General features: G+C 32.2%; 2 protein-coding genes across 4 annotated transcripts; both read left to right on the top strand.

Annotated features, from left to right (window-relative positions):
• The first annotated feature begins 5,701 nt into the window (after positions 1-5,701).
• LOC134259726 (uncharacterized) lies at positions 5,702-15,511 on the top strand. Its single transcript, XM_062742320.1, has 6 exons — positions 5,702-5,867; positions 6,452-6,524; positions 12,934-13,168; positions 14,422-14,526; positions 14,640-14,673; positions 15,386-15,511. The coding sequence occupies exons 2-6, from the start codon at positions 6,489-6,491 to the stop codon at positions 15,507-15,509; spliced, it is 534 nt and encodes a 177-aa protein (XP_062598304.1). The 5' UTR covers positions 5,702-5,867; positions 6,452-6,488; the 3' UTR covers positions 15,510-15,511.
• An 11,087-nt stretch (positions 15,512-26,598) lies between these two features.
• On the top strand, positions 26,599-64,576 carry LOC134259718 (uncharacterized). Of its 3 annotated transcripts, none has more exons than XM_062742309.1 (5): positions 26,599-26,706; positions 28,838-29,060; positions 62,353-62,457; positions 63,516-63,549; positions 64,257-64,576. In XM_062742309.1, exons 1-5 carry the CDS (start codon positions 26,611-26,613, stop codon positions 64,384-64,386), a joined length of 588 nt encoding a protein of 195 aa, XP_062598293.1. In that variant the 5' UTR covers positions 26,599-26,610; the 3' UTR covers positions 64,387-64,576. The 3 variants fall into 3 exon arrangements, 2 of the variants coding, with proteins under 2 accessions (XP_062598293.1, XP_062598295.1); XM_062742311.1 differs by lacking the exons at positions 62,353-62,457; positions 63,516-63,549; positions 64,257-64,576 and adding exons at positions 33,808-33,912; positions 35,370-35,403; positions 35,848-36,355; XR_009990410.1 differs by lacking the exons at positions 26,599-26,706; positions 28,838-29,060 and adding an exon at positions 58,345-58,563.
• Positions 64,577-72,089: the final 7,513 nt, after the last annotated feature.

Below are 72,089 nucleotides of genomic sequence, written 5' to 3'. Positions count from 1 at the left end.
ATTTAATCTGCCTCCACTACGTCAGCAGCGGCCATGATAAGGTTTTCCCTACGCTGCTCAAATTAAGCTTTCAAAATCAAATTTAATTGCTGTTTTCAGCAGTGCAATGTTTTTAAGATGCAGGTTTTCATTTTTAATGAGAGGTACAGTTTTATACATAGAAATTAAGACGCTGACCAAACGTTCTCTTTCAATCTCATTCGTCTGTGCGTCTGTCACGTCACAATTAAAACTTTAACCTTGGTCATAAATTTTGAATGAGGAGAGATGGGACTTTAATATTTCACATGTGCATTGTCCGTGAGAAGAATTTTTCAAATATAATATGTTTTTTTTCATCCCTTGAAAATGACCTTGAAGTTTGACTTACTTTTCAAAAATTTTAAAATAATATAAAATTAGTCATAATTTTTGAAAGGAAAAGGGTAACGCTTTCATATTAAACGTTGTGTATTACCTGCAACAAGAACATTTTTAAAAATACAAGATGAGTTTTGACCCTGTGACCTTAATTTTGAAGCTTGACCTACTTTTCAAAAATGTTTCATTTATATCTTTCCTGATAACTTTAGATGGAGAAAAGATTCATTTTAGAATGTATATTGCTTGTAACAAGGGGCTTTCTAGCATGCTGTAACTTTTAACTCATTGACCTAGACCATCATTTCTTACCTTATTTTCAAGAATACTTTGTTGATTACCTTTGGATGACATATATTAAAGGGTGTTCATATTTGACACAATATACCATAAATGAGGGCATTACATCTACTAAGTGCGGGACCACAGATCTGAATTTGCTTGCTTCTTTTCTATTTTACTAAATGAATCAAATAAAAAGCCCGACCGCAAGCGAAAATTAAGATATGAAGAAAATACTATTTATTCAGTGTCGCATTATTGTTAACAGTAACAGTTTTCGTCACGAATAATTTAATTTTGTTTGTATTCTAATCTCTCATTGGTTGATTACCAAAAAAGGAACGCAAATTATTTCTTAATAACCTGGTTTGGTATGGGGACATCCCACTGACAACCAGCTGAATCATCTGTATCCATAGAATCCCCTCATTTCCAGTCCTTGGAATTCATGGGAAATTCCAGATTTAATAAATGTACCTTTAACTTCAAACAGTAGCTCGATCTTACCTCGTATACACAAACATCATGGCTGCTAGATCTGTAGATCAGTTATTACCTCCCCTTGATTCATAACACTTCCGTTACTAGGGATGTATTATTGAGCGGCAAATTCGCTTCGCGATTATAAAGCTTAAACTGACCCAAACCAGGTTATCATCGAATAATTTGGCCAAGAATAAGAGCCATTCCTTAAATAACCCGTTAGTTGATATTTAAAGTCGGCTTTTTTTTTAACCGATAGATTTCATTTGAGGCATAATCCAAGTAAGAAATAGTATGCATTGTTTTTCAGAAGTACTTAATTAAACTACTAAACTAAATATATTTTTTTCATTTCTTTTCTATTTCAGGCAAGTGTTTGAGACAAGTATCAATTGAAGAAATAAAAGAAATATTGTAGAATTTATCAATTATCATTATCAATTAAAGACCAGGTTTAATAAAAGTTCTTTGTTTGTTGTCATTTTACCTCTCTTTTCTCTACACATTTTCTCATTCATTCTCTTCATTTTTTGCTTCTTTCATCTTGTCTTTTTTCCGGTTTTATATGTTTTACTTTCCTTTTATCCGCCCTGCTTTTTATTGCAACCCAAATCTCAAGATACAGAAAATGATCTGTCATCTGTTTTCATATACATATTTCTATAGGCCATCATTGTTGGTTTTGATTAAACGAATTAATTCGTTATAACAAACTTCAAAATTTGTAGTTTTCCTTTCTTCTAGCATGTAATGCTAAAAATATGTCTCAGACGAATAAAAGTAATGAAGAGTCTATTTGCTTTTGGAGGTTACACGATTTCCTATATTAAAAATACACTTATTAGTTATTACATTATTCAACACAAAATAATGACCGAGTGAACTACAGAAGACGAAATTACATACTGCATGCTACTGGATGCTTTTGATCCTTTTACAATTATAAAATACGTATGTGTTTAACGACGACAATACATGTATCTACTAAAATCAATTTCATGCATACTATTTTAAATTTTAATTTAGATTTATTTTTATCAGCAGTTACTTTCAACTAAAAGGTCAGTATTTTGCGACGTTTCTCTAACCGATACTTGCATTTGTTGCGGTTGTATTTAACTTCTGAAGTTACTCTTAGTATTCACCTTGTATGGAGTGTGATTTTCGTTTGGTTTGTCTATGAAGTCAAGCAGAAAGAATATCAAATAGCAATAACAATTGCAAGCATGATGTATTTTTTCATCTAACAAAACCCATTTAACCATATGTATAGAAAAGTCCTGTAAGATGCTGCATTATTTATTAGTTTAACCCCCCCCCCCTCCAAAAAAGAAGAAATAGTATTAATTTATCAAGATTCATTATCAATCTTTCGTATTAATTTATCAAGATTCATTATCAATCTTTCAATGCTGAAAGCATGGTATGAAAGGGATCTATTAAATATCTGGTGAGACATTACTACACAGACTGAACTTCATATTCAATATCTTTATGTCATATACATGTAATTGTATATACAAAGTTGATCCCTAAATTTGCTCTGCAACAATTGAATAATATGACAAAAATATTGTATTTTTTTTTTGTTTCGACAAGAATAAAATATTCCATTCAATGGTTTCCCATTATCTTGACCTTAAAATATTAAAATGTAATTTTCGAAAACTTTTGGTTTTCAGCAACATTTGTAATATGCTATGCTAAGTAGTACGTGTCTTATTCATATGTTTCTTTCTTCGTAAGTTAGGGTTGAAATATATGCACATGAAGAGAAAGTATTTGGAAACCTAAAACTTTTAATCCCGACGAGTTTTATCCAAAAACAGATAAAAACATACAATTTGGAAAAATACAAAAAAGAAACAGAACAAAAATACTTTGATAAGGAAAAAGAAAACAGTTTGCTAAATTTATTATTTTAACGCAGGGATCTAAATTTTTACTTGGGTAAAAATATAGATCTTGTTAATATGATAAAGAAGCAATCCATAGCATTTCTCCTAGTGATGTTCTTTAACAAGTTTCACTATCGTTTTAATTAAATAACCTTAAGATTATTTTGTTAAATTAACATTCTAATTGTAAAGACAATTACATGTAAATGTACTCTGAAGTAAATAAAAAAATGATGCTTTGGTTTTTGATTGACAATATCTTAGAAGGTTTTAGAGATCAGTTTTTCCTATAATCTGTTGTCATTTTCAACTTTGTTACAATGTTTTAAAAGACGTAATACATATTAAAACGGTGCTAAGGTCACATTTTCCATATCGGTCCTTAACATAACCAACATAACCGAGCTTTTCCACAAAAATACCACACTTAGTTTGGCAATATCTTTTGAACAGCAGATACCGGGACATCAATCCTTTACAAACATGTAACTAATATGTATTTTTCATGAAAAGACCTTTCATTGGATACAATGTACCAACAACCTTGAATATTAGACCTTGACCTCGGAGATTTCCGTACTTATGAGAAAACTTTTACCTTGGCAATAACTTTTGAACGGTAAGGGATATGGCTTTCATACTTTATGTAAGTTAATATCCTTGTGAGAAGTCCTTTATTGGATACCAAGAATTTTAACCTTTTGACCTTGACCTTGGAGTTTGACCTTCTTTTAGAAAGCAAACCTTGACAATAACTTTCAAAGGGTTAGAAGTAGTGCTTTCATTTTTTTTACTTTCATTGGATACCATTTACCTTGACCTTTTGATCTTGACCTGGGAGATTTCAGTCAATGACAAAAAATTATCCTTGGCTATAACTTTTGAACGCTAAGGGTAAGTGATCTTATACTTCACATATATAATTCTTGTGAAAAAACCCTTCATGCATACTAAGAACTTTGACCCTTTGACCTGGGAGTTTGACCTACTTTTTAAAAGTAAACCTGACCATAACTTTAAAAGGGTAAGGGCTAATTTTACATATCTAATCCTTGTGACAAGACACAAGACCTTTCATTTTTTTTTTATGTTTTCGTCTTGAATGTGTATTTAATCAGTATGTACCCCTGAGGCACGTTACAATAATGGGTTCGAAGGAACCTGTGCTTAGGTAAGATTAGACAGAACAAGTGTGATCAATTACAATCAATTTATTAAATCATTCAATGAAAAGTACATGTACAATATACAAGTTTTATATAACGTCAAAATCCACAGTGTAATGTACAATAATAAAAATTATATTTAAAAGGTCACAGATTCGCGTTAGACTCGGTAAATGGTGCTAACGGCTTAAGGTGCTAGGTGCTACGTATACTGATGACACTGGAGCAAACTGGTTGTAGGTGTCCAGGTGCAAGGTGCCACTGATATAAGCTAATTGGTTCTAAGTTCCATCTTTACTGGACTGGTGCTATATAACCTTACTCAGTGTTAGGTGCTAGGTTTCTGCTAAATTATACTAAATCTAAACTCGGAACATAAATTCACAAAGTACCTCGGTGTAAGGTGCAAGCGCGCCCGACTATCTCCATAATTCCGCACATGATAGACTAAAATCTACCACCCTAAATCTATAGCTCCTGGTTATAAAATAAAGTAATTTATGTCATTAAAGTAAAAAATTTGCCATGCAAATCTGCCATCACCTCATATACATTCATGCAAAAGATAATTAATTCAAATACGGTGCACTGTCGTAATTCAATCAAACGGTGCAACTTCACACCGAACTATAAAAATTGACTAAGTTTAACTTGTCAATAAAATATAATAAGATACAAATTCAAACTGCGAAGAAATTACAAAAATGAATGTTTTGATTGTAACAGATAGAAAAGACGTAAGCTGTACATGTATATTTCCAATTTTGCCAGTTAATGTTCCGCGGTCTTATCGCTAAATTTAAATATTCAATAAATCATAGTTTCTAAATATTCAATATTACTTTATACTTGATAAAGGTTCTTATTGCGCTAAAACGTATACTGAAACTATTTTAGAATAATTTAATTTCAGCTGTAGCTCGTGATTTGATTGGTTAAACGGTTTTATCCATTTCGTATAACATAACTTGCCTACGTCATAATGTGTTACGTCAAAAACGTATCCCTCCGCTTGACGTTACATTTAAAATAATGCTCACTTTGAAGCCTTTTTCTGAAGGAAATATTGTCTCATTGTCTACATTGAAATTAAATTATAAGAAATGAAGCTTATTTCAACTTATGTTATCCGATATAACAAAACTTGGGGCAGTTTACGCTTATTTATAAACCGCTTCGTCTACGTCATATGTCATTCATAAAACTTCAAAATCTATTCTTTATCCAATGTATTTCAATACTTTATTTACTAATAAAACCTCTAGAAAACTCATTAATCAATCTATAATTTTTATTCTAGCCAGGACCTCTTATTTATAACAGTGGGACGGAAACTTCGGAATGGACATTTTTCCGAACTTGCGTATCCTTTTCCTTTAAAGCTATTCTCTTTGAATTTCTTTTTTAATGTTGGGGTTTTTCTATCTAAATGAATTTCTGAAATTAAATATGCAACATATTCTGCTAGTTTTTTGAGATATTTAGTGTCAAAAATAAAAACCCATGGGGAAACATGTACTTAAATTTACCCCATGAAAAAGTTTATAAAGTTTTGTATAGAAAGTTTCAGGTATGTCGGCGTATATTGCAACCTATCCGGAGATCCGTATTTTCCACCATACCGGTTCTACAGTTCGTGTGTAAAAGCCATTTCCAGTAAGCATCCAATAAAATAACGGTAATAATTTGCAAGAGAATTTCTTTTTTCTTTACTATATCGTAAGACTTATAAAACAATTTGATAATTCTAAGGGCACTCTTAAAGTTCAGTAAATCGCGTTTAATCAGCGTAACCACTGTCAATCGCCACACAAAATGCAAACTATCATTCAAGTTGAGAAATTGACTATAAAATATTCCTGCAGGCACAACATTTTGATAACAAGACCTTTAACCCTTTGAACCTGGAATTTGAAATACTTCTTTAAAATTTTAACCTTGGCCATAACTTTTGAAGAGTTTGGGCTATGGCTTCCATACTTACATACGTATTTTTTTGTCAAGACCTTTTATTGGAAAGCAATTACCTTTATCTTTTGACCTTGACCTTGGAGATTTCCGTACTTATGAAAAAACTTAAACCTTCTTTCTTATTTCAGAATTGTATTTCCAGTGAGTTTGCTTTTTAGAAAAGTTTAATCGTTGCTGTGTTGCCATACGAGAGCATCAGTGTTTCACAAACATATCTTGTTGTATTTGTTTTCAAGGTTAGTTGCAAGTCAATACTATATTTATTAATTCAGTATACTTTCTATTTCTTAGATAAATACATTGGATCGAGATCAAGGAGGTTCAGAAGATGCCCAGCTTTGTCTCTGTATTAATATTTCTCCAAGTTAGTAGTATTGCATTATTCACCCATTTGTACCCCGGTTCCTGTCCTGTAAATGCAAATATCGAAATTTACCTATAAACACCGGGTTATTGTATTGGGTATAGTTTTACTGCCATTAAGTGATACACCTATTCGAATAAATGATTTCACTTATTCATCAGCCTCTGAATAGATGATAATTAACATAAATTCGAATAAGTGATATCACCTATTTGAATACGTGATATTATCTATTCAAATAGGTCATATCACCTTAAGATTTTCAATTTGAGTGAGTGACATTGCTTAGTTGATAGAGGAAATTAACTACTCAATTAAAAAAAACATGACACAGGCACATAGCATCGTTTTTTGAAAGTGGGGGGCGGGGGGAGCCACAATTTTTTTTTACTTACCTGAAAAGGTTGACAAGCAAAAAAAAAAAGGGAAAAAGGAAAAAAAGTTGCCCAAAGTCGAAAATCCTATTTCGTAGGGGGGAGGGGGGCAACTCTTTCTTCATGTCAACTACTTTCAGTACCAATACCTATACTATATTTTCCGAACATCACTAATAGTTGGGGGGGGAGGCAACCAGACTTTCAATTCATATTTTCTTTATCATATTAAAAGGAAGGTTGGGGAAAAAAGTGGTGGGGGCAGCCCCCCCCCCCCCTTTGCTACGTCCCTGTGATATCATCTATTCATTTTGAATAGGTGATATCACTAAGAAATTAAAGAGGTGATTTCACCTTTTCAAATTACTTATGAAAAAAATTCTCCCATGACTATACGGACTTTTGCTTTAACTTTCACTTCCTTTTTATAATTGAGCACTCTACACTATGAATATATGCCAGTCTGTTACACCCTAGCTTGTTATAATTTAAAAAAATTATATTTTTTTAATTTAATCGAAAAAGTGAGGAATTTTTAAATGCCTCAGATTAAAACACAAGATTAATCTGGGCAGCCCAATTTGCATGGTTCAATAAAAAAAATTATGGGAATGAGCATTCATTATTTATTGTTGCAAGAAATGCAAATAAGATATATCATCTATTCGAAATGTTGGTATCACTTATTCAAATGAAATGGGTGACATCATCTATTCGAATAAATAAATGTTTTCAATAATTTTCGGCTCGAATAATAGCTGCAGAACTGTAGCTCTCCGAAAAAAAAATATATATTGATAGACCGGAGAGCTACAGTGTCACCCATTGAAAAAACTGTATATTTAATGCGCACAAAAAGTGCACTGTTTCTCGATTTATTTCTCCGTGTTTTCAAAACTGTCATCTCAAATTATTACTAGCCGTTTGTTCATAACATATTCTTTCACTGTTTCCACAACAAACATACTTATAATTGTTTTTCATAGCTCTCCTGGACCTGAAATTGAGGTCATCGACAATTTTTCTTATTTAAATTGCCATTTGCTTTGCAAGATAATTCGATCCAACGCGCTTCGTAGTTCGTACAGATGTAAAGTATGGAAGTATTTGATAGAGGAGTAAGGACTTTATTGAAATCTAGCTTTTTTTGCAACTGAAGTAATAATTTGGAAGAATTAATCCGAGCGCACTTTTTTGTGGGCAATAAATATATACAGTTTTTCGGAGAGCTACAGTTCTGCAGCTACTCGAATAAGTGATTCGAATAGGAGATAGCACCTGTTCATTTAGGTGATATCGACCATTTTTTTCAATAGGTGATATAATTAATTCGAAAAGGTGTTATCAACAATTCGTAATATCATCAGATCAAATAGGTTATATCACCTATTAAGTTTGAATGAGTGAAATTACTTATTCAAATAGGAGATATCGCCTATTTGAATAGGTGATACATGTATTACTAAAGTTCAATAAATACTGAAATGGCGCCTCATAGTGTCTAATACACCAACATGTACTATTATGTAATATTGGTCATTAAGGCCTCTATATTGTAATGTGTTTATTTATTACACTGTACCTTGATAATGTTTAAAATGAACTGCAATATTCTGGACCAATGTTCACACTGGCTTGCGCTTCAATGTTAACTTTTCACGTGTTTTTAAACACGGACAAACTTAGTTCCCTAAAATTAATGAAATGTTCGGGTATGAAATGACACTATTTTTGCCTTTCTTGGTTGGATCTTAAAGTAAAACGAACAACTGGAAATGCAGGAGTATGGAAAGATTAATTACAATGCATCTAGGCCTACATATCAATTTTTTTTTATTCTTTAGACTGAGTAATATTTTATCGATCTACTGTTTTCATGATTATTTTCAAGCAAACATGAATCGATCAAACAGAATTGTCTCTAAAGAGAGATACATGTACATGTATCTCTGGGTTTTTTTCCCCATATTTTGTCAAGGGTGATATTCGATTTCATGATGTGCACGTGATCAATAGAGTGACGTGCGTGATAATTGATAGTATCAATAAATAAGCAATAAGTAATGAATTTATCACACAAGCCAATCGATTGATCGTCGAAACGAAATCGAAAAAAAATGACAGTTATTTCTTATATGCACGTGCTCTTGATTCCTCCAATCCACATTCTACATGTACAAGCCCCTCTTCTTGTCTCTATTTGTTACGCCCTGCACGTGATTTTTTTTCACCACGCCTATTGATGAACCAGTACATTCATGTAGAAATGAAGCACATTAACAATTTGTAATTTTATCTCGGACAAAGAGTCAAAGACATAGGAAATGTAAATATTTAAACAATAAAATGCTTTCTTTGTTTGTTGTTACTGGAATGAACGGAAGCAGCTGTTGCAGAAAAAATACATAACCCGCGTAAGCGTGTTATGTTATTTTTTTCTGCAATAGCTGCGACCGTTCATTCCAGTAGCAACAAACAAAGAAAGACATTTTATTGTTTATATTTATATCTGTTTAAATTATCATTTTAAGTAGGATTAAAAATATTAATTATTGTGTTAATGATGTGAACGTCTTTGTACGTTTCATTGATGGAACGGCCACTGATCAATAAATCTGTACAGGTGATATGCCTAATGTAGTTTATGCAGGGATGAACGCAATGGGTTTTCTTAAGAAATAAAGAAGAAAATATTCAGTGGATGTAAATATATATAAATAATATATAATATAATGCAAGTCGGATTGAAATGAAACAAATCAAAGATCTCCTCTAAAGTCGTGGGTTACATACAGTTATATAGTGAGTTAATTTTTTATTAAACAATTTAAAACTCAAAAGTCCATTCAACAAATCTAGGAATAAATTCTAAGAATCCTTTTTTAAGATTGTATCAAAATCCTCGGTCATCCGACTGTGACCTTGATACATGTGTCTAAAGAAATAGCAGCATGGGAACATAATAAACTTTTCTTCGCATGCATACCTTTAGTACAAAAAAAGTTAAGAAATATTTCTATGTCGGTGCAAGCTAAAATAATTTTTACTTATATTTTTCTTCTCCAATTTAGATTTTTTTGTTCGGAAATCTGCAATTTCTTATAATTAGCCGCGTGGCGCAGGCGATAGAGCGTCTGCTCTATGGTCACGGAATAAGGAGTTGATCCTTACGTCGAGGGATAGTATCTCACTGTGGGACAGGGAAATCGTTCTTTCTGACAATTCCATATGAAACTGAGATATTATATTGCAGTAGGTGCTGGCAAGAAAAAAAAAGTTTTTTTAATGCTTTATGGACGTACTTATAAGTCTTGAGTACAGAGAAAAATTGCAGCTCATTATCCCCAAGTCGTGACGTCTCCCTACGGGTGAAACATTATCTTTTTCTCTAATTTTTAGCTCACCTGAGCCGAAGGCTCAAGTGAGCTTTTCTGATCACATTTTGTCCGGCGTCCGTCTGTCTAGCTGTCCGTCCGTCCGTCTGTCTGTCCGTCTGTCCGTCTGTCTGTCTGCCTGTCTGTAAACTTTTCACATTTTCGACTTCTTCTCAAGAACCACTGGGCCAATTTCAACCAAACTTGGCACAAAGTATCCTTGGCTGAAAGGGATTCAAGTTTGTTCAAATGAAGGGCCACGCCCTTTTCCAAGGGGAGATAATCATGAATTTGTTAAAAATTAATGGCATTTTTAAAAAATCTTCTTCTCCAGAACCGCTGGGCCAGTAAAGATGAAACTCATGTGGAAGCATCCTTATGTAGTGTAGATTCAAGTTTGTTCAAATTATGACCCCCGGGGCAAGGGTGGGGCCAAAATGGCCGACCCAAGATTTACATAGGAATATATAGGAAAAATCTTTAAAAATCTTCTCAAGAACCACTGGGCCAGGAAAGATGAACTCATGTGGAATCATCCTCAGGTAGTGTAGATTCAAGTTTGTTCAAATCATGACCCCTGGGGCAAGGGTGGGGCCAAAATGGCCGACCCAAGTTTTACATAGGAATATATAGGAATAATCTTTAAAAATCTTCTTCTCCAGAACCACTGGGCCAGGAAAGATGAAACTCATGTGGAAGCATCCTCAGGTGGTGTAGATTCAAGTTTGTTCAAATCATGACCCCCGGGGCAAGGGTGGGGCCAAAATGGCCAACCAAAGTTTTACATAGGAATATATAGGAAAAATCTTTAAAAATCTTCCTCTCCAGAACCACTGGGCCAGGAAAGATGAAACTCATGTGGAATCATCCTCAGGTAGTGTAGATTCAAATTTGTTCAAATCATGACCCCTGGGGCAAGGGTGGGGCCAAAATGGCCGACCAAAGTTTCACATAGGAATATATAGGAAAAATCTTTAAAAATCTTGTTCTCCAGAACCACTGGGCCAGGAAAGATAAAACTCATGTGGAAGCATCCTCAGGTGGTGTAGATTCAAGTTTGTTCAAATCATGACCCCCAGGGCAAGGGTGGGGCCAAAATGGCCGACCCTAGTTTTACATAGGAATATATAGGAAAAATTTTTAAAAATCTTCTTCTCCAGAACCACTGGGCCAGGAAAGATGAAACTTATGTGGAATCATCCTCGGGTTGTGTAGATTCAAATTTGTTCAAATCATGACCCCCGGGGCAAGGATAGGGCCAAAATGGCTGACCAAAGTTTTACATAGGAATATATAGGAAAAATCTTTAAAAATCTTCTTCTCCAGAACCACTGGGCCAGGAAAGATGAAACTTATGTGGAAGCATCCTCAGGTAGTGTAGATTCAAGTTTGTTCAAATCATGACCCCTGGGGCAAGGGTGGGGCCAAAATGGCCGACCAAAGTTTCACATAGGAATATATAGGAAAAATCTTTAAAAATCTTCTTCTCGAGAACCACTGGGCCAGGAAAGATAAAACTCATGTGGAAGCATCCTCAGGTGGTGTAGATTCAAGTTTGTTCAAATCATGACCCCGTGGGCAAGGGTGGGGCCAAAATGGCCGACCCTAGTTTTACATAGGAATGTATAAGAAAAATCTTTAAAAAATCTTCTTCACCAGAACCACTGGGCCAGGAAAGATGAAACTTATGTGAAATCATCCTCAGGTTGTGTAGATTCAAGTTTGTTCAAATCATGACCCCCGGGGCAAGGATGGGGCCAAAATGGCTGACCAAAGTTTTACATAGGAATATATAGGAAAAATCTTTAAAAATCTTCTTCTCCAGAACCACTGGGCCAGGAAAGATGAAACTCATGTGGAAGCATCCTCAAGTAGTGTACATTCAAGTTTGTTCAAATCATGACCCCCGGGGCAAGGGTGGGGCCAAAATTGCCGACCCTAGTTTTACATAGGAATATATAAGAAAACTATTTAAAAATCTTCTCCTCAAGAACCACCAGGACAGGAAAGATGAAACTCAAGTTGAATCTTCCTCAGGTAGTGTAGATTCAAGTTTGTACAAATCATGACCCCCGGGTAGAGGGTGGGGCCAAAATGGCCGACCAAAGTTTTACATAGGAATATATAGGAAATATCTTTAAAAGTCTTTCTCAAGAACCACTGGGCCAGGAAAGATGAAACTCATGTGGAATCATCCTCAGGTAGTGTAGATTCAAGTTTGTTCAAATCTTGACCTCCGGGGCTAGGGTGGGGCCAAAATGGCCGACCAAAGATTTATAGAGGAATATATAGGAAAAATCTTTAAAAAATCTTCTCCAGAACCACTGGGCCAGGAAAGATGAAACTCATGTGGAATCATCCTCAGGTAGTGTAGATTCAAGTTTGTTCAAATCATGACCCCCGGGGCAAGAATGGAGCAAAAATGGCCGACCCAAGTTTTACATAGGGATATATAGGGACATCTTTTAAAATCTTCTTTTCAAGTACTTCAAAGCTATGATTAGTGATATTTTTATGGAATCTTCCTCAGGTAGTGTAGATTCTAGTTTGTTCAAATGATGAACGCCTGGAGGGGGAGGGGTAAATTCAAGCCCGATGTGCTCAGGTGAGCGCTGTGGCCCCTGGGCCTCTTGTTTTTTTTTTTTATATTTTTCCTTGCAGATTTTAGGAAATTGTAAATGTTCAGACCCGGAGTATTGTGAACAATCACAATTAACAGTGAAGGAAGTTTTCTCTTGCCCTGATAGCTTAGAAAAATGGACACAGAGAGCAGAGATCAAAAAGTGTGAGGAAATTAAAAGTAACTGTTATAGGAAACTGGAATACCACTGTGTTACCAACGAATGGCAAAATAGGACTCTGGAGGTATGCGCACCAAAGGCGAAAATTCCTGCAGGTAAAAAAAACCCTTTATTTTAATTCTATGAATATCACTTTTATTTTTTATGAGAGTTTACATCTTTGATTAAAAATTGAGGAAAGTAAAATGATGTGTTTGTATTATAGTAAATCTTAAAGCCGCTTAACCCGAAACAGGCACATATTATCTTACACAATAAAAGTTCGTCATTACATAGATTATATATAAAAATAAATTATAAGATTGATTTAATAGTTTATTACAATTCTTACATGAAAAACGCAGATCAAAAACCTTATTGACAAACAGTAGTTCCTGACGGAAGTTAAGATCTGTTGTGAAGTCAATTCTGAAAAATAAGTTTATCGGATATATCTAATAATGAAGATAATTCAAACCCGAGTATTTTTTTTCTCTATTATTAGAAGCCTTAGTCATAATACATCTTTTCAAAATTAAGAAATTAATTGAATATAATCCATAGTAATTTTTATATTAATATGCATATTTAAAGAATAAAGGAAAATCAGATATTTTAAATGATTTTTTCAAAGGAGCTAAATATTGTCCGTGTACAGGTAATATATGTACTTTGTTGTGAAAAAAAAATGCTCGGGTGTGTTCTTCATGAGATAAACATGTAAGCGATAAATTAAATTTTTCGAAGGTGATTTCACGCGATATCAACAATGATCAACATAGGATTATTTTTTGTGTGACCTAACAAAAATTATATTTTTAACTTTCGAATTTTGATATCTTTTAAAAGAAAAGGACTTTGGGGATATAATTTGACAAAAGTTGAAACAATATATGGACAATTATTTTTCAAGAAGAAAATCGAATATATATTTTTAGCGATTAGAATCGGACCAAGCGGCTTTAAACTGATACTAGGAATATGTCCAGAGTGGATACTAAATTGTATGCTGAAAAACCGATGCATAAAACACTCGCATCCACGATTGTCCACGGTAGTTTTAAGACTGACCTTATTCCACAATAATCGGCATTTACTCATACCTCAATTATCGTATAAAGCACAATAACAGAAAGAAACGAGTACAGCGGTCTTTGAGACCAAAAAGTATAGTTCCAGTTATCATTTATCTATCATATTTTGATACATCTTAACAGTTTTGATAGACATATGCATAAATAATGATTTTATGAGGCTCTACGAAGGTAGTGGACAACGACTTTTGTTCAATTTCCTGATTTCAAGTGGTGCTTTTCAAACTTATTACTTTGTTACAAATGATTTTGTTTGTTTTTTCAATTTCTTTTAGGATATTGTCCAGAATATAACACGTTAGGTGGAAAAGTGCAAGAGTTTTATACATCAACATGCAAGGCATGCAAAACTGATTACTTTTCGACTGTTGCCTATAATTGTACGTATGAAAATACATTTTTAATTCCTCATATTCTTTGTTTTCCATGACAATTTATTTATTTATACTTTACGTATACAGTCTACCCGTTTAATCATAATCTACTTTGACAGTTTCAGAATGCTTTAAGAATACACGATCCTACAGGTATGATATTCTAAATACAAGTTTCATTTATTTGGAATTTATACAGTTGGTCCACTTACAAGTATGTTGCATTATTTTCTTGTCTCCCGCTGAAAGTAGGGGATATAAATGTCGGTCTTTGTGTCTGTCCATTTGTTGTTCTGTCTGTCTGTAACGCTTTTGTTTCCACATGATGTCTCTAGGAGCCTTAGAGCTTTTGAAATGAAATATTACACAATGAATTGTGATTGTCAATGAAAGATCCCTATTGATTTTGAGGTCTGAAGGTCAAAGGTCACTTTAGGTCAGAAGTTCAAAAATTCTGCCTCTTTAACACTTACTTTTCCTTGCCATATTTGGAGAAGCCCTTGATCATTTACAATCAAATTTTATACCACAACTTCCCATGGCCTTAGAAAGACTCCTTTTTACTGTATTTTGAATTCAAAAGATCTAAGATCAAGGACTTAAATTTATACTTTCACTCATTGTGTGTTAGGGTGTGTGTGTGTGTGAAGCTTCCATTTCATGTGATGTAATTGAATGGAAATTTCAATTGTCTCGATAACATGCCCAATCGATCTAATATCAGCGCTGGGGAATGTAAAATGATCTGCTATGAACACACGGTTATTTTTTTTAGTAATGTTTTAAAATTAGTTTGTTAAGAATTCGTCTATGCCTTAGTGGCTTTTATAATTTCTCTTATTAGGACTTTCTTCTCATTTAATAGTTCTCAAAGTGAGATTACGAACACTGGAAGTATACAGGAGCGTGCAAAGATAATGGAGGCCTTACCCATACAGATTATTCTTACCTTATTATATTCAAATATCTTTGAATTCTTTATTTTCTGATGAATGTCTGTGTGGGTTTATACAATAAATGTTTGAAAAAAAATTATTTTTAGAATAATTTTGTATTTTTCATTTGTATTTTTCTCCAAACTCTGTAACAATGGTCTATGATTTTTTTTTATGTTCATAAGTAAATAGTTAAAATTAAAAAAAAAATATTTGGGAGTTACTTTGTTCTGGTGTTAAGGTTATGTTTTCATAATTTATTTTGAAAACTAGGGGTGCTGCGAGCAATTTATTCATAAACTCATTATGTTTCAATTAATATAAATCCATGTTCATTTTTGATAACCGCCTTGATTTTAATTTTAATACCCTTGACTCGACGTCACTTGACGTTTTAAAAATAATAAACATAAAGATATAAACAGAAAGGATTCAGACATCTTTTTTTAATCAGTAATAATAGTTTAGTTGTTTAATTTCACTTTGATAATGTTTATGTTGATTGGGTTTTTAAATACTTATATTCCATCAAATAATAATCTTGCTTATTGTCCGTTGTAATATAAATTGCCAATTAATTTAATCAGCCAACAAGAATCACTTATGTACTCTCAATTTTTGCTATTGAGAAACTGTGTACCTAAATGAGTGATTGATTATTGTTGTTTTACGTACGCCGACTCGACAAAATTTCAGCCATATTCTGTGGTTTACGCCTAAATGAAAAGAGACATTCTATTTAATTCAAAACTTATTTTGTTAGTAAAATCTGAATATAGTTAACGGACATCACCTTAGACTTTGTGCTTTCCTACAAAAATAGATAAAATGAATTGTTCAGTCTATTCGAAGTTTATTTGCGAAATTTAATAATTTAAAAGTATTGATAAGGACTTTCTTATAAAAGATTATACCCGTTTTCCTCGGATTTCGTTAGATCATACGTTGATTAATTTTTACCAATTCAACTAGAAGCAATCATGCGTTCGTCAAATCATAACCATTCTTAACTCTGGAAATGGACACAATTCGAAATCATCATAATACATAATGATGAAACGTATCTAAATTATACTTTAATATTTATATTTCCAATGTCTTTGTCCGAAATAAAATTACAAAATGTAAATGTGCTTTTTCCCCATCAATGCATTGGCGTGGTTCCAAAAAAAAAAAAAAAAACACGTGCAGGGCGGAACAAACAGCTAGACAGAAGCAGGGCTTGGAGTACGTGGATTGGCGGAATCAAAGAATGAAATATAAGTGTCACAGATGAATATATACCATCGGACATTTAGACAATTACTTTGGACATTTTCGATTCAAAATTCTATATCTGTTATTTAATCTAATGAATTTGTCATAATTGCTTAATTCTCTCAGATGTATCTACTTTAACATGTCTAATTTCTTAATGAGCCATAAGTGAATGGCCAGATGGACTGTGCTTTGTGTGACTTAATTATTGTTTATTTAAAATCATAATCTTCAACTCTATTTGTAATTCAAATTAACTCATGTCATATATTACGCAAACTTGTCAATTATTAACCAAGTCTATAAATACAATTTTTTGTTAATATTCGGAGAGTTGGAATCGGGACGCGCTTGTCCCTGATACTGTCCGACACGACGGGAAATAAAGGTCTGCAAATCGTGAAGCAGCTTTATCTTCGGCGTTTTATGCAAATTATCACGCAAGCCAATCGATTGATCACATCATGAAATCGAAAAATAAGACAGTTATTCTTTAAATATAGGTGCAAAATTCCTGAAATCATAAAACAAGATATTTCATAAACATGTATTCACTTAACGGTTTGTTTTATTCTCCAGAGGTACTTTATAAATAATTCTTACAATAACTTGTTAAAATTAAAAATCGCGATAAGACTTTAATATTATATACTCCATGATACTTGTGTCTCTTATATTATGTTATTGTTCGATAATATTTCCTTAATTATATAGATAACCAAATGCATGATTGTAACTGTAGTTTTGAAATATCTTTCATGCACTGATTTATATCCTTTTTCATGTAATTGATACATTTTTGTCAACATAAATATGTATATCCCGAGAAACAGGAAATATAAAATAACTGTATTTTGTTTTAATATTTTAATGAATCACTAGTAAATGTTTTATTTTATCTGTTTGATTCCTGCACAAATAGCATTGATTTTCGAAAACAAATGTGTAAGAATGCTGTCAGCTTTTAGTAAGAATAGGAACAGTTATGTGCATTAATAATCAATATTGAAAAATGAACAGTGAATTTCTCAAACAAGAAAAACGTATTTGTATTTAGCTTTTAGAAACTTCATCATCATTTTCAGTTTACATACAGGTAATTATGAAAAAAAAAAAAGTTTTATGAATTTCACTGCGAAATGAATTGGGTTTGTCATGTTATTAAAACCTCTGAAGACCAAAGCTCTCTTTCAGAAGATTTGATCACGTACATATACCGACCTAATTTGTTTCCCGGTGAAGTTTATAAACTTATTTTTTTTCTTAATATGATCTTGGAGTTTCCTTTGATCTAGTATATATATGTAATGATATTTTTTTTGAAGTCAAAAGACTTGCCAGGTGTTAAGTCACTAATTGGATTGATTGTTTTAGTGAAGGTAGGGAGTCATAAAAATGATGTTTGTTCTGTTGCCCTGTGAAAGCAAGGTTTGGAAGACATGTGTCCTTTGCTAAACAATTTTGATGTGAAAGATTGCCCAAAATAGTGGCACATCGTAATAACAATATAATATTTTAATTACTTAAATATCGTTTACTTAAGACTTTAAACACAGGATTATAAGGAGGCAACCAGTCTTTACCTCCCAAGACAGAGTGAGAGGACTTGGGAAACACTATTGCCAATAATAAGAATCTGTTACAGAACGTACGCTACGTACGGAGCATGTCAGGTGACTTCCTAGATCAGGTGCAAATGCGTTTTAGAAAATTTCAACTCTGAAACCCTATGTTATTTCTTTTATGGAAGCTATTCAATTAGTTCACGAATTTTTTGATCACCCGTTGTACATTTATTTGAGACGGACAAACATAAATTTGGGTTTTAAACATAAAGATTTACTACACTCACTCCAATTCGTAATTTGTGTCGAACAGTCATGTGATATTTGTAACTCGGCTTGGAATGCGGATTACGATTTGAATTTGGATTGACAAAGGGTTCTGTTTTGAAACGATTGATATATGAACGGCCGATTATTTCAATCAATAGTTATCTGGAATTTGTTGTTAGTCATTCGTTTCACTTTCGTTTTTATAATCATTTTTTATGAAACTGGATATGCTAGATATAGTTCCGTGAGTAGGTCAAGATATGACCTATGACCATGGCCTTTGAAATAATTCATACAGGAATGAAGATGATCTGGCTCTCTGCGTGATTACATAATAGAAAGATACCACAAATTTATATATTTTGAATTGAACTTTTCAGAAATCTTTTGTTATCTTTAGTTATCAATTGCTATATACAGTATTTATTTTAAGATGTTTTTCGTGACTTCACGATGACTATGAGCCATTTTTATATTTTGTATCCATTGAGGTTCATGTATATATACAGTTTGTACATGTATGTAACATTATAACTTTAGCAATAAATTATTTTTATGCTTTTCTGTGAAATCGATTTATCTCTGGTTTCAACTTTAAAAACAGATAATAATAATATATATATATATATATATATGTATGATGTCATTAACATTTCCTGAAAAGAAAAACCTGACCAGTCTTTACAAAAAAAAAAAATGCAAAAGCCTAAAATTTCAGTATGTCAATTTAGAAATTTAAAATCAAATGTATCATACAATCATGTAAAACTTTTATGAAAATAACACAGGAACTCTGCACTGTTAAACACCTGTAATACAACATATGGATGTTTCATTTAAAAAAAAAATCATATTTCTGCACATAGTGATCGCTTGTCATGGTACCAATTTCCCTAATTTCTATTAAAATATTTCAGGTCAAATATAAAATTTGAAACACGTAGATACAATAATGTGGTTGTTAAAACATGATATCGACCTAATTGAATGAAGCAAATTGTATTATGTCTTAAAATAATATAATTATATAACTTAAATTAGCTTCTTTTTGCTTCAAAAGGTCTTTTTTGTATTTTAACTTTATTCTCAATCGATCAAATTTTTTTTGTCAAATTCTTATTTTGGACTTTTCAGTCTATTTCTTTATTTAAATAAATTTCTCTGTGGAACGTTTTGTAGAAATCCGAGAGCATGTAAACCTATTTTTAAACTACCTCAGTACAATCAGATCGGTGTTTCTTCCGTTGTTTATCATTTTTTGATCTACTAAAATCTCCAAACTGATTGAAATTTTAAGGATACACAAATTTTCAAAAAAACTTTAAAACCCAATTAATACCAACCCTTCTTTGACAAGAGGGTTGCAATATGTTGTGATAGCTTTGTTTCCATTTATAACATATTCTCTCTTCGATCTTATAAACTTTAATAATTGATAAGTATCTAAATCAATAGCTCGAACAATTAATGCTGTACACGAAATATAGTACTACGTTAAACAATAATGATTCTCTAAAAATGTACAAGTATATCTTTATTTGTCTATATTAAAATGTTTATTTATTCATCCAGTTTGCCATAACATGCACTTGTAACACTCAGACACACTTAATGGTTTTCATTAAGCTGCTATTTGTGTCATTGCATGCATATCCACTTCCTCATAATGGAGTCTATCCTCGTTTTCGTTTGAAGACCTGGATTGACTGGGTCCTTTAATTTTCTCACGGATACGTAGTGTTATATATACAGCAAGAAAAACTAAAGCTACAATCGAAAGCGATATGAAAATAAGGAAAACAGATTTGTTAGAAACGAATGTAATATTGGGGATCCTGAAAGTTTCTGTAACAAATGTAGTACTCCCACTTTTTGTAGTTTCTTTAAAATTTAGCTGTTTTGTTGCATCTACAGATGATATATATGAAATGTTTTCCCTAGTTTCCATACTATCCTCTTCTGGTACGCTGCTTGGTCCTAATTGATGATAAAATACTCATTACTATAAATGCTATGATAATGAAATGTCAATTGAAAAAAAAAAAAAAAAACGTTTTTCATACAACTTTGATTCATTTAATGCGTGCAATTGTTTTCTTCTACTTCAATGTTTCCATTCCATTCAAAAAGCAATGATACATGCAAGTAATGATGCTTATTTAAATAAAACAACACTTACATTGATAACGTATAAATGTGCGAAATTATTTAGTAGAATTCAGAGTAAATATTTTATATTTCCTTTCTGCACAACATGTACAATACCAAAAAATCGCTGAAATATATACATGTACTTAAAAAGTATTTTGAACTTTTTTGTTTAATAATGTATTGATGTACTTTACATATATGTTAGAAGTTTAATCTTTATTTATTGTGAATTCTTATACTTTGTTTAAGTTGACAAAATTTTAATTATTAATAATAATAAAAGTTATTTGTAATAATTACTAATAAACGAATAAATGTATTTGAAGCCGAATTTTGAAAGGGACAAAATACACATGTGAGAAATTCCTGTCTTCTTTATTTGAGTCTAGAATATAACTGCTTGAACACGCTAAACAGTAGACCATTATACGAGTAAATTAAGGTAGCGCAAAAAGTTCAAATTTTTCCTCCAATTCGATTTTTTTGAAATTCAGAAAATTTGTTCTAAAACACAGAATTTCCCTTTCAATGCATTTTCAAAGAAATACAACGCGCATTTTCATTCTCTTAATTTCATATACGTGTATGTCCTATTAAACTCCTGTAAGATTATTGTGAAATACATATTTATTTGATAATACTTATCCCTCAGTGTGATGCTTTTCTTAATATAATAACCATGTTTCTGTTTTAGTAAATTATATTTATAAAGAGATAGTGTATGTTTTTTTTCCATAAAATCAACAGAATGATTGAAAAGGAACCCATATTAGAATATGTCCAAATGAAAAACATTGAACTGACAGTTTAAGTTATTTTGTCGATTAAAAAACTATACAATCCAAAAAAATCAAAAGATTCAGTTGATGACGCCTCAAAATTTGACTTTTGACCAATCAATATGACAATAGGGAGGCCATGAGCTCCATTTTCGGCCGCGACTGACCTTAGTACAAAAAAGGGTTAGCAGCAGTTCTTTTACTACTTAAAGCAAAATTTGCGGGTTCTTTGAATGTGACGTCCAAAAGCCACGGTCACGGAAGATAATGGCATAATTAAGATCCCTCACTGCTGAATTACCCTTAGTGCCGATTAAAGATCAAATTATGAATCCCTTCATAGGTCAAGTCTCTATATGAGTGAAAATTCTTGAAATGAAGGTTAAACAACAATAACAAATCCAATTGTATAGCAATTTCCTTCATCAATAGGAATTTCATAATCTAATTTACACTTGTTTTACATAAAAAATATGACACCACATTGACATAGACGGCGCATTCGTAAATTAAGAAAAGTTGCAGTTCAGAATTTGAATTCACCGAAAGAGAGACGCATTCGAAGACACAAATGTACAGATGTATGGAACTCAAAAACAGATATACTAGTAGGTACGTACATGTAGTTCGTAGTGTTTGAATGACACAACTTGATTTTCAAGATGATTTTTTTTTTAAAGAAAGCAAGGAGGGAAAGCAGCCGAAACTAAAAGACAGATTCATCAATGTCAAAGTACGTACTAGTATATCTCTATTCGTGAGCTCGACAAAAATCCCAGAAATACGGAATATTTTTATGAACAATTAACGGATGCAGGTAATTAAACATAAGTAGTATAATGTAATGTTGATAATTAACATAGTACAGCAATTATGAAATTTCATATTTGTACTTTATTAATTTATCTAATTTAAACATTATGATAATGTAGACAATTTAATTTTAACCCCCCCCCCCCCCCCAAAAAAAAAAAAAAACTCTCTGTATATATCGATGTTTTTTTTATATAAAGGTGCGTTAAATTTTGTAATAGATATTTCAGTCTACGTACATTTGGGAAATCCCTTGTATATATAACCTGTGTGCCTGTGAGGTATATTAACATATTTTAGTTTTTAATTTTGTTCAATGAAATCAATCTTTATGCGTTTAATTCAAAATATTACTATAGCTTACCAATAGAAGATGTATATGACACATTTCCTTCAAACTGGTTCCATACAGATTCAAAGCAATTACAGTTAAAACGACAGCCTCTTCCATAATATGGGTATTTACAGGCTAAATGTAAATGAAAAGATAAATGTGAAAAATGAAAAAGAAAAAAAGCAATTGAAAAAGAAACCTGAAATAAACGTGTAGTACAACTTAAAATTTTACACTTAATCATGCTATTGATTTAAATAAAGATTATAGAATGCAATTGTGATTTGTCAATGTAGACAAAAAATTCAGCTTTGATTGTATATATTTAAATCTATTAAATAATTTTGAAAATTAGCCTTACATGCATCATAGCTTTGTACAAAATAGAAGCTAGTAATATCACATACGTATACATTCAGCTCTTTGTTTGTCCCATTTGAAACCTCTACAGCATTTTAATGGTCTACAAATATACGTTTGAAATGAAATGAGCTTGTCATGCTGTATCGTAAATGTCTGCGTTTAAAATTGTAGCGGCTTACCTAGCATCGTAGATACATGTACCTATTTCTATTCAACGGACGGCCAACCTAGCCGCAAATGCCCAGATTTCTAATAATTCTTATTTCTAATATCCTACTTCTAATATTCTCCTTCTATCTGTTTTGGCTTACCATCTCTTATCCGCAGCTTCTCTTATACAACTCAATGAAATTGATTGAGACTTTTACATATTATTATTGCCATTGTGAACCTCTTATTTTACTTTTTAAATAGACACATATTTTGTATTTCCCATAATATGAAATTGATATTGCCATCCAATCTATCTTGTAGAATGATAACAATTGTTTTATCTGCTATTCCATATAATAAATTTTGATAATGTTTGAATAGAATTATGATTACATAATACCATTATAACTTCCTACTTTTTGAAATGATTTTCGTTTCGGGTCGTCCAGAGCAAAGAATCGCATGGAATTTGCCCTAATAATTATATGGATGGCGGGGTATCATTTATAGAACTCAGTGCTCACAGTAGATGCAGTTTTGTTTTTCTTTATTCAGTGTGTATGTTTTATTATTAAAAGTCATAGTCAGCAAGAATTTGACTTTTAGTGCTGATTTATCTCAGATTCATGTAAAACTGTCTTTTATTATTATTAATAATAAAAGTACAATGATTGTGTCTTGAGGTTGTTGTGGTTCTGGTTGCAACAATGAGAGGAAACCGCACGTTTAGCTCAGAATGAGTATTTGACGGACAGAATAGATCCCGTAATACCCACACTTATCCGGTAATACATGTATATGTACAAAAAATGTAATGTCTGATATTTTTGAAATACTAAAAGAAGCAGTCTTATAAAACTTTGCTACTACATATTAAAAAAAAAACAAAATACATTTTTCGATTTTCCCAACTTACCCAGAACAACGTTGTCCAAATATATTCTGAATGAACAACAAATATATTGCAAATACCATATATATCATTTAAGTCTCAAAGCAACACTGAGTAGATCACGCTGAAACTATACCGTATTTAAAATTATCATGTATTTATATTATGCGGAAGTAGAGTAATCAGCATAAGTAAGGTCTGTTTATTATTAAAAGTTGAAATGATATTAAAATGGAGGACGGTTTTTCAACAGGATGTTTTTTTTAGGAAATATATGACCATATTTGTATATTCCCATTTCCTAGCCACGTCCAAAAATATTGAAAGATAATATAATAAAGACTGAAATATATTTATCTTTAACGTATATTATAAACTTGAATTTTTTTTAAATTAACATCTCATTCCATTTTTCTTAACTTGTTGATTATTTTACACCATAATTTGGTATTGAACAGCAGTCTGTAAGGTTTAAACGACTAGTGTAAAGGTTCTCAATTTATAGCAAAATATTTATTTCACAACTTAATATAAATATAAGGGATCACTTTCTAATTTGTTAAGAATGTCAGAGACATCAAAGATAGAAGGAAACTTGAAATAAAATCTCATATAATGGATTTCCCTCGCAATACAAATTATCCAATGACAGTCATTTTTGAAATAACTCAAGAAAGTGGCTATGTCGTTATGAGCTACACGTAGTCCTTACGCCTTAAAAATTAAACTTCAAGTCAAGGGTTGATAATACCTAAAATAAACTAGCTTAAAATAGCTACGATTAACTGACTTGATTTGGAAGATCTTAATCTTATAATCTTAAAATGTCTATATCATACGAAAATCTTCTACATGTACATGTACAATAATAATTTTAAACTATCTTCTACAAAAAAGTAGAATGAGAAGATGAAAATTATATTGATAGTGAGGGATCAATAATCACTAACTCGAATGTTTGAAGGCTGCAGCAGTGCAATGCAGTACAATTTAGTCAATATATTGATTGGTGGAATCTTTTGGATCCCCAACAGCAATCACAACATTCAAAGGTAACTTCAAATTTTATAAAATATAGATAGTGGAAACATCTGTAGTTTAAAATTATATTTTGAGAAACATATTGTTTAACCTTGACGATGCCATAAGATACTTAGATTGAGCTCTAAGTATATATATGAATAAAAATATTTGACTGCACATACTGTTTTGTGCAGGTATCGACCGGTTTCAGTTTCGAAAGGATACACTTTTGTTAGGAAAATAAAGAATAGACAGTTTACCTTTGGAAAAATTGATATTTTTTTAATGTAGTAAACAAAATACCTAACACTAGTTGTGTTTCGTATAAAAGAAAGGAGTGAATTTGAGAGGAGGACATAATTATAAGTCAATCTGATAAAGTCGACCAAATTAAGAAACAAAACAAAAAATATGGCTTGAAATTGAAGAGCAATTTTCCTGACAAAAATTTAGTTGGGAGATTAATATAATCATTGGATTAAGAAGAAACAGGATCTCGGCGACATTAACGTTGGGCTCGCAAAGGTTCTGTCATACAGGTTTGTTATGCTATCATATGACTTTCAAAGAAAAAAACTCAGCATAAAAATGCACTTATGACATAAACATTATTGCCATTTGAAGTGCAGTTTGTATTAGAACTGCAGAAAGATATTTTGTTTGACATTTTGCCGCTATGACGTATGATTTAGTGGATTTTCCTTTCCTGCACCCACGTATGATTAAGTGGATTTTCCTTTCTTGCACCCCAATGCAAAAAACGTCAACATTTGTACTTAATCATGTTAAATACATCTGAATGCAGACTAAAATGTTAACTATTATTAATTTACCGGAGAGTTAAGATATTTTCATTATGAGAATTGCTTTTACCTAAAATATTCCATTAATTATAATTGTAACTCTTCTTTGTTTGCACGTGTCATTTTAGAATTCACTTGATACAAGTAAACACATCTAAGTTGTACGACCCTTGATTTTCCGGTAGATTCCTCGTAGATTATACGAGAAAAGAATATTTATTTTTTTCAAAATGCTTACTTCAACTTTTTACCTTATTCCTGAATGATATATTGGGGAATTTGAATGAAAAAAAAACATACGATTTGCAGCCATTTTGGCGCTTTAACATAAAGGGTACTAGGAATTAACTGTTGATTGACCTAAGACCGCTTTTCTGTGATAAATTAAATTAAACATCCCGTAAAAGAGCATATTTTGTCATTTAAAATCGGATTGGACAATTGCTTTCTGTGTGCGACATAAAATCAATAACCATATAAGGTAGATTCCTTAGTCATGCATTATTCATCATATTTGATTTATTATTAACAATGCGAACTATCGACACCATTCAGAAGCTGTAATTTTCGTTCAATCTTGTTTTAAAATAACCAGAATGACTGTATATATATTTAGATTCAACGTAGAAAAGTGGCCCAAGACTATAGTTATTGTCAACTGATCCTTTTTTCTATGATAATTGAATTGAATTGAATCATTTGTCCTTAGTAGTATGTATCGTTTTTTTCCCAACAGATTTATTCTGACAACCATGAAGAGAGCATTTATGTTTAAGAACGGTTTACAGTTTTGGAAGATTTCACTAAACTTTCCCATAATCATTGTGAGCTTTGTATTTCTTAACATAGTAAGTACTTTTATTGGTCTTTGTTCTGTCTTACTGTTTGTCTTCTTTTTGTTTGTCTTTTTGTCTGTTTATTTGCCTTTCTGTCTGTCTGTTTTCATCTTTAACCTAGCCCAAAACTATTGAATGAGTTGAGCTATGGCTTCTATTTCACAAATGTGTTTCTTGTGAAAAGATCTCTCCATGGTTACCACCACAATTTAACCTCTTTGAATTAACCTTGGAATTTGACCCACTTTTACAAAAAATACCACACTTTAAACTTGGCCATAACTTTTGAACAATGGGAGCTAGGGCTTTCATCCAGACATCCTTAACATGTGTCAACCTAATGGTTTTACGTACTTTTTAAACTTTGACCTTTGTCATATCCTTTATAAAGTAAGAAATAAGGCTTTATATTTCACAGGTATATTCCTTATAACTAGACCTTCCTTTGGATACCAATACTTTTCACCTTGACCTGTAATATGCACTTGAGAGAAATCAGTCCTCGCAATAAGCTGCCATGCGATAGCATCAGTAGTACACAGACACATCTTGCTTTGTTTTTAGTTTTGTTAAATGAACATTTCCCTTTTTGTCTTTGTGTTGTTGCGCAACTTTTCCTTTCTTTTTTTTCAATTTACTTCACCTCATGTTTAGGTAACACCTTTCTTTTGTTGTTTCGTTTGTTTTTAGTTCTATTTTGCCCTGGATGCAATGGTATAGACTGGTCATACTTTCCTTTTAAAAAAAAAAAGGAATGTCAGAGTAAGATTTTTAAGTGTCTTTCCAAAAAGATGCTTATAATAAGATTTGTTTTAGTATAAAGAAAAGAATATTTCTACAGGTGTTCGTACAATAAGACGAAGACATATATTGTTTAGAAACCACTACTGATTTCTGACCTCGGAAATATACAATCATTACCTTTTTCTAAAAAGGAAATTAAAAATGAAAAAAAAAAATATGTAAAAATACGTATACCTTTCAGTCATTTATTATTCTTTTTTGGAATTTTGTTCCAACCTCTGTAATTTTTTTTGGAATTCTGCATGTACTTTTGTTCTTTTTTGATATGAAACAATAAATTTTTTTTTCCATTTCTGTAAGAATGTAGTTAGATTGATGAGTGCGAGGACTGAAAAAATTTACATCGTTAAGGGGTGCGATAAAAGAAGAAAATATGTGTTTACATTCCACGCTTAATCATTTTCTGTTGCAAAATGACTGCATTAGCCAGTTAAATGTCCATTGCTTTGCACGGCTTGTGTCACTTAAAAAAATCTTATACCGTAAATCTGGAAATTTTATTGTAGATAAATTTTTAGCAAATTTGCGCGTGCATTGCATTCGCAAAAATATTTTTCTTAAAAATAAATCAACATGTGAAGAATTTTTTTCTGAGAACTCATGTCTTTTTTTTTTTAACTCCGTGAAAATGCGTCGATAAGCACTGGTCATTCTTTTAAAAAAAACCTGTTTACACTAGTCTGCTATATAACTACAAGTTAATTACCCGTGCGTGTAAATTGCCCTCATTATATGCAATATCGTCCGATGATTTGACCAGCACTGAGGCGGTATGCCCCTTTTTATTGATTATTTTCATGAATTAATTTGCCAATAAAGAGAGAACTGTCATTTTATCTAACCGTGTATCACACGAGCGATAACTCAAACTCATTGCATTTACTAAAAAGTTCCAAATGTAAACGCGGCGTGTAAATTTTAGGTGAGAAAAAAAAAAAACAAACGTTGAGACATAAGTTATATTTTTATCTACATTTGGATTATACTTTAGGTTAAGAGGCATACACAACCTCTAAAATGTTTGTTATAATTGATTTAGAAATTATTTTCAGTGCAAATCCTTTTGGATTTTTATCAAATTTGTTTCAGAGCGATTTTGCAAATTCTTGCCACGTTTCGAGTATATTGGTGGTATTCTAACTGGGCATATTATTTGAAACATAACCTGATATGAAAATCTACAGTGATTTTTTATTTTTAGCACCATTGACAATTCGGAAAAATTTGAAGCGTTAAAATTAATCAACAGCTTTTTGACCCGAATTCGCAAAAATAAATCGACGTAAAAATTTCCAGATTTACGGTACCTTTTATCGATACTGATACTGTTTCTCCTTAGATATATGCCTTGGATGAGGAGCGTTGTGTTGAATCTCAAAAAACTGTTCAAGAAGTTGTGTTTTGTCCAAGAAGTGAAGACGAGTGGAATCAAAGAGCTCGATTAAAAAACTGCACAGCCATTCAGCACAACTGCTTCAGGCAACCCCGATATCACTGTGTGATAAATGAATGGGGGGACAAAAATCTGGAAGTTTGTGCTCCAGGAGCGAAGATCCCGGCAGGTAAATTATTTTCTCTTTCCGAAAATGCAAACATTAAGAACTATTGTAAAGTTTACAATATACATTCTATACTTTTTGAAAGATTTTGACCCTTGTTGCTATTTTGTACAAAGAACTCCTTTTCTACGACTTAAATAATTATATACAGTAGATTCTTTTATTTTAGCTTCTTGATTTATAATGTTAAAACCTTTTATGAAATAAATTAAAAGATATAGAGATACATAGCAATACATTTTAGTGAGAAGAAAATATGTAGAATTTGAAATACATTGGAATATTTGTTGAAAGAAAAGACTTTCTGATACTCTGTTCTGCAAAAGTAACGTAATTTGCATTCCCATGGAAAGGCATTTTAACGTTGATTTTTGAAACTGTGAGTAATGTAGAAAGGTAAATGTTTGATGATATACACCATTAGATGAGACCGTATAGAATGCAAATCTTATCACTTATTCTAAATAAATTTGCTTTATAACCTTGAATCTTCAAAGACTTAAATGTCGAAATCGATTTGAAATCATATTTTTGTGGGGTCAAATTTTTGTGGTTTTGGGGGTGAAAATAGTTAAAATTTGTTCATGACCTACATTGTTAAGGCGTACTAATAGAAATCAACGGAAAATAGACGTGCAAAAAGGGGGACCTTTTTAAAACTGAATTTATTTTAATTAAGCTGTTTTATTATCACAGACCACAAATAGTTATTGAAATAGCATAGTATAACCCACTCTGTACTGTATGAAGTTTGTTCCCATCGATGGACAGTCACGTGATGAATGCATAGTTCGTGTACTGAATGTAGGTCATGAACAAATTTTAATATCGCAAGGGCATACCCTAGTTGAAATTAAAAATTCAAGTTATTATTTGTATCTGCATACTTTGTAGTTTCAGAAAAGTTCTGCTGCTTTGAATAGATTTTGCGTTTTAATAGTTAAATTTTCAGGTAAATAAGCCAATGTCGAAATATGTTTAACTTTTACCAAATATTTTGTGTACTTATAAAATCACGCCCTCGATTTAAAGAAAGCAGCAGCACTTTTCAAGTTCAGAAAAATATCCTTTACCTATATTCAAAAAATGGTTAAGATCTATGAAGTGTATGCCCTTGCGAAAGTGCGATTTTATGAGGCATCTCGATGTAAAATATATGTAACCTGTATATAAAAACACGACATAATTAATAAAACACATTCTCTTGATAATTAATTAATAATCGCACTACACAAAGGATATGCATTGGTATTTATCGACTATTAAAAACCTGTTAATAATATTCCGTTTAATAATAAAACGCATTTTTCATTGTTAAAAAATTCCTCAATCTGCCTCTCACAACACATGAAATACGTCATTTTTACCAAAATGACGTCATGTTTACAAGTTCATCGCAATCAGTGCAGTGTCTATAACCAGCTATATGGGATTTAACTAGCAAGTTTTTTTAATGCATTGATAAGTTTTATTGTTGTTTATTATGCGAATACAGTTAAAAGTTGCAAATTATTTTATTTTCAGGTACAATACGAATTACATAAAAGTCATATTTTTGTGTGACGGCACAGTAAACTTTTCCCGTATAAATTAGGCCCTGCCCCCTTATTCAAGCCTTAACAATGCTGCGTTGCTACTGCTATTGTGATATATATATGAAATTTAACATTTTATAAAAGACATGAATTCTTTTTTTTTTTTGTCATAAGTTTACTAATAAACAAGAAAACTCAACCCCCTTTGGCTTTCACTACATAAATACCTTTTCTGCTTGACAACTTCCCAATAATTGTTTTCTTCATTTGGTAATTATTTGTTTAAACACATGTTATCAAAAAACTATTAAAAAAGACCAGTATATAAGCCATTTAAAGTACTTGTACTGATTGATTCATCTATTGTTGAATTTTCGATAAATAGATAACATTGCTGGATTTCCGAACTTTCTGCTTGAAATTAAATCTGGAACGACTTTATTTATTAATCAATTAGAGGATGGTAATAGAAAATCAATATAAATTCATCATCAATCTGTTTTAATTATTTACAACATACATGCTGGTATTGTTTGTTTAATACTTACCAGATAGTCTTCATTTTTCTTACCAGATTGTCTTCATTTTTATTATTAACCTGTCACGTGACGCAGCAGAGTTCAAAGTAAAAACAGATACCTACCTGCGGCCAGGTGAAACCGCGCAACGCGTTCCCCATTGGATGAAGTAAACACGTGATCATTTGAAAATTTAGAAAGGGACAATTCTGTATTGGTTTGTTCAAGTAGGTAAGGCCTTGGGCCCGTTTTACAAAAGAACTTACGACTAAGACCAAAAAAAATTGCATAATTGAAAAAGATTAAAATAATTTTGATATAAAGTTGATTAAAAAGTTATATGTATATACATACTTAAACAGTCTCATTTTTCTGAAAGAAAGGGCGTACTTTTCGTGAAGGCGGACATTAAGACACAATATTTACAATCCGAAATATTGAAGGAGATTTCTTAACGGCGGACACTATGAGATCAGTGAAGAGTTAACCGAGAAAAGACGGACTTTTCTTGGCGGCGGACATAATCTGCCGATTTTTTTTCGGAAGAAGGGCGGGTTTTTCTTGTCGGCGGACAATATTACGATTTGTTTTAGAAGGCATTTTGTAGCGGGGGACATAACATTACGATTTGTTTGGAAGAAAGGCGGACTTTTTTTGGCGGCGGACATAGTGTGGCGATTTTTCCAAAAAAGAGGCGAACATTTCGTGACGACGGACATAACGTGACGATTTTTCTGAAAAAGAGGCGGACATTTCGTGACGGCGGACATAACGTGACGGCGGACAAAACGTAACTCAACATTGGTTCAAAGCATCCTTTGGTAAAGGGAAATTTAAATTGTTAAAATAAAGGACCAAGTCCCCTCTAAAGAGGAGATTATCAAGAAAAGAGAAAAATAGAAAGGGGTCATTAAAAAAATCTTCTTTTCAAGAACCACTGGGCCAGAAAAGCTGAAACTTATATGGAAGCATCCTGAGGTAGTGTAGATTCTAAATTGCTCAAATCATGACCCCCGGGGGTAGGGTTGGACCACAATGAGAAATCAAAATATTACATAGAAATATATAAGAAAAATCTTTTAAAATCTTCTTCTCAAGAACCACTAGGCAAGAAAAGCTGAAACTTATGTGGAAGCATCCTGGCGTAGTGTAGACTCTAAATTGTTCAAATCATGACCCCCGGGGGGTAGGGAAGGTCAACATTAGGAAATCAAAGTTTTACATCGAAATATATAGGAAAAATCTTTAAAGATCTTCTTCTCAAGAACCACTTGGCAAGAAAAGCTGAAACCTATGTGGAAGCATGATGGGATTGTGTAGATTCTAAATTGTTCAAATCATGACCCCGGTTTTTTTTTTCTTTTTTTGGAGGTGGTGGGCACAATGAGGTCTCAAAGGTTTTCATAGAAATATAAAGAAACAATCTTTAAAAATCTTCTTCTCAAAGCCCACGGGGCCAGAAAAGCTGACACTTGTGTGGAAGCTTCCTAGGATTGTGAAGATTTCAAACTATTCAAATCATGGCTCTTGGGGTTAGGGTGGTGTCACAATATGTATGACAATAGGGAAATGTACGAAAGAACAGCATGGTCAAAGCTTCTCGGGTGAGCGATGTGGCCCATGGGCCTCTTGTTTGTTTGTACCATCTGTTCTTAAGTACTGACTATTATCCCTGGTTAACTTATTAAGGGGGCCGACTATAGTTTCTATTGCGCAATATTTTGCACATCATAGTAAAATGATGCGTATTTCTTGTTTTAACGCAACTTTTTTCGCTTAATTATTAAAATCAAAACAAAACTAAAAATTATAGGTATAAAAATGTGATTACAATTTGATATTACTGATTATTTAACCGATTTTGCAACTGATAGGTAGGTTGACGTCGCCGCAGTGTCTTTTTGACCTTATGGTAATATGAAGCTCTTAAAGAAAGGGGTAATAAAAATATTATTACAGAAAAAAGTAATAAACATACGCTCTTGAAATTTTAAACATAAAAATTTTAGAATATCTCCAATATTTTTATTTTGCTTTCTTGTGAATCCATTGTTTACATCATATTTTGTAGTACTTTATAAAAATAGTAAATTATGCTATTTTTTGCATTTTGAGATGCCCCCTCTCTTAACGAAACAGTAGAATTTTGTGTTTCTTACATATATTGTATCATATAGTATTACTCATAAAATATTATAATTCGAACAAAATGTCTATCGTAGTATTTGTATAATTTGCTTTAAAGTGCTAAAAAATTGGCATTTTCCTATATAATCCTATAGTAAATGTACTTGTATTTTGAAACGGTCCCTTAAAATACCTGGACGGTAGATATTCCCCCAAAATTTGCATGTACACTGAATTTAATGTAAGTTATATATGGTATAAAAATTAAGAGTTTCGCTATTGTAGTTTTCACACAATAAAACTATAGTCGGCCCCTTTAGATTCTATTGAATTCATAATTTTATAGTTGGAGATGTTTATCAGAGTGCTGGAAAACAAAATTCAGGATTTGTTAAGTTTTGTTAAGTTTGATGAGGTGGGGATCGAGATGAAAAATGTAGATTGTTTACTTTTTGATAGCTAAAAGGACCTCATCCATCTTCAAATATAATGGGAAAATACGCTTTTTTTTAAAAAATCACAATGAAATCTTGCTTTTGAAATCATTTTTTTTCTAAATTGTATTTTTAGGTTTTTGTGCAGAATATAATACTTTGGGTCGCAAAATACAGGAGTTTTATGTAGCAACTTGTAAGCTTTGTAAAACTGACTACCCGTCAACCAGTGCTTATATCTGTAAGTATGATTAATGACAAACATGAGAAAGGATTAGGAAGTATTTACGTTAAAGCACCAACTAACAGTAACGGGAAACAGTGCATGATTTTTGTCATTATATTGATGAAAACCGCACCTTTTTACTTTTCCATTCTTCTAAAATCAAGGAATAAATCACATAACATGGATAAACAACTTATGATATACTTACTTTTACTGTATTCTATATATAAAAATTTAAAGAAACAACATAGAAAACAGTTTACGTTTCTTAGACTACATGAAATGGAGGTGTTGTCAATGTTCAGAGCAAATTGATTTAGGTTTATATTTTTCTCAATATATAATTATTCATTTGCAATATGTAAGACGACGAAGTACAGAGAAAGATCCCTTTGCTCTGTACCACTAGCACTTGAAACGGGCACCTTCATCAGTTCAAGATTTTTCTATAGTCAGAATCTATCTCCCGATTAAACAAACTTCAGTAAATTTTTCCGAATATTGAAATTACATTTGACAAATTGAAATCGCTGCCAGAGCAAATTAAAAAAACCCTCAAATCATAATCCCTTGGATTGGATGAGGACCAAAAGAAGTCTTAGTTAGAAATATTTAAGATAATTCTAAAAATCCTCTTGTCAAGAACAGCAAAGTCAGAATATGACATATTCGTGTGAAAGCACTTACGGGAAGCACCGGTTCAATTTTTCTAAAAACATGACCATCAGGTTTTGGTTAACGTTAGGGCGGGGTTAGGGTTAGTTTAGGGCAATAATAAGAGATCAAAGTTAAACATAGCTGTGGATCGAGCTACCTGGTTGTAAAAAAAAGGGATAGACGATTGGACAGCTACACTGTCACACAATGAAAAATACTGTAAATATTTAGTAGTATTTGTTGTTATGTACGTTGTAGCTTTGGGTTGTAAGAGTTTTTTGTTCAACATGCCTTGTTCATGATTTTAACTAGCAGACTGGAAGTGGGAGTTTCAAATGTAAGAAGCTGACGGTTTGGATATTCTTCTTTACATGAATAACAGAGCCGTGATTAGTTATATCTTGTTGTAAGTACCAATAGGTACTTGTATTTTAGATTCAATTTTACCCAATCATGACATCCTGAATGTGGGTTGGAGGCTCAATAGTTGAAGAATAAGGACAATATTTTTTTTCAGAACAGCAAGGTCATGAATAATCATGAATGTTGAAACATTCTCAGGTATTATTGGCTCTAGTTTGTTTAAAATTAAGGGCTAGATTTTGAGGACACCAGACTGTCAAGTTTTCTCATAGTGCATGTAACAAAAAATCTCAAATTTTCTTTCAAAGGATTTTTTTGGCTTCAATACGTAATAAAGTTTAATGAATTAATCGAGACTAAATCTGCTGTTTAAGAACGGCATACCCATTGTTTCTAATATTTTCCTTGTTCTCCATCAAACCTCTTATTTGCATAATACGCATATGTTGTAGATACTGAATGCTATAAAAAGACAGGCGCATACAGGTATAGTATGAAATATAATTATCACTTTTTAAGAATCCAGCGATTCATATCAAGCAAGAAATATTATTTAGTGTCAAACAAGAATCATTCTTTTTTTTAATTTCTTTCACTTTTTGTTTCTTTTCTGAGTCAAATGAATGACCAAGAAGATTAAATTTAACTTTAACCTGTCATCATACAGTCAATTACCTGTCTAAGGGTAACACACATTTTCTAATCAACATTAATTGTTACATATTCTAATTTTGTTTACAGAAAACAATCTATAGGTTCAGCTTGTGATGTTGATATACCTATATATACATATGCATAATCATAACCCCGAATAAATATTGCAGGATGTCCTTTCAATATTTGTGAAATGCCAAGTAACCACGTAAAGTAAATTCAATTTGCTTTCATAATAAGATAGTGTTTTTTAAATTATTATCTTTTTATTTCAAGTCTACATCAAAATTATGGAAACACTACATCTGGAAGTCGCCCGAGGTCTCAGCGAATTGCCGACCAAACATTTATGTATGGGATGTGCATTTTGATGTTCTATACCATTCATGTTTAATTGAAAGCTAAATGGTTTTCCGTGTAAAACAGGGTTATTAGATAAAGATTCTCATATATTTTGGAATGTTGTCAAGAAAGTAACTTCTAACACAATATACTGTTTTATTTGAATACTTATATATACTGCAATATACTGCACATAGTAAAACCCTGTTGAACTTTGGCCCTCGGACGTAAAAATGATATTTTTTCTATTTCATATATTTACAATATAATTATATAGTATTAACCCTTTCATCTGTAATAGGAGTAGAGGTGTGCTTGATCATTTTAGCTAAAAAAATTTACAGATTATTGACTGTTTATTGACGAATGAGTGAATCAAACAAAATATCATCGGCCTCGCTTGCAGTTAACATTTCGCAATTTTTCCTGTTCAGTCCAATGACCTTGTACATATATTTATATGTACTTGGATATTTCTACTACATTTAATGTTCTAGTCAATATATAATGTTCTAGTCAGTATGTAATGTTCTAGTCAGTCTCGGGGGGGGGGGGGGGAGTGTCACATTGTACTTTTAATCCGTATGTACATGTTTCATCCTGTTTTTCTTATTAAGTGGTCCCAAATAATTGAGCATATTGGATTTGTATTTTGTATTCTAGTCAAAAGTGTATATTTCTGAAAAAAATTCATTCCTTTCTTGGATTAGCGTACGTTTTTGGACCTTCTAAAGATAAACACATTTGCCCCGTGGGGATCAGGGTTTCAATAGGTCCTCAGTACCCCCTTGCTTGTCGTTAAAGTCGACTAAATGGAGCGGTCCTTCGGATGAGACCGTATAAACCAAGGCCCCGTGTCACAGCAGGTTTGGCACGATAAAGATCCCTCCCTGCTCAAAGGCCGTAAGTGCCGAGCATAGGCCTAAATTTGCAGCCCTTAACCAGCAATGGTGACGTCACATTATCAGTTAAATGTTCTGGAGAGGGACGTTAAACAGTATACAATCAATCAAATCATTTATGTTTAACGTTATGCATATGTATATGTGCTCTGATATTTTCACTGCATGTAATTTTCTAGACAAATTCAGGGGGATCACAATTATTGTAGCTTTCACCTATGTACATGTTTTTATCCTGTATTGTTTAATTTTTTTTACCCCCTTAATGGTTTGTTTTTCATTTTGTTTTAGATTATTCATTTAAATGAGATAAACGAGGAAACTGCATATCTGTGTTTGGTTGTTTCTTCCTGCACGATGAGGAAAATATTTTTATAGGGGGTGCGTCTGCTGTATAATTGCGAAGGAAGGTGTTGATCCTTACTTTGCAGGTTCGAATCCAATTGTTGAACTTGGAGACTAGTTCTTCGGATGAGACCGAATTAACCGAAGTCTCAAGGTCGCAAAAGGTGCTGGCACAAATAAGATCCGACCTGCTCAATGACCTTTGTGCCGATCATTGGACAAAATTTGTTGTTCAAGTGTTGGCGTCTCCATTGAATGAAGAATTTTCGAGAGGGATGTTAAACATAATACAATCAACCAATTAGTCATGCAACTGTAGGAGATTTTTTTTGTCTTTTACTATTTAAAGTCCACACACATCGTAAGGACAAATTAATTTCAGGATAATTCGTCTTTGACATAACGATAAACGTTATATAGCGAAAGACAGCACCAATGTTTTGTATATTTTAGTAATAACCCTTCGAAGGATAATGGTAAGCAGGTAGTAGCTTTTACTGACTCAATAGATAAACATATGCAGAGAAAATACAAATACATTAACTTAATGTTTTTTGCATCAACTACGTGTACAGTGTATGTGGTATTAAACATTACATATTTTTCCTGATTACATGTACATGCACCTTTTTTTAAAAAAAGATAACATTTAGTCCTCCTTTTCTGATTCTGTCAAAGAAAGGAATACTTATGCATTATAATCCAGTGTCTGTCAAGTACAAACCATATTGTTTAAGAAGCGAAAAAAATGTTTCCGTTAGACTTTAAAAAAAATAAACTTGTGTCTCATGGATGATGTGGATCATGGAGACATAATTTATTAATCAGCGTAATTTGATTAGTTGCTGAAGCACTTGAAGAACAACCTGTAAACTGATCACAGGACTTTGAGCTGCAAGTACTCCTAAGACTGCAATATGGTCCATACGTGGGATACGGACAATCTGTAGATGTATATTGTAGTGTGCTTATGAATATTTTAAGACATTCAATGTTTTTCAAAATATCCTTAGAACAGCTGTCTTGCACAGTACAAGCAATTATAATATAATGAATAGAAGCAAACACCGAAAGGGGTGTCTTGATTACTTTGTATCTACATGAAGTTATCAATTTATGGTTCACTTTGTTATACAATTATGCACTCGATAATTATTTAAAGCAGTGAACCGAACCTTAAAGCTAGAATTCAAATTTCGTAAAAACTTTCAACAATAGAAATCAGCTACTGCATGTAGGTAGAAAAAAGAGGGTGATAAATGGCTAAACAAATGTAAATACAATATAATGTATGATGTTTTTTTCTTCAAATTTGACAATTTGCATATATATTCATCGTTATTACAATAAGTATAAAAAGGCAATCCTTATTATTTACATAAAAGAATCATACGCGTACCCGTACAAGTACTTTTTTTTGCCAAAGGTACCCTCTACAACAGATGGATGGTCTGTAAAAGGAAAAAAAGAAAAAATTAAATATGAGATGCATTGATCCTGCTTTACCAATGTTGTTTATGTCTAATTAAAATTATTAAATTAAATTATAATTAAAACGAATTGATATTTTGAATCTATACTCCTTTTTTATCATTATGACAACTTATTGCTGAAACTTTTTTTTTGAGAATGATGTTTTTTAAACGAGAGATTTCTAGTAAAATTTATTCGTATTCAAAAATTTGATAGCCTATTTTGGTTTCTCTCTATTCCCAAGAGTCTTTTTTCAACAAAGTTTAATGAAACCTTTACAACTTTACATGCATTCTCTGTAAGCACCAAAAAATTTACTATAGGGCTTAGAAACGACATACCTCCGATATTGATGAAATTTGCACTACAGGTGCACCTTGGTACAAAACCAGCAAATATGGTGTTAGAAGTTTTCAAAGTGCAACCGGTTGCCATAGAGACGGATCCATTGAATTTGGCCATTTCGGCCTTTTTTGACCAAACAAAAACATGAAAATTAGGGAAATATAAATGTATTTTTTCTTTGTATTATTAGAAAACATCAACCTTTAAGGAATACAGGACATATAATCAGTTATTCCAGAATAAACCCCATTCTTAGAAAATGGTCCTGCAAAATGGCATAGTTTCTGAAAATGTGAAAAAGTGGAAATTTTGGCATATTTTGAGAAATTTAAGGTTAAATAAAAAAAATTGTCTGCGGAAATTTTTCAGATCATATACGTGTCGTCAAACGTCAGTATTCGTAGTAGGGATGGATATCGCCAAAAATTTCGTATCGCGATATATCACGATTTTTTCCCACAATATCGCGATAATATCATGATATTTTTAAAAGCAGTTTTTACCATGATTTTATATGAAAAGTCATTATTTTTCTAAAAACAAAATTTTACTATCTTGAAATTTTTATGTATATAAAATCAATTATGTTTGGACGGTAAGATGCCTTCTCTTCACTTTTTACAACATTATTTATACTTTCTGTAATTGTAATTTAAAAGGTTAAACGAATAAATGAATAATTTCTGGACTTTATAATAAGTACCTAAAGACCGGTATTTAGGTCTCCGTATCACGATACGTATCACGCAACGAAAAATCGCGATATACCGGTATACCGATAAAATCGCACATCCCTAATGCGTAGTGTCCCCTCATGAAAAAAATTGGAGTGGGATCTCAATGCAATTCTTAGTTACATGTTTCTAAATATAAACATATTTCAGAAAAATCCAAAAAATGAAATTTGGGCAGAGTTGAAGATGCCATTGCTAGGTAAATATGAAATACACTATAAAAGTCAAAATGCTAAAGCCAGAGACTGGACACCAATAACCATCATGCAGATTATTATTTTTAGGGATTTCCGTTTTCTATTTATAGCTTCAAATGCCTAAATATATATATCTCATAAAATGCTGAAAAATGTCAATTTTCAATCAATTCAATTCAATTTTGGGACCTCCCAAATATTTCATCAATAAGAACAAGGAATAGTTTAATAATTCACTAATTATTGAGGACGTCAGGCTCTCATATCTATAAATAGTACAAATGTCTAAAATAGACGCATATGAAATTAACGGTTTCCATTTCAGTTTATAGAAACACATGTTTAAAAATCGACATACTGCAAATTCTCGAGAAAATGTTGACTTTTTTCTGACATCAGTGATGGACTATGTGCATACAAACGGCTTTTATTTCTTATTACAAGAAGTAGACTAAGTATGAAAAATGGTAAATTCACTACTTTGCCCTACAATTGCAAGATGACAGAAAAGTGGAATAACTCCTAGTAAAAATATGCCAAAGGAAAAGGGCAAGCTGATTCAAAGTCTCTTTTACTGAAAAGAAAAGACTTTAAAACAAACTTTGCAAACAGCATATTTGTTGTACATTATACAATTATTGCATGATAGTGAGGGAGACATAAAGATTTCTTCACCCAAAAAAATCATATTATGATTTTTCATGGGTGAAGAAATCTTCATGTCTCCCGAACATTCATGCAATAATTATTTTACTATACCGAATCAAGCACAATGCAGAAAATATAAATTGAACCAAAAAAATAAAGTAAACATTTGATGAGAACAATATGAAATAACAATACGTGTAAGCTACACCACTAGCGTTTCATAAAAAAAAACATCGTGACAAGTCATTCTGATTTACACACTGCAGTGTAGTAACATTCATTCCCCACTCATGGAAACTCTTTTTTAACTATTTATATATTGTAAGATTTTGAATCGACATAATTAATCAAAGATTTAAACAATCGAATTTAGTAGTAATCATCGCATTCGCCGCATTTTGACGTCATAATCGGGAAACACGACGTGAAACAGGTTCTGCACACCTTGGCTGATTACATGTAAATGTAGGATAGCGTAGTTTGGCGATGTGAACCGAATGCGGGAAACACGAAGTTTTGTTGCAGGGCGAACACGATGGTCACGTGACTACCTCAGCCAATTAGATTCCTCTTTACTTGTGTTTTTTATATGAGGTATAATTAAATTCTTTGTTACTTTTTAAAGCGCATTTAATTATTTATGAGTGAATCAGGCCCATATTTGAACGAAATGATTATTTCCATGATATCGTACATGATATTTATTTCAGAAAAATTCTGGAAAAAAACTTCCAGATACAAGGAAGTTTTTGAATCATTTCAAACAAATGAAATACATGTAATACTAATCATCAAATTCTATGCGACAGATAAACATAACAAAATAGTATTTTTTACAAACTTGCACCACAAAAGGTTTTAAAGTGAGTATTTTGCTTGAAGATTTACAGGCGCGGATCCAGAATTTTTGCCAAGGGGGGAGGGAGTCCACCCCAGTCCAAACGTTGAAAACCTATTTTGTTGTCGTGGGTTCGGGGGGTGGGGGGCGGGGTAGTCGATGACTTCTAGTTATAATGATTCTAACCTTTGGCTTTTCATAGCAATTTAACACAAACTTACCTTTACCAGAGAGGTCTGTGTTTTCCAAGGGGGTTTAAGATAACTTGCAAATTCCAGGGGGATCCTGAGCCCCCCCCCCACCCCCCCCCCCCCCGCTTCCCCGACCCCCCTCTAGATCCGTGCATGGAGTTATGAGTAATTAAGAATAAAAAAGAAATAAAGTGAAAGGAAGCATATGGACAAAAGTATCAATTGGTCACAACGTTTTTCACGTTCGTCTTTTAAAATGCACCGCAGGAATATCGGGATTATCAAACAAGCTTTGAGGAGAAACATTCTAAATTAACAGGATCAAATAGTAAAGGTGTAATACAAATGAAAATGCATTTTATTCCGGGTAATAAGTGTATATATTTATATAAAAAATATTTTTGTAAAAGCGAAGTTATGCTTCCTGTTTATGAAATATCAAATTAAACTGTGGTTTATTTTTTCCTGTTTGAAGCAAAAAAATAAGGCATTCAAAACCTGTTGTCTACAAAACGGATTTGTAAACTGAAACAAAAACATATGAAAATATAAACATGGAGTTTAAAAACTGCTTCGTTGGTCAAAGCTTAAAAGAGAAAAAGGATATTTAATATCCACTCTTCAAACACTCTCATGCAAATTAATGCCAAATGTAAGACTTAATAAATGAAATAAAAAAACAAAACATTCCAGTTCTTTTTTATCTTTGGCATTTGGAGCTAGGAATGAAAATAAAAAAAATGTACCTCCAGATCACATTGCAAAGCCTACCACTAGGCTACATCGGTGGGGGTCGACACTTTGACACTATTATAATATTAATGATATACATGGATTAATACGTGTTCGCGCCATATCCTAATTAGGATGGGGTTGAAAAGACACCATATCTCACTTAGAATAATTTACTAATGATTGTTGTTTTGACGTATCTATATATATAATAGATAATTCAATATAATATACTAGTAATCTGTAAATATGAATAATTATTCTCTGTCACACGATTCTTGAATATGATCTACATAATGATTTTTATTTCATTTATGAAGAAAGTCAAGAATTCCCTGAACATTTTCTTTCTTTTTTAAACTTCATATTTAATAATTGAAGAATAAATTACACGGGTCCATTATCTTCATGACAAACTACACATAAATCTAAATATCCGTCAAATTCTTTTCCTTATTTTGTCAGATTGTACGTGTTTGCTTGTCTGATGTCCAAAATATTTAAAACGATTTTAAAATGAGTAAATATTTCATTACGTCTCACAAGTTACGAGTGTTAGGCAGAGAACATAGAAAATGACAGTCAAATCTTTCCAACATAAGAGATGTTTAATATCATAGCGAAAGAAGCAAACTCTACCACTGACGACATGTGCATAAATAGTAAGTTCAACTCTTCGATTTCTGCAATTGGATCAATAAAAGCCTTGAAAAAAAGAACTGAAATCAGAAAAAAATATCATTAGAATTTTTTTTTGCAACACGACCTCAATTCGGATATTTGAAATGTTCATTGAAAATGATGCTGTAATGAAATATAAATTAAGCTTTTGTGTTATGGGCTTCTTTATTATTTTTCTAAATAAGTAAACAAAACCAACAATTATCATAAATGCGTTTTTGTATGTACTTTAAAAAAACAAAATGATTCAAGATAAAATGAACAGATCTCTCACACAAAGTAAAGTTGATAATCTGTTAATAAGTGAAAAAAAATTCGTTTTTTCCAAATGCACTAGCTTACAAATGCATAAAACCAGCAAAAGATAATACGTACCAAGACGTTTTATTTAATTTACAAATTATATACCTTTTGTGCCGCAAAACATCTAATCATTTCATACTCTGAACACTTAAACTTTCACATTAATTTAGTAATTGGAGTATAATTATAAACATAAGTAAAATATGGCTGCGCGTTTAATGATTTATACCTACATGTAAATGAAATGAACCTTCTTTAAAAGTACGATATTTTCCGTACCTTCCTTCTCCCTAGAGCCCTTATAGATCGAGGAGGATTTTGCCCCGATGAATTTGACTCTAGAGAAGAATGACGTCCATGAAGGATAACGAACAGTATTCAATATCAAAGTCCATAAAACAATACAAAATAGGTTCAGAGCAAACACGGACCTCCTGAACATCAGAGGTGGAATAAGGTGCCATGAATGAGTGAGCATCCCCTGCTGACTGGTCACATCCGTCGTGCGCTTCTTGTCATGATTGGGAAATTACGTTAAAATCCGTCGATAGTTCAGTGGACGAACAATTAACATTAAAATGTCAGTCAGCATTTGTCTCAATGAAAAAGTATATTTGCTGACAAGGTCATTGTATCGACCATAGCATTTACAAAATTATGACTTCATTGAGACTGTTGATATTCTGGCTACATCTTGTCAATAATTTACCTCGTTTTGGAAATTGTTAATACGTAGAGCATGCTCTTGCATATCGAATCAACTGAGATATGCAAACTCCGTATGCAGGTGGTGAAGCTATATTGCTTCATAAGTAAGGGAAGTTGACGATAGAAAAGTTAAAGTCATCACGTTTATCATATGGCTTGGTTTTTAGATTGCCATTAAGTCTTTCTCAAGCAAAATACCAAAGTATGAAACATATGTGTCAGACGTTGTGGTATCTTATGGTAGGCCTGATTTATGGAAAATTGTTAAATATATATAACTTGTTCCTCACATAATCATTTATTTTATAATTTTAAATTCTAAATGCGTTAAACTAAAACAATCGGAAAAATCATTATAGTTCAAATTGTCGGATGTCGCTCTAGCACTCATATATTTGTCAAATATGTACTGTTTATCAAACGGGTATTTGATTTCAACTAAATCCACTTTCTACAAATGAAACAGAGCAAGAATTATTATTTAGAGAAAAATATATATCCCACATAGCTTCATGGTACCGGTGACATTGAAGAAAGTTGTTCATCTATCTCTGCATGATGATGCGACTTTTGGTGTTCAGACGGGAACACACATCAATTGTGGAATACAAACAGCTCGGATTGATGTGTATCGTGAACCCAGAATGGATAATATGGATGAGAGAGAAACAGTATATTGTATGTTACATTTCTTTTTATAAGAATTTCTCGATGGGTAAACTTGTGTCTCTTTTCTCACATGCTTAATAAAATTGCAAAGAATTTTTTTTTAGTTTTTTTTGAAAACTCTTTGAATATTTTAAGTCCACAAATATCTTTAATACAAGAAAAAATAGGACGAATCCCTCCTTAATATTGACGACAAACGCATCGTACCGACGACGCCCTGGACTTTTCATGGTTTGTTCAAAGACGAGAAAGACTATAAGGTTAAGAATTATGAGTTTGATATTATTGAGACAGGAGATACGTGTTTTCTTTCTATCATCACAACCAAAACCTGAACTGATTTGTTTAGCATTAGTACCAACGACAATTCTCATCAATAATCTGACAGTGACATTGTAATAATATTCAAGTCTATCAGACATGTATGTCCACAGTCTTGTTTCAAAAATAATTTCAAATTTTAAGTTTCTGCTATCTTTTGATAAATTGGACTAGAGGTAAATATTTGTTAATTTTTTTAATTTAAAAGATGTAAAAAGACGGTAGTTGTGTTTGAGACATATGTTTATGCTGATATTTTGTTCCTGTCAAACAGAACACAGAAAATAGAAAAAAAAATAAATTAGGTTGCATTTATAAGTCTTAAGGAAACAATGTATATTAAGAAGAAGGTGAGTTTTATTTAAGAGTTTTTTTTCTACTTTAATTGTGGATTCATTTATATATGTTGATTGAAGTATAGAAAACAGTTCCTACTGTTGGTTTGAGGTCGGTGAACAGTATTTACAGCAAATATTTTGTTGGTCTGTGCTGTGTAAGGATATTTTCTGATATCTAAAATGATTTTAAAAAATCAATGTAATATGACACGTTAGCATTTTTTTAATAACATGCCATTGTGCATATCTTAAAATGTTTCCATGCATAATTTCATAATTTTTTGAATATATAAAATATGAAAAGAATCCATCCATAGGTGTATTATAAATGAATTACTAAATTATTACCTTCCCCAGATCCAATTTTTGCAGTTTTTTAAGTCTGGATAGGTTCACATTAAATCATGATACTTTTAAATAACTTTAATATAAATAATTTGAAATTGCTGTTAAAATATTTTTTTTGATTGTGATAAAATATGACGTTTAATAAAAAAAAACATATGAAAGATGTCCACTATCTTACTGAACAACTCTCGTATATTCATGAACTTAGAAAGCATTTGACTGATTGATTGATTTATTGTATATTGTTTAACTTCCCCCTCTTGAGAATTTTTCACTCATATGGAGACGCCACCATTTGCCGGTGGAGAGCTGCAGATTTTGTCCTATACTCAGCACTCAGGGCCATTGAGCAGGGAGGGATCTTTTTTGTGCCAGCACCTTCTGCGACACAGGACCTCCGATTATTCGGTCTCCACGTCCCGCAGTGGGATTCGATCCCGTGACGTAAGGATTGACTCCTTACTTCGCGACTCAAGAGCAGAGATCTAACCACTGCGCCACGCGGGCGACTTAGAAGGCGTTTGAACTTTTTATACATGTATAATCTTGTTTTTAATAATTTTCAACAAAGAAAACAGTTACTTGTAAATTAAATTTAAAAGGAAAGTGTTATTTCGAATTCATTGCACAATGAATAGTAAATGTTTTTAAAAATATGTTAAACATTTTTTTTTATAATAATTTCTTTGACTAATAACATACATTCACAAGTTGGAAAGCAAAAGAAAAAAAAAAAACAAAAACATAAAAAAGAGTTTTAAATTCTTTGTAGTCCCAAATTATTTTATCAATACATAAATTATAATACTGTAAAATGTACCTTTGCAAATATGTTAGAAGTTAATTTCTATTTTCTATTAAGACATTTTTAATACAAATAATAAATGTAATTCATAATAATCACTATTAGACCAAAACATGTATTGAAGCTGAATTTTGGTACCTTCAAAATACGTTTGAAAAATGCTTGTTTTTGTTCATGCACTTTGTTTGATTTAATGCCCTATCAGACTCCCGTAAGAATATTATGAAATTAGACATTGAACTTAAGATATGAATTTTATGTAACTTCTCTAACAATGCAATGAATTGCTTTTTTGTGTAATGCTTTTTTATAAATACCACCGTGACGTTTTTGTTACTAAATATAAGTACGAGGGCCGTTCAAAAATTACGCTCTGCTATTATTTACTCTTACAGACGTCAGAGAGTTATAAGTTATAAAATTTTACAGAAATATGTATCTTAAAGATTCCAATAAATTTTGGGAAAATTTTTGTATTAAAAAATAATTCTACTAAAATTATCGGTATGTTGATATCGCTGAAAGAGATGTACGACGCGCAACAAAAATTCTGCAACTAAAACATGCTGATTCCAAAATTTAACTCATTCATTTTCTCAAGCGTATCTTTAAATTGTTTTATTATTATGCATTTAGATTTCTGATATGATATTTGAAGTAACAACAGAAATATAGTGGTTTGTCGCCATTGCGATTGCCGTGAAAACGACTGTGAAAATGACGTCTCCTAAATTGACGGCGCACCACACTTCTGTTAAATTATGTGTTATGCTCGAGATATTGCCAACATAGATCCAAAAAATATATAATAAAACATGTAGTTAAGGGTATTTGTGACATTCGTTCAGAAATAGCAAATTGAAATTTTAGACCGTTAGACCTCTGTATAAAGGCTTTATGGGAGGACGGGAAGAAGATAATCGACAAAAACTAAGTCTGAACTGTAAAGAACGTGAATGAGAGTCACCAATATCACACTATATCTCATAAATATCTTCAGTTTATGGTTATAGAACAAAAAAGAATACTCTAAACTAACTTTTATTCGCTTGCGAGAAATTTTGGCAGAGTTCCCGAGAGCCTCGTCATCGCAAATATTTCTCCCCGCGAACCGGTTCTTAAGGTCAGACGACATGTTCCTAAAAATATATATAATTTTTCCTAAGAAATTGTTATTAAAGTATATGTACTTAAAAAAGCTTCCTCACAAAAAATAAGGGTACCTTACCAGGCATTTGGACAAGATACCATAGGTTCATATTTCTTATACAATAATAATATAACAATCCTCTGAATGGCCTATATCACAATTTTTGGAGTACTTATATTTAAAAACATTTTGAAAACAATGTAGAAATCAGAAGAAAATGACAAATACAAATATTTTTTATATATCCAATAGATACAAAACAGATATTTGAGGAACGTGTCGTCTGACCTTAAAGTCTATTAACAAGAGAACCTAAATAGGCTTGATCGCGAACTAGGTTACCCCCTGTAAATCGCGAAATAAAGTCCTCGCGAATAAAAGTTGGTTAACAGTATTTTTTACCTGTTTGAGGTCCAATTCTAGTAAATGACCTTAAACAGATTTTTATTGTAATATCAATTATGACGTAATAATCAATTTCAACTTTCTTTTTCCCGTACTTTACAGCTTTAGCAGAATTATGTAGAAAATAGGGTTTTTTCATGACATTCAATTTGAAATCATATTAAAAGTAAACCGGATACATATATAAGATTTGATATTGATTTAAAGAAGAGGCCGTGAACAAATTACCGTTTTGTGAGAGACTGTAGGCAATCTGGATACATTTCCTTTGTCGAACATAATAAAATCTTCCATATTCATGACTTGTTTTCTTATTGAAAATGAAATTTTAATACAGTTTTTCATATTGTTTACCGACTAATTATGCCCCCAAAGACCTAAGTTGACCAACCTAAAGTCGTAAAGCATCAATAAAGGAATTTATTTCTCAAATTTGATAGTCACCTTTCATTTACTAGATCTTGACCTTAATATGTTTTTAAGCTTGACAAGAAATGTTGTTTGGATGGTGAGTAGATAAAGTAACTGTTGATGAACTCTTGGGAAAAAGTTGAGAAAATGAAGGCTCAATCATATATATTTTTTTATAATTCGAAAATTTTGCTGCTCCGTGACTTAATGATATGTCCTGATAAATCACTCGAAATTGATATCAATAAAATATATATGAAACCTTGTCGACATACCCGGCGCAATGGTATAAGTTTTAGTTCGAAATTTGAATTAAGCGAACAAGGGACGCATCCGAAAGCACAAATATGTGATAGATTGTATTCGAGTTCGCAGTGTTTACATGACACAACTTGATTTTCAAGATGTATGTAAACATGGAAGCACGAAAAGCATCAAGAACAAAGAACTCATCCTTAAATTAAAGTGAAACCGTGCACCTCCATCTGAAAAGTCGAAAAAAAAATTCTGAAGGATACAGAAGATTTTTATGGACTATTAATAGTTGTAGGTATTTTTATGTTTTGAAGTTATCATGTTAAGGTTTCTTTATTGATCAAATAAGGATCCAGCCATACTTTACAAACCAAAAAAATTATATAAAGATTCGCTGATTTCTGTAAAGATATATCAGTACGGAAATTTCCGCCAGCTCTCGATTACAAAACTCATGTGGATATGCGATTTATTATTAATATATATATTTTTTTTATTTTGTGCAATAAAATCAATCTTTATATGTTTCTGTTCAAAATATAACTATAACTTACAAGAAGAATGTGAAGTAAACATACATCCATCAAACTGGTTACATTCAGATTCAGAGCAGTTACATTCAAAATGACAGCCTCTTCCATAATATGGGTATTTACAGGCTACATTTAAATTAAAAAAAATGTGAGAGATGTTTAGAAAACAGCAATTTGAAATGAAATCTAAAATAACCGTGTAAAACAACCAAAACATGTTGATATAGTTGTGAAGTTTAGTGTTATTACATTGCGATTTCACAACAATTATTTTAAGTGATCTTGTAAAAAAAAATGATGAAATTACTGTTATTTAATTAAGAAATAAATAACAAGTTTATAAACTTCAATGGGAATTGAAGTGGGTCGGTCACGTGATCAAATCCTGTGAAGGCCGAAGGCCTTCTCAGAAGATTTGATCACGTACCGACCCACTTCAATTCCCATTGAAGTTTATAAACTTGTTATTTATTACTTATATATACATTTGAGACAGACAATTGAATATTTTCGAATTTAAATTATTGCACTTACCGTCCGTTGTAGATTTTGAAAATGACGTAAGGTGTAAATCGGCTTGCATGGCGGCTACGCTTCGAATTCATTAACCTAAGGGATCTATTTCGAAGGGAAAATTTTGTGAAATGCTACTTGTGATCAGTAACAGTGAACAAATTGTTGTCTGGGAATAATTTTATTCGTGAAAATTGATAATCGATGATGAAAAGACACAAGAAACAAGTCCGACGTTTGATGATAAAACGTTGGAGGAATTTCGGTCGCCAGAAAGGGATTGATGGATTCAATGGATTGAGACACTTGTCCAAGCCAGTTAATTTGCAATTTGATCAAAAACAATCTATGATTTCGGTAACTAAAGGCATAATTTTCGTAAAACACTGATAAACACAGAGACACTGGCGACAGCTATACATTGAACTACGAAAACGCCGAGATGTTTGGCAGCTGTTCATGACATGATTGCAATTTTCCATTAGATTGACACATTTATCGTGAGTAAAATTTAAAGATAAAATAATAGTTTATCATGAAAATTTAACCAAGTCTACCCAAAAAATAAGGATGAACGTTAGAGACTGTGCAGATGACAAAAGTGAAAAAAAATGTAATCAAACTCTAGTTTTCTCTATGTACACAGCTCAGGTTTAATCGATAGCCAAAAAACTATATGAAATACTTGTTTACATTTTAAATTTAAAAAATATCATTTTACTTGCTTATTTTGTTTCATTTTTATACATGAAAAGCAAGTAGAGCAGGTCATTTTATAATTTATGTACCGGTAGATATTGCACCGTGTGATTAGGTCACGTATTAACCTCTGACCTCCGACAAACTTCATACAGAATTGAAGATATTTTCTCTCTGTATGTTTATATAGCCTAATAGAGAGATACCACAAATGTATATATTTAAAGATAATTGAATGCAATTGATGAATGAAAAACAATTTCAAAGGTTTCTTTGTATTTCGACTTTGATTTTATATCTATCAAAAAATAGAAGCATCACATACATATACACTCCTCTATCTGTTGGTCCCATTGGTAACCTCTACAGCATTTTAAAGGCCTACAAATATACGTATAACGAATTGAAAATGAACATGTCATGTCTGTACAGTAAATGGCTGCGTTCAGACCATAGCAGCTAACAACTCTTATATACATCTAATCTTTATTGAATAGACGGCTAACCTTATTATCCTATTTTGGCCATATTTTGAACGTTACGTAACGTCTTTGAATTGAAAATCTCCGCTAATAAAGGGACGGGTGTTGATTAGTTGCTGATTGGGGTCAATGGGCAATAAAAGTTTATAAAGCGTACCTTAAGAAAACATACGTCGACTAGATTTATATGTTTTATGCATGAACCTCTACCAAGAGAAATGAGGAGAGGACATCGAAGACGAAGCCAAAGCTGTTGACTATTCTGGACCTCGAATGAATAAATTGTTTTAAATATTTATTTTTTTAAAAATATGAATTTTAAGTGTTCTTTCTTTATTATGCCATAAATATGGTGTGTATCCTCTAACTGTTCTAGCAGTGAATATCAATCCATACACTATAGGCCACCCAAATTTTCGATGGCGCCATACGAAATTACGGACTTTACAACATTCCTACTAGGTGAAGTGTGTGCAACGTCATTAACAATAAAACAACATTTCCTTTAAATATTTTATAGTATAGAAAACATTGTGATCGGTTTTAATCGATTGTTCTTAATGGAGACTAATTTTCGCACCTGGAAAGTCAAGGGCATGTAAAAAAAAAAGTAAATCTTCTTAAAACTTTTTCTTTTTACTTTTTGCATCACAACTCCACAAAACTTTCTGTCGATTAACTAATTATCATTTATTTAATTTCTAGTAAGTTTAAAAGACAAATTTAAACAATTTAAACAATTGAGTCGTTTTGTTAGCATCATAAGTGATTGACTCTTTCAGGATAAACACCAATGACATTAGAGCAATGGCAAGCACAGCGGCAATTAAAAATTTAAGTTTCTCTTCAACCTTGTATTGTCCATTCACGCTCTGTGTGTTAATGATCTATTCAACTTATCAAAAATATTAATGGAAACCGAACCAAAATTTTAAGAAAATAGAAGTTTTATCGTACATTGGAAGAGAATTTGAGCACATGTAGTTTTGGAAAGACCTTAAAGACCTTGAACGGGGGCCAGAAGTATACATAGGAAAGATTGAGTGCGCTCCTACATGTATTCAGGGACTGAAACAACGCACAGCAAACTCGGAGGAAGCGGTTCAGGAATCTAACCAAGGTGTTCATGCATAAGTCAATGAGTAGGGCAGCTAAATAGAAAGGGAAACAGAAGAACAGAGCAGACTCGTGAGTCCAGTAGGCAGAATTACGGACTAACATTAGAGAAAAGTTAAAGACCATTAGAAGGTAGAAAGAAGCAGGATGAGAAGGTAGGAGCGAGAGAGAGCAAGAGTATAATTTACAACCAGCCCAATGCAATTTACATAAAGATTATTAAGCCTTAAAGGATCAGGAAGATAACAACTGGAAGAAAGGAGGTGGAACAATATTTGAAGGATATGAACGGTGATCCAAGGAGAGACAAACACTTAAGAGAGTTTGAGAAGCTTGTGCAGCCTGAGAAGACAGACCATTTGTTCGATGAAACAGAGCCAAAACTGCAAGAAGTGAATATCATCAGGAACACTAGAGCAGCTTCATTACCAGGGCCATATATAATTCCATACAAAGTTGATAAAATCTTTGACTACTTTTAAATTTTTTGTTAATCCTTTTTTATACCCCACCCCATCCCCTCCCCGCTGTAAAAGCTGGATGTCCGTCCGTCTGTTTTGCTTTTGGCTTCCCATCTATTATCCGCAACTTCTCTAATACCACTAAAACTGAGACTTTTATATATACTGACACGCAAAAGAAACGCAACAAGCAGTAATCTACAAATGTTTGAATTTTTTATCTAATGATTTTAAAAAAAAGAATACAGTAAGGCTAAACTCACTTTTCAGAACATCAGAGATTTGTTAAAAATATTAAATGTTTATCTTTTAACTTTACTAAGTAACATATGACTTTTAAAACACCCCCTCCCAGCAACAATATTAGCAGCTTAATTTCTAGGGTACAATAGGTTAATCAATATCGAGATCTGAGCGAAGGAATTATTCTTTACCATATTTAAATGCCTGTTTTTCAGATGATTAGGTCGAATTTTCTCTAACTTAGCGCACTCTAGTAACCTTTGGACTTCCGGTCCAAAGACTATCATTTATGAATAAAATACGTAAGACCTTGTTGAGACGTAATGTAGTGTATTTTTGCATCATCAACTCTCCATCGCCTTCACTTTGTGATTTTCCAGCTAGAGCAATGGAAATGCGCACTTAAGCCATTTTCAAGAAGCTTTAACGTCGTTACGGGAAACAAAAGGAGATTTTATTTTTTGAAATATTGCTGCATTACTTAAGATGAACAGTACAAACCCTTAAAACCCCATAATATTGCCAGCTGTTTTGTGAAACAGGCAATTTTCGATTTCTGTTATGCTGACTCAAACTTGACTTCCGGTTATAGTATGAAAATCGTTCAACCGTTAAATTACCGATATTTACCAATTTGAAGAAATCCATAATTTTAAGATTTAAACAATTTTACTTTACATAATTATTTCACCCTAAAGTAAGGTGTTGCGTTTCTTTTGCGTGTCAGTATATCTTTTAGCGACATTGAGCACCTTTTACTCTACTTTTTGATCCTATACATATTTTGTGTTCTAATGCCCACAATATTATGGAAGGCATGGGTACCATTTAGTCAGCTCAGTGCTCACAGTACCTCAAGTTCTGTTTTATCTTTATTTAGTGTGTATTATTGTGAAAGTCATAGTCAACCAGAATCAGACCTTTGGTGCCAAAACATCCCAAACACATGCATTAGTATTTTCCTTGCTCGTTGTATATAATTAAAAGTACTATTTTTGTGTCTTCAGGTTCTTGTGTATCTGTTTGCAGAAATAAAAGGAAAATTCCAAGTTTACTCAGAATGAGTATTTGACGGAAAAATTGATTTTGCAATACTAACACTTATCAAGTAACCTATGTACAAACAATTGTTGCCAAAGTGTCTGATAAAAGAGAAATGCTAAATGAAGCAGTCCAGAAGAACTATATATCAAAACAATGCATTTCTTTTTGATTTTTCCAACGTTTTTAAACAACTTACCCAGAACAGCGTTGACCAAATGTATTTTGTATGAATAACCAATATATTGCAATTACCATGCACTTCATTTTAGCCTCATCGAAACACTTACTTAATCACGCTGAAACTGTGTCTTATTTTAAAATCATCATGTATTTATATATATTGCGGAAGTAATTAATCTAATATGTAAGGTCTGCTTAATGTTGAAAGTTGAATTATTATTATAATGGAGCATGGTTTTTAACAGGATGCTGTTTTTGAAAATTTGCTGAGAATATTTGTATATTTCCATTTCCTAGTCACGTCCAAAAATATTAAAAGATAATAGACACTAAAATATATTTATCTTTAACGTATCTGATATACTTTTTTTTAAATTAACATTTCTTTTTTTTAAACTTGTTGATTATTTTACACTAACATTTTGTATTGAAGAGCAGTTCGTTAGGCTTTAAAGACTAGTGTAAAGGTTTTCATTTTGTATTGAGATATTTATTTTGCGCACAGATGTAAATATAAGGGATCACTTTCTAGTTTGTTAGAAATGTCAGAGACATCAAAGATAGTTGGAAACTTGAAATGAATTCACATAATAACGGATTTCCCTCGCAATACAAATTATCCAAAGACAGTATTTTTTAAATAACTTAACAAAGAGGCTAGCATCATAATCTACACGTATCTACACGTAGCCCTTACACTTATAAATTAATCTTCTAGTCGAGTTGATTATACCCCCCTCCCAAAAAAAATGGCCTAGCTTTAAATAGCTCCGAATTAATGACTTGAATTCGAAGATCTAAATCTTATTATTTTACATTTTCATATTATACAAAAATATTCGACATGTACAATAACAACTTATTAACAAATAAGTATATAATAACTTTTTTCTACAAAAAGTAGAATGAGAAGATAAAAGTCATATTGATAGTGAGAAATCAATGCCCACGAAGCTGGAGTGTTTGAAGACTGCAGCTGCGCAGTGCAGTACAAATCAGTCAGTATATATTGATTTATGGAATCTTTTGGATTTCCAACAGCAAATGCAACATTCAAAGGTAACCTAACGTTTTATTATTTCATAAATAGTGGGAACATCTCTAGTTTCAAATTATATTTTGAAAAACACATTGTTCAATTGTTTGACTATGCCCTAAATTACTTAAATTAAGCTCTGTTAGTATATATATGAATAAAAAAAAATCACTGCACATACTGTTTTGTGCAGATATCGACCGGTTTCAGTTTAGAAAGGATGCACGTTTGATAGGAAAATGTTGATTATAAAAAGAAAAAGACAGTTTAGATTTTAAGAAATTGGTAATATTTAGTTTGTTTCAAATGTAGTAAACAAAATACCTAACACTTGTTGTGCTTCGTAAAGAACATAAGAGTGATTTTGAGAGGAGAACATATAAGTCATCCTATAATTATAATGGAAAAGGTGATGTTTACAACAATGCTTCAATCGATAATAAACGTCGTCATGTTTTTATTACTAGTATGCATCAGTGACTACAAATCAAATGTGTCTTGTTTGGTCCAAACGATAGAGGCTGGTGTTCCATGTGTACTGTGATGTATAAATTTAAAGGCTTTTGTTTGCCATATAATTTTAACTTGAAGTGTAGTAGGAATTAAGTGTTGATTGACATAAAATCTCTTTTCTGTGATGAAATAAATCCTACATTTATGATACGAGCATGTTTCGTCATTTAATAATCGGATTGGATAATTGTTCTCTGTGTTCGACATAAGAACAATAACTATACAAGGTCGTTTCCACTGTCATGCATTATTCTTCAACATTACAAACAGTTCGAACTATCGACACTATTCAGAAGGTGTCATTTTTTTCTTTTCTTTCATTTCTTTTAAAAACAACCAGAATGATTGTATATGTATTCAAATTCAACGTAGAAACTGTGGACCAAGACTATATTGAATGTCAACTGATCCCTTTTCTCTATGATAAACGAATAAAATCCTTAATAACATTCATCAGTTTTGTTTTCAACAGACTTATTCTGACCATCATAAAGACAGCATTTATGTACAAGAACGTTTTACAGTTTTGGAAGATTTCATTAAACTTAACCATAATCATTGTGAGCTTTGTATTTCCTAACATAGTAAGTACTTTTATTGTTCCAATGTTTTGCTACAATTAATGAAACTTTATATCTTCAAAAATAAAAGTTAAACTTGTTAAAGATGAAAGTGATAAAGATGTTAACAATGGATGAAGATATCAATTCAAATCATTATACATCTCACTGAATGTTTATATACTCTCCGAGATATGATTTTTTTTGTCTGTTTCAAGAAGTTGTAATCAAAAGAATATTTCAAATAATTTCTGACATCGTATAGACACAATGTAAAAAATACCAAAAATTCAGTTCACATGTTTATGCACCAGTTCAAATATTATTAGCTCATATTGCCAATATGCAAGCAATCACGCCTGATCTGTCGGTGCTGATGACTTGAATGAATAAAAAAATAAAACAAACAATCTTAGATTAAAATCAGCCAATAAATAAAACAAAGTAATTTTTGCAAAGATTTCTACATACTTGATATTAGAAACAGAGAATTACACATAAAATGTTGAATATTTTCATATTTATGCCCCTGGATCGAAAGATCTTTGAGGTATTTTCTTTTTGTTCTGTCTGTCTGTTTGTCTAGCTGTTTTTCTGTTTATTTGTCTCTGTGTCTTTCTGTTGTCAACTTTAACCTAGCTCCTAACTATTGAATGGATGGTGCTTTAGCTTTCATATTTCACAGGTGTATTTCTTTTGCCAAGATCTTTTCATGAGTACACCAAATTTTACCTCTTTGACTTGGACCTTGGAGTTTGACCTACTCTTTAAAAAGTTATCACACTTTAACACTGGCCATAACTTTTGAACAGTTGGAGCTCTGGCTTTCATCCAGGCATCCTTCACATGTGTATCTAATGTGACAGTTCCTTTTAGCAGGCATAAATAGTTTTGACCGTGACCTAAGAGTTTTAGCTCTTTTTTTAAAAAAAAAACTTTTACCTTGCTCATAACTTATTAACAGTTAGAAATAGGGCTTTCATATTTCACTGGTGTTTTCCTTTTAACAACTATCAATGTATACCAAATCTTTTGAACGTTATAGTTTTATATGCATTTGAGAGAAGTCCTAGCCATAAGCTTGCCATTCGGGGATATCACTAGTTCTCAAACACATATTGTTTTGTTTTATGTTTTTTTAAAGTTTAAAGTTTTCCTTTTTTGTCTTTATGTTGTGCATTTTATCCCTTTTTTATCAATTTATTTCAACTCATGTTTTGTTTTACACATTCCAACTGTTGTTTCTAAATTTTGTTTTTAGTTCTATATTGCTCTGTCTGTCAGATGCATGGGTATAGACTGGTGTGATACTGTCCATTTTTTAAAAGAAATCTCAGGGTAAGATTTTAAAGTGTCTTTCAAAAAGATACTTTAGATTTGATCGAATATATGCATCAGCTGGTGTGAATAAAAAGAAAATATATTGAATATATTGTTAAGAGATCACTATTGCTGCTGCTGACCTGGGAAATATACAAGCATATCCCCCTTTTTTCTTAAAGGAAATAAAAAAAAATTGCACTTCGAGGCAACTGGGATCATGTGTTCTCAGCTTGTTCTTTGAGTCAAAGGAATCAAAACCAGACATAGTATTTCCAAAAAAAAGAACTGTCCGTACACCAGAATTTTTTAAATTTTATATATTAAATTAGGAATAAACACAAATAGGAATTGATTAAATTAAAAGGGGTTTTCATCGAAACAAATAGGAAATAGTTTAAATAAAATGGGATTTCATTTAAACAATTTATTTAATAATTGTATTTGTCAAAATTGAAATTTACAATAATATGATGATTGTGAATAATTATTACAAAGGCTAAAAAATGAAAAGAAAAGGGCTAAAAATCTGTTTAAAACCTACATGTATACCTTTCAGCCAATGATTAATTATATTTAGAATGTTGTTCTAGTTAGCCTTTGTCAACTTTTCGGAATTCTGCAAGTACTTTTGTTCCTTTTTCGTATTACACAACGAATATGTTTTATCCATTACTGTAAGAATATCGATATATCAATAAGTACGAAGACTCGGACAAAGTTACATTGTGAAGGAGCACTATAAAAAACAAAATGTGTTTTAATTCCACACTTAAACATACACTTTAGGAAAATGAATCAATTGGCCAGCTAAACGTCTATTGCTTTGCATGGCTTGTGTGACTTGTGTGACTTGTGTGTTTATTTTGTGAAAAAAGGCAACATACCTAAAGAATTTTTGTTAAACGGAGATGCTGTCTTTCTTCAGATAAATGCCTCGGATAAGGAGCATTGTGTTGAATCTCAAAAAACTGTTCAAGAAGTTATTTCTTGTCCAAGAAGTCAAGATGAATGAAACAAAAGAGCTAGACTGAAAAACTGCACAACCATTCAGCACAGCTGCTTCCGGCAATTCCAATATCACTGCGTAATAAACGAATGGCAGAACAAGAATCTGGAAGTGTGTGCTCCAGTAGCGAAGATCCCGGCATGTAAATTTGTTTCTCTTTCCGAAAATGCAAACATTTTACTAATGTATTGCTAATTTTACTAACATTTTACTAAACTATTGTAAAGTTTACAATATACATTCTATACTTTTTGTAAAATAGTGACCCTTGTTGCTTTTTTCTACAAAGAAATCTTTTTCAACCACATAAATGATTATATACAGTAGTTTATTATATTTTAACTTCTTGGTTTATAATGTTAATACCTTTTTTTAAATATATTAAAAGTTTTAAAGAGACATAACAATATATTTTTATAAGGAGGAAATATGTAGAATTTGAAATACATTGAAATATTTATTGAAAGAAAAGACTGTCTTATATTCTGTTCGGCAAAAGTAACGCAATTTGCATTCCCTTTGAAAGGCATTTTAATGTTGACTTTTGAAACTGTAAGTAATATAGAAAGGTAAATGTATAATAATATACACCTTAGATGAGACCGTATAGAATGAATGTTATCACTTATTCTAAATTAATTTGCTTTGTAACCTTGAATCTTCAACGACTTAACCCTAACAAAGAAATACTATAGTTAACTATAGTTAACTATAGTTTACTATAGTTAACTATAGTTATAACTTTGACAGTTTGAAAACTTTGATTTACTATAGTGATAACTTTGGCACTTTGAAAAACTTTGACGAAAACTTTGACACTTTGAAAAACTTTGACGAAAACTTTGACACTTTGAAAAACTTTGACACTTTGAAAAACTTTGACGAAAACTTCGACACTTTGAAAAACTTTGACGAAAACTTTGACACTTTGAAAAACTTTGACAAAAACTTTGACAACAACTTTGACACTTTGAAAAACTTTGACGAAAACTTTGACACTTTGAAAAACTTTGACACTTTGAAAAACTTTGACGAAAACTTTGACACTTTGAAAAACTTTGACGAAAACTTTGACACTTTGAAAAACTTTGACGAAAACTTTGACAAAAACTTTGACACTTTCAAAAACTCTGGCGAAAACTTTGACACTTTGAAAAACTTTATCGAAAACTTTGACACTTTGAAAAACTTTGGCAAAAACTTTGACATTTTGAAAAACTTTGATGAAAACTTTGACACTTTGAAAAACTTTGACAAAAACTTTGACACTTTGAAAAACTTAATCGAAAACTTGACACTTTTGAAAACTTTATCGAAAACTTGGATAATTTAACACTTTGAAAAACTTAATCAAAAACTTTGAAACTTTGAAAAGTTTATTGAAAACTTTGACACCTTGAAAAACTTTATCGAAAACTTTGATATGTAGAAAAACTTCATAGAAATCTTTGGTACTTTGAAAAACTTTATCGAAAACTTTGACAATTTGAAAAACTTTAACGAAAACTTTGATACTTTGAAAAACTTTAGCGAAAACTTTGACACTTTGAAAAACTTTGGTGAAAACTTTGACAATATGAAAAACTTTATCGAAAACTTTGATACTTTGAAAAACTTTGGCGAAAACTTTGACACTTTGAAAAACTTTGGTGAAAACTTTGACACTTTGAAAAACTTTGGCGAAAACTTTGACACTTTGAAAAATTTTGGTGAAAACTTTGACAATTTGAAAAACTTTATCGAAAACTTTGATACTTTGAAAAACTTTGGCGAAAACTTTGACACTTTGAAAAACTTTGGCGAAAACTTTGACACTTTGAAAAACTTTGGCGAAAACTTTGACACTTTGAAAAATTTTGACGAAAACTTTGACACTTTGATTTACTATAGTTAATTATAGTAAACTATAGTTAACTATAGTAAACTATAATTAACTATAGCATTTTTTGTTAGGGAAATGTCGATATCGATTTGAAATCATATATTTTCGTGGGGTCAAATTTTTGTGGTTTTGTGGTTGAAAATAGTTCAAGGGACTTCATATTGCGGTTGCTACTGCTATTGTGATATACGTATAAAATTTAACATCTTATGGAGGACATGAATTCTTTCTTTTTTGTCATAAGTTTACCAATAAATCAATAAAACTCAATCCCCTTTGGCTCTTACTACATTATTACATTTTCTGCTTGACAACGTCCCAATAATTTTTTTTCTTTTAAATTATTTGGTAATTATTTGTTTAAACACGTGTTATCAAAAAACGATTAAAAAAATACCAGTATATAAGCCAATTAAAGTACTTGAACTGATTGATTCATCGATTGTTGAATTTTTCACTCAAATAGAGGCTTTACCATGCACCAGTGAAGAGCTTCAAAGGACTATATGCAGTATATTGCATATATTTGCCCCCACAAAAGTCAAATTTTGAAAACTTCCTGAAATGTGCTGAATTTAATAAATTGTATGAGAAATATAAATTAACAGAAAATATTATAGTTTCAAAGCAGTGTATTCATAATTTTTGTTTTTATGACGTCACAAACTAGTCCGATTTTATATCCTTTTTCAGAAAGAGGACAAAATGGACAAAATTTCAACAATTTTAGCTTTAAAATTTATAGAGTGCAAGTTTGTTCAGGAACAATATTGACATATTTCATTGATATTATCATTCTACACATTATATCAAAATATTGATCCTGAACACACATGCGCTCGGTGACTTTTACTCAAAATATCGACGAATTCTGTACATTTTTATGTAAAATTCATAAAAAACTGAAATTTACGTCATGTTTGTGACGTCATTACGTACATATGACGTCATTACTTGTCAATATATTTAGTGCTTTGAAGTCAGCATATACTCCCCTGTTTAAAAACTTTATTAAATATATCCCCATCAAAGTTTGATTTGGGGGGCAAATATTGGTTATTACCGAATAAAGTTCTTTCGACCTTTTCCCGGCACTCCGGGACATTTAGCATTGTAGCACCTTTCTTGTGTGAACACCTGCCTCCGTTTTTAAGGTTTCATCTTAATGAACCGCTCTTTCCATTACAAAGTGCTGAAATGCAGTGAGAAGGATCTTTTGCTGCCCATTTTTTTTCTTTCGACTAAGTCAGGCCGGAGATTTAAAATCATAGAGCGCTCTACCGACTGAGCAGTTATTTAAGGACAGATGATACAAACAAACTTTTGTTAATGAAATTAAAAATGACAACTTGGATGATGTTTTAATGAGTAAAATGAATAACTTTCACTGCGTAGTTTTTAGTTTTTTATTCAAATTTCCACAAAAATAAAATTTAAAGTGAAAAATATTTGTACAGATTAATAAGGATATTTTCAGAATGGTAAATATTTGAACATCACGCAATGTTTAGATTTCTTGATAGTCTTGACATTTATTATTTGCATCATTTGCAATGAAATAAGGCCAAAAGATATATACCAATCCAGGCATCCATTTTTTTTTTTGTATCATCTGTCCTAAAGTACTGACTATTATTCCCTGGTAAACTTATAAAGATTAATAAAATTTTACAAAATATTGTCACTATAATATGCAAATATTCTTTCAAACAACAAACCCCAACAACTGCATCATAAATCATATAATCTAACATGAATTGTATTTTTGCTTATTTTGGTTAAAACTGTATATAATTATTTTTCGTTTCGAAATCTATTGAATTAATCGTTTTATAGTTATATCTGTTTATCAGAGTGCTGAAAAAAATCATGTTTTGTTAAGTTTGAAGACGTGGGGATCGGGGTAAAAATTTTAGATGGTTTTCTTTTTGATAGCAAAAAGCATCTCATCCAACTTCAAATCTAAGGAGAAAAACATTGCTTATGTTTGAAAATCACAATAAACTCTTGCTTTTGAAATCATTTTTTCTTTCTAAATTGTATTTTTAGATTATTGTGCAGAATATAATACTTTGGGTCGCAAAATACAGGAATTTTATATAGCAACCTGTAAGCTTTGCAAAACTGACTACCCGTCAACCAGTGCCTATATCTGTAAGTATGACTAATTACTAATATGATAAGGAATGATAAAGTATTTACCTTACAGCACCAACTGACAGTAACAGGAAACGTTTCTTAGACTACATGAAATGGGGGTGTTGTCAATGTTCAGAAAAAAAATTATGTAGGTTTATATATTTCTCAAGATATAATTGTTCATTTGCGATATGTAATCCGACGAAGTACAGAAAGAAGATCCCTTTGCTCAGTGCCACTAGCATGCAACCGCGTATCTTCATGTACTTTGCTTGAAACGGGCACCTTCATCAGTTTAAGATTTGTCCATAGTCAGAATCTACCTATCGATTAAGCAAACTTCAGTTAAGTTTTCCGAATATTGAAATTACACTGATAAATTTAACTATCTGCCAGAGCAAATTCAAGAATCCTCAAATTATAACCCCTTGGATTGGATGGGGACGAAATAGACACCCAAGTCTTAGCAAGGAGTACTCTAGATAGTTCTTTAAAATCTTCTTGTCAAGAACATCATAATCAGAAAAAGACATTCAAGTGGAAGTATCTACTAGTAGGACAGTTTGAAATTTGCTCAACACACGACCCTTATGGGTAGGGTTTGGGCGGAAATTGGCTTAATTTGGGGGCAGAATAAGAGGTCAAAGTTAAACATAGCTGTGAATCTAGCAACCGGGTTGTAAAAAAAGGATATACAACTTGGGAGCTACAGTGTCACACAATGAAAAAGAATAGGTGAAGGTTCAATAGTTGATCAATAAAGAAAATGTTTTTGTTAAGGACAGCAAAGTCATGAATTATTGAAACATTCTTATGTACTTTATGTTCAAGTTTGTTCCAAATTTAGGGCTAGGTTTTGGACACAAAGCCTGTCAAATATTCACACAGTGTATGTAATAATAAAATATAATCTCAAATACATGTAATCGTCTAGGTTTCAATATGTAATAAAAGTTTTACTTAGGAATAAATCGGGACTAAATCTGCTATTTAAAAAACTGCATACCTATTGTTTCTTAAATGATCCTTGTTCTCCATCAACCTCTTATTTGCATAATACACATATGTTTTAGATACTGAATGCTATAAAAAGACAGGCGCATACAGGTATAGTATGAAATATAATTATCAGTCTTTAAAAATCCAGCGATTCATACCAAGCAAGAAATATTAGTTAGTGTCAAACAAGGATCACTCTTTGCTGATTTTCTTTTACTTTTTGTTTCTTTTTTGAGTCAAATGAATGACAAAGAATTTTAAATTACTTAGTATTTGACATCATAAAGTCAATTTCCTGTCTAAGTGTAATACACATTTTCTAATCAACATTGTTGATATTGATTCTAATTTTTTTACATTAATTTACATTTTAAGTTTTAAATAGGAATGTATCAGAAATATCTTTTAAAAATCTTCTTCTCAAGAACCACTGGGCCAGGAAAGATGAAACTCATGTGGAATCATCCTCAGGTAGTGTAGATTCAAGTTTGTTCAAGTCATGACCCCGGGGGTAGGGCGGGGCCAAAATGGCCGATCAAAGTTTTACATAGGAATATATAAGAAAAATCTTTAAAAATCTTCTTCTCAAGAACCACTGGGCCAGGAAAAATGAATCTCATGTGAAATTATCCTCAGGTAGTGTAGATTCAAGTTTGTTCAAGTCATGATCCCCGGGGGTAGGGCGGGGTCAAAATGGCCGATCAAAGTTTTACGTAGGAATATATAAGAAAAATCTTTAAAAATCTTCTTCTCAAGAACCACTGGCTTTTGTTATTAAATTATGTATTTCAAAAGCGCTTCTTTTTAATTTTAAGTCTACATCAGGATTACAGAAACACTACATCTGGAAGTCGCTCGAGGTCTCAGCGAATAACAGACGAAGCATTTATGTATGGGATGTGCGTTTGGATGTTATATACCATGTTATATACCATTTATGTTTAATGAAAATCTAAATGGTGTCGTGGAATAAATTCTCCATAGATGTTCATAGAGATGCTCATATTATTCGAAAGATCCGAGGCGTATATTGTTTTTGTCCTGTCTCTCTGTCTGTTTGTCTGTTTGTCTGTTTATCTGTTTGTCTGTTTGTCTGCAAACTTTAACCTTCGCTATAACTTTTGAACCATGAATGGCTGAGACTTCATATTTGGCCCTTTTCCAAATTTCCATATTTGGTATGCATACTTCACTAAGTCAGCTCTTTCAAATGACACCAAGGTCAATGACCTTGTAATCTTTCGATCCGGGCGCATAAAAAAAATAAGTTATTCTTTTCCTATATACATGCATGTCTTTTCAAAATTGATGCACACACTAGTACTAATATATTTTTTTTAGATTGAAAATGCATTTGTTAACAAATGTTTCATAAGTACAATGATGTGTTATCTTACTTTATAGCAATTAACATTCTCTTGAATTCAGAAAATTCCTTTTTAGCTCACCTGAGCCGAAGGCTCAAGTGAGCTTTTCTGATCAAAATTTGTCCGTTGTCTGTCGTCGTTGTAGTCGTTGTTGTCGTTGATGTCGTTGTCGTCGTTGTCGTAAACTTTTCACATTTTCATCTTCTCCTCAAGAACCACTGGGCCAATTTCAACCAAACTTGGCACAAAGTATCCTTGGGTAAAGGGAATTCAAGTTTGTTCAAATGAAGGGCCACGCCCTTTTCCAAGGGAAAATAATTATGATTTAGAGAAAAATTATTGGCATTTTTAATATTTTTACATAGGAATATATAGGAAAAATCTTTAAAAATCTTCTTCTCAAGAACCACTGGGCCAGGAATGATGAAACTCATGTGGTATCATCCTCAGGTGGTGTAGATTCAAGATTGTTCAAGTCATGACCCCCAGGGGTAGGGCGGGGCCAAAATGGCCGATCAAAGTTTTACATAGTTATATATAGGAAAAATCTTTAAAAAATCTTCTTCTCAAGAACCACTGGTCAAGGAAAGATGAAACTCATGTGAAATTATCCTCAGGTAGTGTAGATTCAAGTTTGCTCAAGTCATGACCCCTGGGGGTAGGGCGGGGCCAAAATGGCCGATCAAAGTTTTACATAGGAATATATAAGAAAAATCTTTAAAAATCTTCTTCTCAAGAACCACTGGGCCAGGAAAAATGAATCTCATGTGAAATTATCCTCAGGTAGTGTAGATTCAAGTTTGTTCAAGTCATGATCCCCGGGGGTAGGGCGGGGTCAAAATGGCCGATCAAAGTTTTACATAGGAATATATAAGAAAAATCTTTAAAAATCTTCTTCTCAAGAAACACTGGGCCAGGAAAGATGAAACTCATGTGGAATCATCCTCAGGTAGTGTAGATTCAAGTTTGTTCAAGTCAGGACCCCGGGGTAAGGGTGTGGCCAAAATGGCCGACCAAAGTTTTACATAGAAATATATAGGGAAACCTTTTTAAATCTTCTTTTCAAGTACTTCAAAGCCAGGATTAGTAATACTTGTATGGAATCATCCTCAGGTAATGTAGATTCTAGTTCGTTCAATTTATGATCCCCTTGGGGGTTAAAATTCAACCCCCACCCAACTTAAATTAACTTTCAGTTCTGATCTGATGTGTTTTTTTCCTAGCTGATGTGCTCAGGTGAGCGCTGTGGCCCCTGGGCCTCTTTCTTATGATATGTAGTTTCTTTGGAACATTTTCACTGCCCATAATTACTTTGGATTTAACAAAGTTCAGTGGAGGCTTGTCTTAGACAATTTTGAAATATTCACATAGGGCGTTCTTTGTGAACAATCATGCTTGATTGGTAGCTGGAATTTTCTGAATTGGTAGAATTACAATCAAGTTCGCCGGAACTCAATTCTGACGCAGTTCTATCAATCCCATGTTGAGAGGTGGTGTGAAAGGAATTATAGATGCTGACTACTGTCAAGAGTGCCGATAAAAACATGTATGAAGTTTTTTCCTGAATTTGGACCCTAATAGAGTCCTATAGCCCTATTTTCTAATTAAAATTTAATATTGTTCTCATAATAAAATTAATTTTATTCAAATCATGTTAATTTAAGGTCACCTAAGAGCTGCACACAGCTTGATATTCTGTTCTTCACAGCATTCACTCTCACTTTCATCCTCCATTGCGTTTTACAATAAATCATTTAATTAAATAGGAAGAAATTCTTTATTTGTCGAGCTGCAGCCATATTGTGAACTAATTCTGATTTCAGTTTTACTTGATTGGTAGAATATTTGGAACTCTCGGAATTGAAATCTTACTTTACAATCAAGCACACCTATACATGTACACGTTAATTTAAAATATGAACAAACCTAATAAGAACACATAGATCTAGTCTGTTGTAAAATATGATAATACGAGGGGTGTTAGAAAAGTTCGCGGACAAGTTCTATTGTGAGCACGCTATTTCCACGTGCATACTATATTTTGGCACGTTTACATCACAAAGACTCTGTATTAAAATTAAAAATTGCACAATTGTAGCGCAAAGAGATTTATTATATTTTACCTGCCGCTAAAGTATTCATAAAACGTTATTGGGAGAAAATTTAATCTAAACTAGTGCTAATTGTAACGGGAACCGTTACAGATGTTCCCCAAACGCTCCCCAACTCCTTTTTTGTGCCATATTCCCTGTAAGCTTAATTAAATAAGACAAACTCTGTGCATTTTTGACTTTAACAACGTTTTCTCAGAAGGATACCAATTATATTCAAATTTTAGCATTGCACCCGTGCGCATGTTAATGCATGTGCGTTATAATCATATCATCTTGTCTACACTATCTACATATTTAAATATACAATATATTAAAGCATTCGGTCCAAAAGTATGAAAAATCACTCTTTCAAATGTATTTTTATTTCACTCGTTCCAAATGCACGCAGGTGCGTGCACGTGCATGATGACCCTACCTTCTTGTAGGAGTCCCTTATATCTTTCTATGTTCTAAATCCCATCCTGTTTGGTTGAAAAACAAGGGAGTTTTAGCCATTTCAAGTTTAAGCCAATCAGATTGCAGCGCACGTGCATGCGCGTGATTTCATGATTTGTTTTCTATATCATATTGTACATATCCTAATGCATGACTATGTTTTAAATTTCAAAGCATTTCGTCAAAAAACAAAGGAGATATAGCCATTTAAAGTTTCAGCCAATCAGATTGCAGCACACGTGCATACGCATGCTTTCATGAAAATTCTTATACATCATGCTGTAGATCTTCATTATGTAGGTCTATGTTCAAAATTTCAAAGGATTATGACAAGAAACAAGAAAGATATTGAGACTTTACTTTCAGCCAATCAGAGCAAAGCGCACGTGCATGCGCGTGAGATCTTACTTTTTTTACCATGTCATTTTGTCTATGCTTCCAATGTATACTTATAATATGAGTTTCAAAGCATTTCATCAATAATTTAAATAGTTTCGTCTGTATCAATTATATTGGACATTTCTCGTGTTGCACGTGCGAGCTCTTGCAAGCACATGTGCATGCACATGCTTTCATGATAAATCTTATAATACAGGCTGTAGATCTCCCTAATATATGACTATGTTCAAAATTTCAAACGAATTTATCAAAAAACAAAAAAGATATTGAGACTTTAGTTTCAGCCAATCAGAGCTAAGCGCACGTGCATGCGCGTGCGATCTTGCTATTTTGACCATGTCATCTTGTGCTTACTACTAATATATCCTTACATTATAAGTTTCAAAACATTTCGTCACAAAATAGAAAAGTTACGGTTATATAGATTTTATATTGGTCATTTTAAGTTTTGCACGTGCGCGCTCTTGCAAGCACGTGCGCGCAAAATGACCTTGATTCCGCAAATCTGCATAACATGCCTACTTACCCTAAAAAGGTTTCACCTAAGTCGGATGTGTAGTTTACAAGATCACTCGCGGACAAAATTTTCCCAGGAAGAAAAATAATAATAAGAATAAGAATAATAATAACTAGTGCTAATTGTAACGGGGACCGTTACAGATGTTCCCCAAACGCTCCCCGACTCCCTTTTGGTGCCATATCCCCTGTAAGTCTCATTAAATAAGACAAACTCTATGGATTTGAGACTTCAACAACGTTTACCCAGAAGTGTATCAAGTTAATTTAAATTTTAGCATTGCATGCGTGTGCATGTGAATGCATCAGCGTAATGACCATATCATCTTGTCTACACAATCTATATATTTTAATATACTAAATATGAAAGTATTTAATCCAAAAGTATTAAAAAATACGCTCATTCAAGTGTATATTTGATTTTACCAATTTCACGTGCACGCACGTGCATACATGAGCATGGTGACCATACCTTCTAGTAGAAGTCCATTACATCTATCTATGTTCTAAATCCCACCCCGTTTGGTTGGAATACAAGGGAGTTATAGCAATTTCAACTTTCAGCCAATCAGATTGCAGCAAACGTGCATGCGCGTGATTTCATGAATTTTTTTATATCGTATCGTAGGATATCCTAACAAATGACTATATTTTAAATTTCAAACCATTTCCTCAAAAACAAAGGAGATATAGCCATTTTAAGTTTCAGCCAATCAGATTGCAGCACACGTGCATGCGCGTGATTTCTTGAAATGTTTTGTATATCATATTGCATGACATCTTAATGTATCACTATATTTTAAATTTCAAAGCATTTCGTCAAAAAACAAAGGAGATATAGTCATTTAAAGTTTCATCCAATCAGATTGCAGCACACGTGCATGCGCGTGATTTCATAAAACTTTTTCTATATCATATTGTAAGATATCATAATTCATGACTATGTTTAAAATTTGAAAGCATTTCGTCAAAAAACAAAAGATATATTGCGATTTTTGTTTCAGCCAATCAGAGCAAAGCTCACGTGCATGCGCGTGAGTTCGTGCTAATTCGACACTGTCACGATATTAACAATATTAATATATCTTTATGTAATGAGTTTCAAACCATTTCATCAAAAAATGTAAAAGTTACGGCCATATTAATTATATCAGTCATTTCACTCACTTCACGCGCCCGCACGTGCAGGCGTATGCGCGCAAAATGACCTTCGTTCGGCACATCTACACAACACACCTATTAACCCTAAAAAGGTTTTAACTTAGTTTGGTGAACAGTTTCTGAGAACACTTCCGGACAAAAAAAGTACCGGAGAAGAAATAAGAAGAAAAAAGAATAATAATAATAATAATAATAATAATAATAATAAGAAACCGAGTAAAAACAATATGTTCCCCAACTTCGTTTGGGGAACATAATAAGAAACAGAGTAAAAACAATATGTTCCCCAACTTCGTTTGGGGAACATAATTAGAAGGTATTTGACTGTTTTATAGCCGTTTATAAATGATCAACGCGTGAAAACACAGCCAAAAATCGGAACGTCATGGAGCGTCATGGAGCACTGTACTACGTAAAAATTATGTAAGCAACCTGGAAAATGTCTAAAAAGAGATTAAAATGTTCAAGATGCTGCCGGGAATTTCATACAACTACAAAGGACAAGTTTCAAATGGTTGTAGCTTCATCAGAATGAAGGATTAACATTTTGAATGATACTTCAGTACCCCGTATCGCATGGACGTTGCGTTGCGCCTATATGGCTTTTGCACACTTCCCATACCTGCTCGATTTACTGCATAGACTTTTTATAAGATCTCAACAATATCCGAATCAGTACAAAAGACATTATAGAAGAATTAAAAGTAAAAAAAGATTTTTAAATAATCGGAAGAATTAAAAGATTTATATAACTGCGACAAAGCTTATTCCGTCCGTCTTTCTGTCTGTCTGTAACGCTTTCGTTTCCACACGATATCTCAAGAACCCTTTGAAATTTAGCATAGCAACTCCTTATGGACTAAAGAAGACCCCTATTGATTTTGAGGTCAAAGGGGCAAAGGACAAGGTCATAAATAAGCAAATTCTGTCTGTTAAAACACTTTCGTTTCCACACGATATCTCTAGAACCATTTGAGCTATTTCAATGAAATTTTATATAACAACTCCCTGTGGCCTTATGAAGACCCCTATTGATTTTGAGGTCAAAAGGTCAAACTTCAAGGACATAATTGTATACATTCTGTTTGTGTGTAACACTATCGTTTCCGGGCGATATTGCAAGAGGATGTTGAGCTTTTGGAATGTAATTTTATACCAAAAGTCCTTAAGACCTCTCTCACCCCTCTCAAAGTGTCCCGCCCTGTTTGTTTCATTAGTATTGAATGTATTACATGTCGCTATTTTTAGCACAGGGGCATGAAGGAGAGCTGTTACGTATATAACAGGTTCTCAGCGGACTTTCTTATTACATCTTTTAGAACTGTCTAATAAAGGTTAAATTATACACCATGCATTGTGTTAAATTTTGACAATATATCGAACGTGAATATATGCATGTATGTGACTTAATGTTTGTATATAATTTTTGCAGAGTTAAGGCGGCACCGTGGTCTAGTGGTATGTCTCTCGCTTCACATGTGCGAGGGCCAGGGTTCGCATCCTGGAAAATCCATTTTTTTTTCCGAAATACTTTTTTACCAAATGATAGTATTCAGCATGTGAATTAAAAAAAAAATTAAGGTCTGGTTTGTACAAACTCATAAAATCCATTGGCGTCGGAAGTGGGGGGTTAAGTGTAAGAAAATTTTTTTTGTTCCTCCAAAAAAACCTGACAAGCAAAAAAAAAAAAAAAAAAAAAAAAAAAAAAAGAAAAAAAAAGGAAATGTCTATTTCCCAAACACCAAAATCCTTTTTCGTAAGTCCAGTACCAAAAAATTTTCTTCCAAACACCAACACTTTTACCAATTTTAACCTATACTAAGACGTATCTGTGGAAAGTGGGGGAGCTAAACTTACGAAGATATGTTCAATGTCTATACTAAGTATAGATTGGGAAAAAAAGTGGGGGGGGGGGGGGGCCCCCCCCCCCCCCCCCCCGGTTCCGACGCCTATGAAATCATCATTACAGTGTGATAAATATTCCATATAAAAAGAATCATCTACACACATAATAAAAAATAATCAATCAAACCATTAAATCCAAATCCATATTGGCATATTTTATGTGCTTCAGTATGCATTTAATAATTCTACAAATTCAGTAAAGGGGATCCAACCAACCCCCCCCCCCCCCCCCCTGCGCGGGGGACACAAATATTCTGAATTAGCTTGTATCATCTATCTTTTAATATTATGTGATCCCCTTTAATGTTTTTTATACATTCTGATTTATGTCATTCAATTAATGAAATAATCGACAAAACCGCATACATGTAACTGTGTTTGGGGTTGGTCTGCATTTTCAGGCAAACATTTTCGCAAGATTCATACATCAATATTTTCACAGGTTATTCAATGTATGCCTCTATGAGAAATCATGCAAAATTTACACCGTCGGATAAATGCGATGTTTTTAAAACCAATTAACATTTTTTTTCGTTGTGCATCATTTGTAAGCATTCTTTTATGGGTTCGATTTTGTATTGGTTTGCATTTTGGTCAAAAGAATATGTTATTTATCATGCATATATACATGTACTTTGATATTTTCACTGCATGTTAATTTCTAGCCAGTCTCGGGGGGATCACATTTGTACATTTCACCTTTGTGCATATTTATCCTTATTGTTTATTTGGTGATCCCCTTTCAATGTTT

This window comes from Saccostrea cucullata, unplaced genomic scaffold, assembly GCF_032062105.1.
Source record: "Saccostrea cucullata isolate Sc308-1 unplaced genomic scaffold, CSIRO_AGI_Scuc_v1 ctg1230, whole genome shotgun sequence".
Lineage (NCBI taxonomy): Eukaryota > Metazoa > Mollusca > Bivalvia > Ostreida > Ostreidae > Saccostrea > Saccostrea cuccullata.
This window is presented reverse-complemented; position numbering and strand designations above follow the sequence as displayed.

Bases quoted from the DNA above. Each gene is read 5' to 3' on its own strand.
- LOC134259726 (XM_062742320.1), top strand. From the start codon at position 6,489: ATGCCCAGCTTTGTCTCTGTATTAATATTTCTCCAA. The intron at 14,527-14,639 runs GTACGTATGAAA...CTACTTTGACAG, and splicing joins TTCGACTGTTGCCTATAATT to TTTCAGAATGCTTTAAGAAT. The intron at 14,674-15,385 runs GTATGATATTCT...CTCATTTAATAG, and splicing joins AAGAATACACGATCCTACAG to TTCTCAAAGTGAGATTACGA.
- LOC134259718 (XM_062742309.1), top strand. From the start codon at position 26,611: ATGAAGAGAGCATTTATGTTTAAGAACGGTTTACAGTTTTGGAAGATT. The intron at 29,061-62,352 runs GTAAATTATTTT...TTGTATTTTTAG, and splicing joins AGGAGCGAAGATCCCGGCAG to ATTATTGTGCAGAATATAAT. The intron at 63,550-64,256 runs GTATAGTATGAA...TTTAATTTTAAG, and splicing joins AAAAAGACAGGCGCATACAG to TCTACATCAGGATTACAGAA.